Source organism: Spodoptera frugiperda, chromosome 30 (genome assembly GCF_023101765.2).
Source record: "Spodoptera frugiperda isolate SF20-4 chromosome 30, AGI-APGP_CSIRO_Sfru_2.0, whole genome shotgun sequence".
NCBI lineage: Eukaryota > Metazoa > Arthropoda > Insecta > Lepidoptera > Noctuidae > Spodoptera > Spodoptera frugiperda.
In genome coordinates this window covers 13247081-13319039 of record NC_064241.1, presented here as the reverse complement: position 1 = coordinate 13319039, position 71959 = coordinate 13247081, and the positions used below count along the sequence as shown (strand labels likewise).

At 36.3% G+C, this 71959-nt stretch overlaps 1 protein-coding gene across 1 annotated transcript; it reads left to right on the top strand.

Moving 5' to 3' along the window:
* The first annotated feature begins 34604 nt into the window (after positions 1-34604).
* Positions 34605-71143, top strand: LOC118269608 (vesicular acetylcholine transporter). Its single transcript, XM_035584791.2, has 3 exons — positions 34605-34722; positions 37272-37636; positions 62152-71143. Exon 3 carries the CDS (start codon positions 62310-62312, stop codon positions 64140-64142), a length of 1833 nt encoding a protein of 610 aa, XP_035440684.1. The 5' UTR covers positions 34605-34722; positions 37272-37636; positions 62152-62309; the 3' UTR covers positions 64143-71143.
* Positions 71144-71959: the final 816 nt, after the last annotated feature.

Genomic DNA, 71959 nt, shown 5'->3' with positions numbered 1-71959 from the left:
TTTTTGTATTGACTTTATGAAATATACCACACGACATACTATTAAAAGTTCAAATTCAAATGACAAGTTGACTGCTGGATTAAAGCGGTACGCGTTAAGTGTGTTATGTCCTTAAGTTTAAACAAAATATTATCAGCTTTAAAGTCATTAAGTAACTGATTATTTTAACTGAAGGTTACTGAGTATTGATTAAAAAAACTAGTTAAACGTTTTACGTCTTAAAGCTATGTGATTTAACTTCATCCTTCCTCAACGGACGAGGTGAGCAGGGTTGTAAGTAGGGAGTCATTTTAATTAGGAACCTCGCTAAATATAAAATATACTATTTAATAAGTGACGCGGAAATAATGAGGATAACATTATTTACTTTTTCTCATTATGATATTCAGTTGTATTGACCAAGAGCCAAATACATAACCAAACATCGAACGAAATCTGGACTTTATGTTGTCTATACAAAATCGGGAAAGAAACCTGGCTTCTAACTGTATAATAAAAAAATATTAGGAACGGATCAATTAATGTAATTGGAATTGAATAATTCATTTGATAAAACACTCATAATATTTGAGAATGTAGACTAGGTACCTCGGTATTCATTCATTATGTCCGATCCGGAGGTGCAGGCAATGTAACAGGTTACCGGAGCTCCGGCTCAAAGCAAGAGAAGAACCGGCGTTGTGTCTAAATCTACAATATGTGCACTTCTGCCAACCCCAATTAAGGAGGATTAGGGGATTCAAAGGAGTAGCATTACCTATGTTCTATGGATTGGAAAAGTACAAAACTAGGTAAACATAGTACCTACCTTATACAACTTGCAAAGCACCAAACCTTTAACCTCGAGATACCTGAGTATCTCACTCGGATGATTGCACACTGCAATTAATTTCACTAGATGGGGTATTCAGTCCGCAGTGGTCCATGGTGTGCGGAGGCGCGTACCAATGGCCGTTGCGCCACGGAACTCTTGCTAGATGCGCCAAGTACCACGTTTGGTCCAAGTCCTTCTATGTGGATTAAATAGTATAAGGGATAATTATGTATTGGTAAGGTGTTACTGTTGTGTACGTTAGTCAAATATTAAGTGGCTCTTCTAGGAGTTTACTAATTCTATTGAGCTTAACTTAAATTATAACTTTAATAGCTTAAGAAATATAGAGGACTGGTGATGTAATGTAAAGATTTTCCGGAAATAATTATATTTAATCTTAAATATTTGTTTATACGTTAAATACAATGGCAGGCTAAAGTGACAGGCGATAGCGGAGGATGTTCATTGTTCAATAGAATTAACACTTACTTATTATATATTCAGAATTAATACTGTAAATTCTATACGAGTATATAATTGATTTATGTAGACAGCACAACAGTACATATACAGCGTACACACAATAACATCAAAACTATCAGTATCCAGCAACTCATCAAGATTTATCTTAAATCTTTTGATACAAAAGTATGCACGCACCTACTTTCTCCAGCTTCTACCGCTACAAAGCCAAAATGGCGGCTAACCGTTTATCATTAACTGTCCATCAATCACGCGACCTCACCGCGACCATTCAGGTAATTAATAACTCCATCATACGCAAACAAAGAGAGTAATGTCATAATCACTTGTTTTAGCGGAGTGTCCCCATTGGCCGGTGACGTAACGCCGGCGTGCGTCTACGCATGTTTAGAATTAATCTCCATAATCACCACATATGTATTGCGAAGTTCGTCGAGGCACGTGGCGCCTCTTGATTTGAAGATAACGGCTTTATTAATTGGTGTCCCGTGCCGGAATACTTGTAACTATACTTATATTATATTGTATTTTTTGTTCTTTTAAAATACGTTGCCCCACATTAGGATTTTCTCCTGTATTGTGGGTGCGTTTACAAACATACAATTTCACATGGACATGACACCCAGACCTGAAACAACAATTTGTGGATCAAACAAAGAGTTGTTCCGTGCGAGAATCGAACCCTGTACACGCCGCACGGCAGCCGGTTGCCCAACCACCGCACCAACCGTGCCGTCATATATTAAAAGAGTCGTAATATCCTATAGGTTTTTGTAACAAACATATACTTTAACTAACAGCCCGAGTTTTCCTACACCTCTCCCAAAGCCCTTAGGGAATAACCAAGTTCAACTACATTTCAAGATCCAACATTTTTAGTTTAGAACGGAAAGTAGGCATCACTTCACACGGAGTTACAGCTCCAGGGCCCACGTGGAGGCTGCGTCAGACGGCTGGGAGTTGGCGACTGGCCAACTTGCTGAACTTCAGGCAAGTTAGCCCACTCCGGTGAAACTGGAGCACACGAGCCAACTGGCAACTATGTTACATGTGTTCCAGTGTTGTACATACCTGAAAATATTACTTCAGCAACTTTGTTTAATGGTACACGTCATAATTTGTACCTACTTTGTTGGAGGTTTCGTGGGTTAAATATATGAGTGTTATAAAACTGTGGAGGTTGCTAGCTTGCAGCTTAAACGTGTTGCAGAAAATATTAGTTTAAAGCTTAATTTTTTTACATTATAAAGAATAAAACATCAATTGTCAGTAGGCTGCGCGACATCGCCGCGACTACTCATGATGAAGAGTCCCTCTGTGACTTAAAACTAGTAGAGCTTTTCTCCAATAATGTGCGTAAGTAAACCGTGGATTTTTTTAGTTAATTAAATCAATGTTTGGTCCTAATCATGTTAAAAACCCGAACAAATCTATCCGCAATAGAACCTTACCATAGATAGCGGAAACTATACCTACCTACATATATATTATTATAAGGCACTTTAAACATACAATACTCTGTCAAAACATACCAACATTGTATACATACTATATGTGTAGGTATATGTTACATAAGTAATGTAATCCCAAGCACTCGAGCTGCCGACATTCTGACAATCATAGGCTATTAACATACTATGTTCATTAGTTTCCGTAATTAACTGTATATGACGGAATCTAATTACTAATTATTTATTTATTTGCTTGTTACATTAATGGCGATAAGGCCAATATAGTATAAAACCCATGTTAAAAGAGGGCGAGCTAGTTCACATAAGGGACACCATTCTAGTACTACCGCTATACAATGTATACTCACTTTTCGCCATTTGTGTTATAAGTCCCATGTAATAGGGGGTGAGACAATTACCATATAAGAACTGAATCCGTGCTACTACTGAGAAAAGCTTTTCGAAAAGCGGAAAAAAACCCAGTAATACTTTATCTGACCCGAGAATCGAACTCGAAACCCTTAGTCCGGCAGTCCTTAGCAATTGTTTTCGGAACAAAATCATTGCTAAGGAATAGTTTAAGTAATCATTAAATGTCTCTGAGTACGGCAGTTAGATACATAACAGTAGATAATATCGTATTTTGAATCTGTTAACACTGGTAGCTTCCGATTTGAACAATGATATCTTATTTTTTAAGCGATATCTCGAGTCATCACTATTGTGGCCAGTCATGAAATATAATGGACTTTAATGACTTAACAATAAAGTCTTAATTGCATTACATGAGAACCTTTCAAATTTTATCTCTACTAACATTCCAATTTTTGAATAAGTAACAATCGAAAGAATGTAGAAATTATGTAACGAATATTTTTTGTAGGTTTATGAATGATTTGGTTCCATCAAAAAAAAAGATTCTTAATTAATTTTATTGCATTACTCTAACAAGAATTTCGAAAAAAGATATTATAACACCAATTTAATAGACGTATTGAAATCGAACATAAATTATATTCAATTAGACAAAAATGCTTTTTGAAAGTCTCAATTCGAGAAAAGGATGGTAACGGCAATGCCGCTTTTTTTCCACACTTGCCGGGGGCACTGCCGTGGCACCAGATTAGAAAACGTAGTCACATGTTGTGACATCATAACATCACTTGACATTTATCGAATCGAATCCCCGACCCTGCATTTGCAGTTAGAGATATTGGACCAACAAGGCACTTTTGCAAAACCTCCCTAAACCGTTGCAACTCCTGTAAGCCAGGGTCTACACTAGATACAACCATGAAAACATTAGAACGCTGAAGTCCGGCGCGTCCCAGGGACATGAATAACTGTCTTGGATCCCATCATCAACAGCCTGTGAAAATCCACAGTTGGACTAAGAGCATCAACTATATAAAAGGAATTTCCATAATTTATACCTTTGACAAGCATACGGAAGATTGCAGCTTTAAAGGTTCACGTTTATCAGTACCCTTAGTATAACTTTGCTTTACATTCGGCGCTTTGAGACCTTAGTACGAGTTTGTTTTACGTTTAGCGAGATCGAAACGATTTCGTTCGGCACTTTGATTGGTAGGTTTATTCAAGTCTTCCAATCAAAGCACCAAAAGTACGAATTACTATAAACTTAAAGCAAAGTCATACTAAGGGTACAGAGAGCATCGAGATTCGATGCTTATTCGGCTATTAAGATACCCGCGGGTAGAATAATTATCTATACATATAATAAAATCGTAGAAAAGTGCTGTCTGTACATTGAAAATAAAAATAAAAAAAATAGCAGGGGTTATTGTTATGTCGATGTCGAACCCAAAAAAGTAATTAACTTTTTTTTTGTCTGTTTGTCTGTTTGTCTGTTTGTCTGTTTGTCTGTTCGTCTGTGCGCGCTAATCTCAGAAACGGCTGATCCGAGTTGGATGCGGTTTTCACGAATATATTGTGGGATGCTTAAATTTACATTTAGTGTTTGTTTCATGTCAATCGGTTCATAAATAAAAAAGTTATGTCAAATTAAAGAATCACGTCGAACATTCTATGCTTATACCATTAATCTCCGCAACTATTTGACGGATTTGGTTGAAATTTGGTACAGATATAGTTTAGAACCTTAGAAAGGACATAGATATATTTTTATTTCAAAAATCAAAAAATAAAAATAAGAAATAAATTATTTATAAATAATTCTATGTCGATCGTTACACGACTTCGGTTCATGTTATTGTTTTAATTCATCGAAAAAAAGTAAATAAATAGTAAAAAGGTATGAAAAAAATAATATCAATATAATAAAACATTTAGTACAAAGAAAATGCTCTAACGGAGTATAGATAATTCTATGTCGATCGTTACACGACTTCGGTTCATGTTATTGTTTTAATTCATCGAAAAAAAGTAAATAAATAGTAAAAAGGTATGAAAAAAATAATATCAATATAATTAAACTTTTAGTACAAAGAAAATGCCCGAACGGAGTATAAATAAATAATCCAAGTTGTCTTTATCCTCGATAGATGGCGTTGGGATCGAAATAGATCGCGCTATGGTTTCGTTACATTCATTTGGTTGGGTATCGGCCGAGCGCTTCGGTACTATCGTAGAAAAAGTGTATTATCAGTCGTATGATTATTTGTCTGTAGTGGTCCTGCTGTTTCGTATATTCTAAATTGGTTTCGTTGTATTTGTCAATTAATAAGTTTATTTGTTGGGTTTTCCTGGTTTTCTGGTTAAACTATTTAACGTAGGTTTAGTTTGATATCGATTATTAGTAGTTACTGTAGTTAGTTTTTTTAATAAAATTGTAAGTCTAATTTATAAATTAATTAGATTAGATTTAAGTCGTTTCTTTTAAATTATTTAGTTTAAGCTTGGTTATTATAGCATAGAGGATAGGTTGTAATATAATTTCTTTTTTAATTGTTATAAATTCGTAGCTTTCTTTAGTTTTAAGTTAGTTTTCATCTTAAGTTCGGAAAGATTATAATATTTCTTTAGTTTAAGTCCGTTTTTAAACTATTTTTTCAATGCCCTAAGTGAGTATACATCTATTAAATTCAAACGCAGAGCTCATTATGTTGATTTTTGAAGAGTTCCCTGGAATATCTTCCACATCTCATTTTTGAAGAGATCCCGCGAGATCGGGAACTATGTGGTTAAAACCAAAAATTTGCCGGAAGTCACTATTCCACGCGAACGAAGTCGCGGGCAAAAGCTAGTTATAAATAATTGACAATTTAAAGTCTACTGTCTCCGCACGATTTGATAACTGATAATGTATTACACTTAAGAATCATCTATTCAAATAAAAAAATCGCTAAATAGTAATGAAAGGTATACTTTGGTGCGTGCAAATATTGGTGTATGACGCAACGTGACCCGACTGCGCCAGTTAGGTAAGTCGTGTGTTTGACATTACCAGTGTATGTGAAGTGTGACTGCCGTGTGTCCACCTCATAGGTTAATGTCAATAGTAATTATTTTTACAATAAAATTCCCAGCGATATTCAAAGTTTGAGCCTGAATAAATTTAAAAATGTTATTAAAGAAAAACTGTATAGTAAAGCTTTTTATAAAATTAAAGACTACTTAGATGATAGTCAGGCTTGGGAGTGAGCCGTTATAATGTCCACACAGGTCATGTTGACATGTTTGTAACACAAGTTACATTTTTATACAATTTGACATGATATACATTAATATCATTCGATATTTTTTATTTTTATTTTTAACATATTATTTTTAAAATTGTTAGTCTGAGGACCGTGTGAGAGTTTGCTTAGTTATTTCACTTTTAGTTAATTATATTCTGACAGTGTGAGCATTTACGAGACCTACCCAAATGTTCTTTTGGTTGGTAATGTTCTTCGGATCATTCAGCAACAGCCGTTAGCTGAGCTGATTGTAAACTGACACATGCGTACGGCCATCTGAACAGGTCCGCTCATACTGTTGTGGTTCTTTCCTCTAAAGACCACTACAGAACCAACTTGCATGGTTCTCTCACATTATCCTCTATTTCATTGTCTGGACTTTAAAAGAGACTATGACCTCTGAGTTTGTTTCGGCATTTCTTCTCAGAGTAGTCAGATAGGAAATGCCGGCCTCGTCTAGCTATTTGAAATATTGACGTGTAAAAGTGTTATTTTATGACCTATTTACAGAAATAAATATCATTTATCATTTATCATTTTATCATTTGTATTAATTGAAATAAACGAAGTAAAATCGACTGCACGGTTGGCGCGGTGGCTGGTCAACCGGCTGCTGCGGAGCAACTCTTTGTGTGATCTACAAATTGTTATTTCGGGTCTGGGTGTTATGTATGTGAATTTGTATGTTTGTAAACGCACCCATGACACAGGAGAAAAGCTTAGAGTGATACACCAGAGGCGTTACAAGTGCGTTGCCGGCCTTTTGGGGGTTAGGAATTTATGGGTTGTTGGGGAATCGGGGATTGGGAAGGGAAGACAACGCAAGTTGTTTGAAGTCGATTTTCTGTGAGGCCGTGGTATCACTTCGGTCGAGCCGGCCCATTCGTGTCTAAGCATGGCTCTCCCACACTTAGACGTAATAAATAATCAAAAACTCTGATATCTTCATAATAAAGTCATTTGCAAAACTTGGCTGTGAGCCGACTGGAGTAAAATCGTGTTAGCTCTATAGGAACACAATTTGCAGGCTTTGTGAAAACTGTTTCCTTATAAAAAAGTAATTTTTAATGAACCCTGGCCTTTCCAGTCCGGGCACACTGCCAGCGAACGCTTTGGGTAACGAAAGTGGTTTTTGTTTAAATTGAACCTTATAACTTAATTCTAGATTCTGTCATTAGGTTCGTAATTTAGGTCATGTGCTGCCGTGCAACTTGCACAGCGAGGTTTATGGGAGACGCACTCCTCAGGTCTCCCTAGGGATGTGCCGTAACAGGCGTTGCACCCTTTGGGTTCCGGAGTAAGGCTAATTAGGAACCCGGTGCCGGTTACAGGAACTGAGGGCGGCCACCGGGCTGGTTTTAGTGAGGTAAAAATCCCATACTTCCTAGTCTTTCTCCCCTTAAAGCATTTTAAAGCTTAAACCTTTTGAAGGTTTTCCCCGTAATAAAAAAGGTTCGTTGTTACACTGGGATTTTCTCCAGTGACGTGAGTGCGTTTACAAACATGCACATGACACCCAGACCCAAAATAATAATTTGTGGATCACACAAGGAGTTGTTCCGTCACGAAAATCGATCCCGCTATACGTTGCACGGCAAGCCCAGCCACCGCACCAATTGTTCAATCATGGTATTGTACGAAACAACAAAATATACTTATACTCGTAACATATTAGATCGGTCCAGCCGTTCTCGAGTTTTAGCGAGACCAACGAACAGCAATAGATTTTTGTATAATTATACTCGTATAGTATATATTAGTATGAACTCCAAGACGGAACTACAGCTACTTGAATTTGAATGGACTCATTCTTCCGATGACTCATTACTTGGTCAGTTTTTTGTAATAAGATATGGACCTCTTCACGAATATCGTCCGATAAGGCCACCGAGATCATAAGTCGTGCAGTTAATCGCGGAGAAAAACCGTTTATAGCCAATAATAAGATTACAAGTGCACTTCATTAACGCGCCATGTTGGCCGTGTATATTGTAGCGGTGGGGGCACGGTAGTGGACCACCAAGTTCGGTGATATTTAGTAGATATACCTAAATATAATATTTGTATTTTTTACAGAAATAAAGCCTTTTATTTAATTACACGAAATAAAAAGTTAAATAAGTAATAAATAAATATATACAACTTGCTAGAACTTAAAACTAAAATAAAGAAAAATAAAACATTTTATTGTTGTATTCAATGAATTTTTAAGTTTATGGAATTTGTCGAAAAAACCTGGCACAGTTATATAATTAGCAAAAATGTGAATTTTAAATTAGCATTAGACATAATTTGACTACTTATTTTTTTTAGTAATATCAGATGACCTAAATGACTAAGTCAACAATTTAACATACAGATTTTATATTTCTTGAAAATAAAAATAAAAAACATTTTATAACGTGTATACTTCATGAATATTCACAGCCTACCGGAATTTAATTAAAAATATGTAATCTTATGTAGCCACACATTTTACGAGATTTACATTCATTAGCTATATTTTTAACATTCATTTAAATGTTTAGAATTAACTTTCCTAATTTAGCATATTTTTTATGCGTGAGCTATTATATTAAAACACGATCTAGGCATATTTTGCATAATATTAGCATACTTATACTACTTATAGAAACTGACCTAACTTAACTATTGTGTCTTAGATAGGAAGAATGTAGATTTTGGACCTAATGCATACAAATAGGTGTTGCGTAGTATCTTATGTGGTGTTATTTATACTGTCGTAAAAGCCTATCGGTGATAAAATTTTATTATAATTAATTTAACCTAATTAATTTAAGCCTATTTAGTAAAGATTTAGAGGCTGAGGGGGAGGTGCTTGTAATAGAAATACAATAAATATTTATTATTATTTTTTTATACAACCTTTTCTAGTATACATAACTGTGAGAGAGCCATGCTTCGGCAAGAATACGAAACAATGCTTGTGTTGTGTGTGTTTTTTTTTTTTTTTTTTTAAAACGTCGCCCCACACTAGGATTGCCTCCTGTGTCGTGGGTGCGTTTACAAACATACAAGTTCACATACACATGACACCCAGACCCGAAACAACAATTTGTGGATCACACAAAGAGTTGCTCCATGCGGGAATCGAACCCGCTACCCGTTGCGCGGCAGCCAGTTGCCTAGCCACCGCACCAACCGTGCAGTCCAGTTTTAATGTGTGAGTGAGGTTACCGGAGGCCCAATTATCCCCCTTCCCAATCTTCCCAGTCCCTGATTCCCCAACAACCCTTAAATTCCTAACCCCAAAAAGGCTGGCAACGCACTTGTAACGCCTCTGGTGTTTCAAGTGTCTACGGGCGGCGGCGATTGCTTACCATCAGGAGATCCGTCTGCTCGTTTACCGGCTTATTCCATAAAAAGTCTAACACTAGAAAGTTAATGACATGTAGTTTCATTACGAATATTTTTAAAGTCAAATACTTACACATTTTTGTAATAATAAAAGAAGTTAAGAAAGGACTTGGCGCTGCTCTCCACTTGTCAACAAGCCCATCAAGAAGGATACATTAGTATGCAGTAGTTGTACAGTTAATTATAATTAAAGTAATCCCGTTTAAAGTTCACGACTGATTGCAATCTGGTATGAGCAGACACAATGTTGTTTTTGAACAATCAACTTGAGTATTTTCAGTGAAAGTTGTCTTTAAATTTAATACATGTAGAAGTATGTATGTACCTAAATACTTTGTTTGTAAAATGAATGTCATGCTTTTTAATCTCCGGGATAAGCAGAGGTACACGATGTACATAATATATTATATTATGTATATGTTATACGCTAAGTTGAAACCATATAGTAATTATATTAGTTACAAATTTTTGTAATCCACGTTACGTACTCACAAAAAAAAATCGAAAAAGATGTATCGAACGCGCATCTCTTTTAATAGCCGCATTTATCACCACTTTCCTAATAAAGTCAGTAATTACATAGGTAAGTAGGGTTTATGAATGAACAATTAAGAAAAAGATTAATCAAGTTACCATCCAAGCAAAGTCACAGCACTCTACAATACATAATAAATCACTTTAAATAATTACTTAAGTAACGTTATGGCAAATTGTTGACCGTCGCCTGCGCATACCATAGCCCCGGCTCGCTGCGCCCGCGGCGCGATCTATAAGGAAGCCATTATTTATTACAATATCGATCCAATATGGCGGAGCTCACATTTCATTGAGGTCAGTAACAATTTCGCATGGGCTCTCGCCTTTCTGTAAATAGAAAAAGGTGACCTTTAAATTAACTACTATTTTAAGAAGATCTTGTTGCCTCGGGGAAGTCCTCGAAGAAAATTGTGAGCTTAGTATAAAAAGCCGTACAATCATAAAGGAATAACGAACATCTATCTTTCCCCACTTTACGCTAAAAGATACCCACCTAGGAGAATTTCCATATCACATTTTACTACTTATCATAACATTGTCGCTTTTGTCAAAAAATGTCATTAGGTAAGTTCCACAGTAACAATCTTCCGAAAATGATAACACTAAAGGATGTATAATATAATTATAATGTGTGTAATGTTATGTAAATGTTATATACGATTACATAACAAGTCATTAACAGTAAGCGCGTGTACAGCAACGTAATAATATAATCACAAATATACTAAACATTTTGCAAAAACTAGAAAGTGAGCAATATTTACATTCAGACGTTTTGAATTGTTATTTGTTTGTTAATTAACAGTCACTAGTTTTTGTATAGAACACACAATTAAACGACACGCTTTAAGTTTTTATGTAAGTAATCGACACTCACACCAGAAGAGTTACAAGCGCGTTGACAACTTTTTGCGAGATTTGGGAAAGGGTAATTGGGCCTCCGGTAACCTCACTCACACTTACTTCGTTGCGGGATCTAAGACAGTCATTAAAGTCTCTGAGACGCGCCGAACTTCAGTGTTCCGGCGTTTTTATGGAGTAGTATTTCATCTACTGTAGATTCAGGCTTACAGGAGTTGCAGAGGTTTTGAAAAGCTGTGATGGACTTGTCCCAAATAAAAAAAAAACCTCACATTGGTGTTCTGTGTGGCCGTGTACCACTCTGGCTGGTCCTGGCTGATGCTGAAGTATGGCTCTTCCCCACTTGATTTCTTCAAAAGGGTAGACAGAGGTACACTTATACAGTGTAAGACCTTTATTTATCCAGCTAAGTAATAGATTAGATTAGATTTCAGCCATGATCGTCCCATTGCAGGGTAAAGGCCTCCCTACCCACCTTCCACTCCTCTCTGTTTAAAGCTAAGTATAACAGTGGATTAATGTATTGGCATACACCGGGCTCATTACCAAAATTTAATTAGAAGTTATTACACAAAACTACAAATAATATAATTTTGTAACAGTTATATTTAGATGTTGTGCAGTACGAGTAAATTAGTAGCTGCAATGAAAGCGACGCGTTCGTATGTTTTAATTAACTAATGGGATGTTAATTACTTAATGTGTTCACTGTTCGGTTCCGAGAGAGTTACGCAAGGATTGTGGGCGTTTTGTTTACAATCATTATATTAATGCATTGGCCGTGTGATCTCTGTGATACATTTGTCATCAGCTTTGGGGGTCGTAAGAACCGACTGAAAGGCTATGTAGAACAGACGAGACAGAGAGTTTTACGAGAGAGTACTTATTGTACTCTCTCGTAAACCTCACCGTCTGCCAAGTGTGGTGTTCATGGCAAACACTTTTTTGTAGAGAAGTACGGGTCATTTCTACAAAGTTCAGTGGAATCTTACGTAATTATACTAATTGATTGTTTAACTAATGGTAAAATGGTACATGGTACAACTTGCCGAGATTCCAAGGATCTCCAAAACAAAGTCATGGATTCAAAGTCTTTATACTAAAAAGTTGTCTTTCGCCATACTTCACGCCAGTTATTCCCCAAAGGGCTGAGCGGAGGGAAATCAAAGTTCGAGTTTGTTGTATTCCAAGATTAGGTATGATAGTCGAAAAACTCAATGTAACTTTGATTCGGAACCTCAATAGCCAATTAAGTATTTGAAATCATTTCACCAACAAAACTGTGGTGTGTGTACCTACACAAGGTAAGTATCGCCTGCATTCATTTTGACCATTGACGACACAGGTATGGGTTCATTAATGATGGAACTAAATAATTTTAAATCTGTGTGTAAATTTTAGCAATTAAAGACTAGTAAGATCGTTCAAGAAAATCCGTCACTATCGTGTAGTTATGATGAGCTTCATGTGAGCGCTGAGTAAGAGCGTGCGGAGCGACACGTCACGCCATCTGTCGACACACGGCAGCAACATTTATTAGGTTTTGCAAACAAAAAGTCTACGATTCTTTCTAATCAGCTATATTTTTTAAAGTTTAACTTTGTTGAACAGTAAATTGGATAGGTATTGTTATGGTATTATGAACATAATTATGTCAACTGTATTTTTGGATCACCCGATTTTCCTTTTAATTAATGGAACTGAATACTACCTACTTACGTTTAAAAGACATTTGAAAACTAAGTTTTATTGACCATTCTTACAAAGACACTAGAAAATACCATATTAAAACTGAAGCTCAGTAAATACCCCAGTCTCCGAGCCGCAGACATGATGAGCACCAATCCTGGCAGACAGATAACACAGTCTGATTGCCCGTGACGTTATCAATCTTTACCGCAACTATCGTTTAATCATGCGATTGGAATCCGAGCGGGGGGGAGCCCTGTGCGGGAGGGAGGGAGGGGTGCGAGGAGCGAGGGGTGTGGGGGACGGGGTGGCTGGTGAGCGGTGGGCGTGGCTGGTCGATACCGGGCGAAGGGCCGCTGGAACTGGCTGGTATGTAAAACGAATGATAAATGATTTCACAAGGCTGCCGACTTGGAGACAACGAGTGTAGGCTTCGATTTAAGGGGGTTGTGCTGTTAGGTAACTTGAAGGTTGGATCTTTGTTGACGCGGAAGAAAGAAGGTTATCATTCTACATGTCGTGAAATACGAGAGGACTTAAGACGACTTTAGAATAATGGCGAGCTTGGATCAACTGTAATAATGGAAAAAACTGAATTAATCTAGTATTTATTGACGTTTTCACTGTAAAAATCTAACTTCAAGTAACTCAAAATCATTTTAATAAGACGATTATGGAATATAAATATAAAAGCATGACCATTCAACTGTTTGCGTTAATTGATTCAAAATAAAAAACAATGGAAGAACATTACGTACGTTTCTTATAAAATAATACGAGTAAGGGCAACAAAGTGCAATGCTTTCCACGTTCCATAAAAAGTAAAAAGGGTCCCAGCACAAACTAAGAATAGACATGCAAATGTAATCTGAACACAATAAAGTGTGGGTCACAGTGTCAGCTACCGAGCGAGCGAGCGGTGCTTTAAAAATCTTTATTATGTTATACTAAGGAACACAAAGACAAGCTTCATACACAAAAAAGAGTAAAAATGTTGAGAAATAGGGATTACAATCCAGCAGTATTTTCAATCTCGCTGATTTTTTGCTGGATTAGCTCGAATCCAGCTGGATGTGTGCTGGATTGCAACCCTTAGTAAGAAACAGTAGCATGTTTACTTACCATCAGCCTATACCACAATCATCAACAGCCTGTGATGGTCCAATTAAGGACTACAAGCACCTTCACTGCCAGACAGACTGACAAACTATTATTTATTTCTTTTGTAGTTGATAAATGCTTATTACTTTGATCTTTGATTAGCCGTAACTGTTTTTAACGTAAATATCTTCTCTCTCTTTCTTCTTCCCTTTTCATTTGTGAATAACAAATGACTATAGCTAGCAGTGTGGCGTACACTTTATAGTATACAGGGCAACTTGCGTGTCGATGTGAACTTACGAGTATGAAGTAACGCTTATATTTTTATTCCAGGTCGTAAGGGCGGGCCCATTCAAGCGAGCTTTATTAATTACTGAGATATTCATCTGTGGATAGCTTTTTATTATGAATACTTTGTTGTGTTGTAGATAAATCGACGGCTGCTACGAATAGCATCGAAACTGCAAAACCTCTATTTTACAGGACACCAATTCAAACTTCAGTGAAACACAACGCAGGCGTTGTTTCACGTCGGTTTTCTGTGAGGCCGTGGTAACACTCCGGTCGAGCCGGCCCATTCGTGCCGAAGCATGACTCTCCCACACTTATATCTCTACATCCCTATCCTGATCCCTATATTTAATACAAATCGTATCAAATTAAAATGCAAAGCCAACATTTAAAGTACATTTGTTAAAATATAGTTATTGAATGAAGCCCCGCTGACCGGGCGCCATCTGTAATTAGTGCGGGGCTCGGTGACGCGGGCACTAATTGTGTTACGTCAGCTACACAGTACTGGCTTTAATTATTGTTCAATAAACACTCGTATTTTAACTCAAACTAATTTAGGGTACCAGGCTTTAAATTAATTAGGCACTACGATTTTTAGATTTCGTTCCGCAGCTCAAACGAATGATGATTCGAGCTGCGGGAGCCGCCGAGTCAACACCTCCTGAAGATGCTCCGTGGAGGAGCGAAACATATGTCGAGTGGTATATTGCATGTCGTGTGTGTGTTTTTATGTTGCACCTCTGCTGCATGAGTTTTTCATTGCGTACTCCAGGGCGGTGCTGCACACGGCGTGCTGTAAAATACATATAATATCAATAAGCGAAATGAAAACTAAAAATCAATTGTATTATTTGTGTAGCATGGATTTCCGCAAAGTCACGCCTGATTCTAATCTATATATTTAGGCACTAATTAAATTAAATAGTACTTGTTTACTTTCGTAATTTTTGAGAAAGTTCCTCGATTAGTTTCAAGTAACGACAGCGGGTTCATAAGATTTTTTTAACATTGCTCCTAGTTAGTATTTAATACTGTGTTAAGCGTTTGTTTAGACACATAATTTTCTATCAAACATCTTTTGTTACAATAGACTCCACAACACATTGCATAGCTACCAGTTTCCCAGCCACTGTGCCCTTGTCAAAGTTCATATTTAGGGAATGGCCGCAGTATCTCATCTACCAACCATTTACAGCTGCGTAATGGCAGCGTCGGTGGTAGGGATCGTTCTAAGGTCGTTAATGATCCGTTAATTACTTGTTATGAGAATTTAATTGATATTTAACGGGGATTAAGGTTCACAGTTAATAGAAGAGTAGAATTATTAATCTGTTTATAATTTTTGTTTCAGCTATTTTGGATGGAGTTTAAAATTCAATTGATACTTGACTTGTTCAATAAAATAATAATTATTTTGTAACAATAAGTTTGGTGGACATTGATTAACGTGTTTCATTTGATTTCTATATTTTGTGTTTGTGTCTATATTAATTTGTTACTCAATCACATCAAAAAAGTTGAAAGAATCAGAATGGAATTTGATACAGGTAGATTATGGTTTGGAATAACACCTAGGCTCAAGGCAGGAGAAGTCATTGGATGATTTCCCCCTAAAAAAGGCTCTACTCTTTATCCTATGGGAACGCGGTCGAAGCCGCTGGCAGAAGCTAGTATTTGTATATTATCGAACGATATGATGTGTAATAAGGAATAAGTATTCGTTTAGTATGTCTTTAACCAACCTACTCCGGAAAATAGTAATTAGGAAAAGGAGAGAACTAAAAAATGATTACCAACGGAACCCCTTTTTTGTGGTATCTTGTTCCAGCACTAATGACGGGAGCTGCCTCATAATGGCGAGCTTAATGATGCCGAGTGCAGAGGGCGCTGGCATCGGCAACATTTTTCATAAACACAAACTGTTTTAAATATAAGCGCATTCAAATTAAAATGGCGGCTGACAGCGGCGAGCGGGTTTTATAAATGAATGCTTTTTGTTTATAATTTCTCTTTTTCAACTAGGTACTTGAGATTTCATTTTGACGGTGATGTACCTGAAATAAATGGCTCGCCTTTTACGTGAAATATAGTTAAAAGCAACCTCTGTTTTTTAATAAAGTGACTTTTGATAGGTCGAGAAGATGGATGAACTAGGTCCTTTACAGCAAAGAAAATAAACGAGAAAAGAAAAGTCATACTGAGTCTTTGAAACTGTCACAAAAAGAAGGGATGGAGGTAGAGCCTAGCCTGCTAGGTACTTACCTAATTGACTGACGCACGCTTAATGTCCTACCTTTTTTGCGCTCAGACCTAATTCGCTGTATTTTCTATGATGTATACCTAAGATGGTTAGATTGAAGTTACTTTTTCAGTAGTAACAAAATTTAATGACATAAATACTATTTATTTATAATACTTTCTAAATGATTAATAAAGAAGACTGGAGAAATCCAAGCTATCGGCAGTCAGGGCCCAAGAGAGAGGAATTTTCAGAAAATACGCGCTGTGTCCAGAAAGAATTATTGATTTCTGCATCAGACCCTTGACCCAACCATCTAACGTTAAAACTTATTATTATCTGTAACTTTCCACTTGAAAGAGACGAATATTACCATCAATATTTAATAAGAGTACTTTCTAAAAAGATTGTATTAATAAAAACAATTCATCCGCGCGGAACTTGTCAGCAGATCTAGTTCCTAATGAGCCGCCATTTTCCCAAGACGTTGATGTTAATGTGCACCCGACACGCGAACATTTTGTCCACACTTTCACCGTCACTGTGTCCCGGCAGGTCCTTATTATTTATTTCGTATTTTGTTTTCTTTTGAGATGTAACAGATTGTTGGAAGAAATTGTGTCATTATACGCATTGTTGAATAAATTGGTGAGTGTTACAAAAAATAGGAGGACGCTATTAAAGTGATGTAGGATTAGGGTGCTTTTCTACCAGAGATGTGCTATGCTACGTTGTTGTAGATGAATTTGTCTTACATCAACCATATTCATTGGTAGGTATTAGTAGGTGCTATTAGATCTTCCTAGCATAGCTATACATAGCAAATCACTGAGAGAAAAGCACCCTTATTATAATATTCGTGTTATTATTCACTCATACATGTTATTATGGTGATTTTGCCTTTGTAGTCGTTATGTTATAAATAAGGAGCCCCATCGTGGTTGAAGGAAAAATGAGTTTCGGAATTCTCTGTTATAGCTCGTTATCTTAATTATAATTTGGTCATTAAAGCATTAAAAATGATAAAGTAAGTAGCGTACATGAGTCTTCTCTGCTTCAAGGTTGGAAACACAATATCGAGTGAGACATGATGTAAAAAGTATCGAATTTTCACTTTAACTTATAAAGAATGGTACACACAGTCTCACAGTTTTACCTAGAATCCTCACAATACTAAATAACAAGATTATTATAATAGAAAATATAATAAGTTTACTTCATAAATGGGAATGTTCCCCAAGATTACCCACTCGTGAGTTCGCGGGGGTATAATCTGCCAGACGTTTGCACACTAACATATTCCATAGTCGTATTCAATATTATAGGAGATCTGGTTAGTTGCGCGTAACGAGATCCAAGCTGTATTTAATAACTTATGTATAAGTTGTATATAACATTGTATATGTGTATGTGGCACTACACACTAATAGTTGCCTGTGGATTTTATTGAGAATTTACGTTGAATGTGAAAAATATTGGTAAATTGCGTAAAGGTATAGAAAAATAAAGGTGTTCCGTAGAGCACCGAAGCCCCTGAATATACTTAATTTTATAAAATTTTGCATCATTTTGAAAAGTCCCTATTTGATGCCTGGTACTAAAGAATAACGTGGGATTTTATTAATATACTAAAAGCATTTTTTATATATTTCAACAACTACGAGACATTTTTATAAGAAGTAACCTAGACAGACGGACATTTTAACCAAATTACTAAAATACCGTCTACATTTTCTAGACCTACATATTCGCTCGAATTTTTTCAGCAAAATAAGTTTATTTTCATATTTTTCAGCCAATTAGACTTTCTCAAAACCTGAGTACCTAAGTAAACTAAGTACATAATTTCTGATTATACAGCAGTTACGTAATAAATATCAGTTAAAGTTTGAAGTTATGTTTGACATTGTCTGGTGCAGGTGACCGCCAGCCGACATTCCGCGGCAGAAGGTGAACTAGACTTCAACAAAGTCGTATCTCAAATAACCGTTACATTTTATCTCTCACTCAGCAAATAGAGTTACATTTTAATAATTATGTATCTTATCGGTATAGACTTAGAGGTGATTTGACGGTGATGCTAGATTTTATGTTCATTTTCGTCTTTATTAATTTAAAATAAGGTTTATATTATGTTTTATACAGCTTTTTTGAGGGAGGAAAACCATCCAAGAACTTCTCCCATCTGACTCTTATTGACTAAAGACCATTCGGTTCCTACCTTTGCTTTTCAGGCCGGAACCCTGGTAACACGCTAGGCAGTCCGCAGCTTTGGGTACCATCTGTGATGGTCTGATGGCCTTTTGAATTTTGTAGTGCTACAAACTGAATTTAGGTAATTGTAGAAGAAAAGGTGATTTAGTACTCGTAACTTTCGCGTGCTAAAAAGAAAGTGCTGCTGTTGGTTTAATTCGCAGCAAGGGCGAAACGCGTTGAGCAAAAGTGGTGATTAATGCTCAAAACTTCTCCGTTCGAGGCCTTTGGTCAGCAGTGGCCACTTACTTATAGGATGTTGTCATTATTATTGCTTATAGCAAACATTAATCACACTTTCATTATGAAATTAAATAACAATCTATACTTATCTATACTAATATTATAAAGCTGAAGAGTTTGTTTGTTTGTTTGAACGCGCTAATCTTTGAAACTACTGTTCTGATTGAATATTTTTTTTGTGTTGGATAGTGCATTTATCGAGGAAGGTTATAGGCTATAAAACATCACGCTATGACCAATAGGAGCCGAGCAGAGCGGGTAAAACCGCGCGGAAGTAGCTAGTAGATATATAAAAATTACATCCAATACAAAAACATATTGTCACCGATCTCGACAGACAGACAGCACCAACCTATTCCAACTTAGTGACTCGATATTATAAGATATAGGTGGCGCGCGTGCCCTGCCTGCTGATTGCCTCAGGGTAATGAGACGTGGTCGGACCTGATCGGAATCCTCAATGATGAGGAGGAAACCCTGCCAAATATTGAAGGAATTACTTCGAGAGAGTAGGCCTGAGTTATTTATTAGCTCGTTACCTTGTGAACTGGATGTAAAAGGTGATATCTGTGATTTTTGAGGAATTGAGAATGAAGTTGTGTTTTGTTACAATACAAACCAAACAGGATTGTATTGTTGGGTTTGTGTTCTTTTGTTTTGTGTTTTCAAGAATATTTTTATGACTATTTAATTTTCATCTATTGTTTTGATTTCTGTAGATACTAGTTGTCAAAATATGTATTCCGAGCATAAATTTCATATACTTTTTAAATAATATTACACACAATATTTGTGTCGTTTTCAACATGTTTTGATACATCAAAGCTAGATATATTTTATTGTAATGAAGATTAATAAAATTATTTTTGCTAATCTTGAATACATCATCAGCAAGTAACAACAATTCTTTAATTTTTACCTCCCACGGGAACAAAACCCACACAGACGACGAACAAATTAAGAAGAAAAACAAATTATTTGAGCATTCCTACCTAAATCAAAATTGTTAAAAGCAAAGCAGAAATAATGAAAATATTTAACATGGTTGTCGGTCCCGGGATGGGGCGGTCCCCTCGGCCGAGGGATGCGGTGTCCCGGGATAATCCCGTGTAATCTACGACACGATTGCTATCGCTGACACTACTGGATGGTGGCTGTGTTTTGTGGTACAAACGTTTTCCAAGTTCAATTTGTAAAACCACATTGTTTAGACAGTTTTTGTTGTAAAATCCACAACTGGAACGTTATACTGTTATTCATTTAATTATTAAATAGGATTTTTCTATTATCATATTTTTTGTTTCTGTACTGTAAGGATAAATCTGATCAGCACCTCAACTGGGCACGGGCCATTTAAGTATGGTAAGTAGTGATGCTCAACTTATCTATTGTTGCTCTTTCTTTCTATTTTATTCTATTTATTTAGAATCACAAAGATACATTGAGTGTAAAGCTAACAATTATTTGCATTAAAAATTCTACATGTTCAATCATAGTAACCACAATAAAGTTCCTGGCAACTAAAATTCCCAGATAATATTCCAGTCCACACACAATGACATTCAGAGGGAACTCATATCGCAATGCACTTTGGAAATCCAATTCGAACATGTATCGTACGAGTTGTATTATTATTCCGACGCTATATACACCAATGTTGGTATATTTGTGTAACTGTTGATCCATATTGCATTGCATTGGACAATATAAAAGTTGTGTTAAAATATCTCGCTATAGTCGCCATATCTACCATAATTATCCTGGGACTGGCAGCATATAATTAAGGTTTTTCACAAATACCAATCGCATTCTGCAGTTGAGCTATAATGTAAGAGAGAAACATTACTGGAACTAATGTGCTATTCCGGTTTAAAAATGGCGGTACTTAAAGTAAGGAAGTACCATTGAAATGGAGCTATTCCTGCTACTTGTACTGTTGCAATCTCTTTTATACATAACTCTTTTGCTTCCCGTTATTATCTTGGACTTAATATAAAAAGCTACAGTTACTACTAAGGATTTTTATACAAAACCTATGTAGGTAGTCAAACTAATTAAAGCTATCGAAATCATAGGCTCACATTATATCTAAAACCTTGTTAAGCGAATCCATATACACAGATATAACTTACTTAAATCGGCAAATATGTACTAAAAATAAAAGCTCCTAAAATAAAAGGTTTAAAAAGACTTACTTAGATATTATTTCATAATATAAAAATGTCTGACACTTTCTGACTCACTAAACATTAAGGTCAACATTTTGTGACTTTGAAATATGTGCGTGCAAATCCCGGGGTCCCGCGAGTGGGATCCCGCGATAATCCCGCGTCATCCCTTCCTTGCTAGTTACGGGCGGCGGGATTGACGCTCCTTGTTATTTTGGCTCCAAATATTCTTGATGGGAACTTTGCTTTATCATGATCGAGATAAACTGGGAAACGGATTTGAACTTTTTCTGTTTTGACGGTGAAAATATGGAATGGTGATCATAACTCATACTCGAAAAGGACTTACTGCCGTACTTAGAAACGTTTAATTGTTATTTAACCCAGTCCGTAGTTGTTTCGTTACTAAGGAATAGTTTAAGTTATCAATCAATGCCTCTACATGTAATAATCTAGAGGAGTATGGCAGTAACTTATTAAATTACGCATTGGATTGTCGTATGTATCAATTCTATGTGTGACATATTGTTGTTCTGTATCTGAGTTTAAGTTTATGAAAATACCAGTAGATATAGTAACACATTTGTTTTAATTTGTTTCCTAATAGTATAGCTACTCTTTCTACATGAAACATACTAAATAATATCGATCTTGGAAATTTTCCAACGATTTTCACTCGATTTCAATACAAACTGAAATATATATCAAGTACTTTCAGAACATTAAGCCTTCAAAGTGAAACCGCTTCAATGAGGGCCTCATACAAAATTCCATACAACGCAAAAACTACTGCAAAGACCTAAAAACTGCCCTAGAGAAAACATTCGTTATCTTCAGACCAGTCTTCAAAAAGAATTCAACCTTATATCACAAAAAATACGACTTAAATTATCGTGATACGTCGTTACTTGAGACGTTGCTATGATAAATCGCGGAGGGGCTTAAGTAACATTCCGTACATTGGAGAATCAACTTTAACTCATATGTAATACGGTGCTTTATAGAAGGAAAGTGGTTGTGGAAAAATTTCAACGTCTTTGCTCTATGAAAAAAGGATTACAAGTGGAATTTCAGGACATTATTCTCGTGAAAAGTTTGTGTTTTTGTAGGTAACGAGGTTGTTCCGTTGTTCATTACGATTTTAATGTTAGAAGGATAATATTTTCTTCTTCATTATTTTATAAGTAAACCCTCCGCGTTTGACGATAAAATATACATAAAGATTGTTTTTTACAAGTTGTATTGTTTAATTAAAGGAATAGAGGGCGCTGTGTACTCGAGCCCGGGGGCCAGACGTCGTCTCTTTAGAAAATTCTTTGACGTATTTTTTCAGTAGTTTCCAAGAGAATATTTTTATCGAGATCTACATAATTGTATTATTTTAAATGTCAAGCTGTGGATAATATTCGAAATTTTACATTTTGTATAATGATAACATCGCTTCTATTTCTTTTTTATGTACCATGTAATTTAATACGTATTATTGCGAAGTTACTACGAATTTTAAAATAACGCTCTCGATATTACATCTTGTAGGATGATATGAAACTTGAAAAATGAAATATCATAGTATTGTACTATAATTTTCGTGAGACATACCAAATTAATTATTATGTTATCGGCTTACTCATGTAACTGTTTGATGAGGAACTCGACTAATTTCAAGCCATACTCGAGGCTCATTTGTAAAAGAGACTACTTTCCTGGGAATCACCGTAGACGACAAATTGCAATGGGGTCCTCACATTACATCTCTAGCGGGACGATTAAGCTCTGCAGCTTATGCTGTCTGGAAAATCCGACAGTTAACCGACATAGACACGGCAAGACTAGTGTACTTCAGTTACTTCCATAGCATCATGTCGTATGGCATTTTGCTGTGGGGACAGGCTGCTGATGTTGAGTCTATCTTTATCCTACAAAAGCGCGCCGTCAGAGCTATCTACAATCTTGGTCGTCGCGAATCTCTCAGGGAAAAGTTTAAGGAGATCAATATTATGACCGTTCCATGTCAATTTATCTATGAAAACATTATGTATGTTAGGAAAAATCTAAACTTGTTTGACAAAGTGTCTGACAGACACAATTATGAAACTAGACATAAGGATAGATTGAGCCAGCCATTCTTTAGATTGTCAAAAATAAGTAAGTCGTTCATGGGATTCGGTGTTAAATGTTATAACAAAATTCCAGAGGAAATAAAACACCTAAATGAAAGACAATTTAAATTATGTATTAAAAAAACGATGTGTAGATTAGCATACTACAAATTGAATGATTATATAGAGGATAAAAATGCTTGGAGGCAGGCTGGTCCAGCTCCACAGGGTAACGAAAAAATAAAGTAATTCCAATAATGTAATAATAAAACCATGTTATTTCAATTTGTTCTGTTAAATTAGATATAATCATTGTAAATGTGAGAGCCCTGTAATTAGCTAAAACTATATTAGACTAGTAGAATGCACTTGTGTCAGCTTGGAGTTGTCATGCTCACTCAAAGGTCTCATTGGCGGTGGCACGGGCATTGGATCGCTCGATTCCCTGCAACATGGTTGAGTTGGGCGGTGCTGGTGTACGTGTCATGTTCGTGAACGGGCGCTGTCAACTGGGACTGGTCAGCTCCAGACTGCATTAAGATTGTTGTCCTCAAGGTTATTTTCTTTTACTATCACTTTGACTAAATATTAGTTTTACATTGTTCTCACATAGTTGAAGCAATCGAAACAATGTAACCATGAATTGTATTGTGAATCTGATTGGAAAAGAGTAACCTATGGAGTTTCTTGCTCGTTCTTCTCCATAGGAATCTACACTTTGGAACGAGCAAATAGCTTCACTAGAGGACTGACCGACAGACTGACGTTATTAATATTATTATATTTGCTTTGACGTTCAAAAGTGCCTTCCTGGTCTAATTGAAATAAATAATTTTGACTTTGACTTTGACTTTGACTTTGACTTCATATTCATGGGCAGCATTCCGCGACACACGACCGTTCCGTGTGAGTAAGCTGAACTATAATAATATTTTTTAAGACGGCAAAAGAGCAGACAAATCATCTGGTAAGTGATCAGGCGCCTATGGACACCTGCAACACCAGAGGAGTCACAGATACAGCAGTCACATTTATTTGGATTGCCACACATTCCTTGTTACACACTTCAAGATTTATCTCCAAACCAACTTGAAAACAACTAAAACAATTTATTTCAATTCCTATGTACTAAAACAAAACAAGAACAATATATTTGAGCACTAATCCTAGTGGTCACACGTTCACACTTACAGACAGCAGCATGTCGAGTCAACCCAATTTATGTAATACATTGTCAACTTAACTGTGTTGTAATAAAGTTGACAATCAATTGCGAGAGAGGGTAGGTTGATACGCTTGAGTCTAAGATAAATTGTGTGACACAGGGCTACGCATGAAACTGTACAGTACCAATATAAACTGACCTTTGAAAGTGCGGAAAGATCATATAATGCCAGACCATGTTAAACTGGTTTTTTGTAGTAATGTGTACCTAGTAATCTAGGTAGTGACGTAGGTCGTCAGCGTGTCACCTACGTCTAAGGTAATCTACAAAGAGATTTAGGTTGGAATCCTTTTTAGAACACCTAGGAATCTCCATTAATTGTGTTGGGATTTACCTACGTTTGTAGTCGGCTTTTGTTACCTGATATTTTTTTGTTTTTACTTTTTTCTCTTTGGTCACGATTTCGTAAAAAAATTACAATAAAGCGATGTTTTATTGTTTCAGGTTGAACGTTTTAACTGTTACTTGACTTTTAAATTGAGCTAGTACCATTAACCGACGAGCATTCATGAAAAGACTGATGACTGTTGATGCAGCAAAAGAAGAGTGTAAGATTTGTAGGAATCAGCGTTCAATGTCTCTGCTTACCCCCATGGGAGACAGGCGAGAGGTTATGTATGTATGTTTTTACATTAAAGTATCAATTTCAACCGTAACTAAGCCGACATACGAAAATAAATTCAAATCTTTCCATCTTAAAGTATAAATTTCCATAACAACATTCACGTATGCTCACGTATGAACACGTACGTGACGTCATCTCACATCGGCTTCCCCTTGAGTTCCCGTCTCCATCTACATTCATCAGCTCATTTGCACATGTATGATGCTTTGATCTGCACCTTGTTATGCAGGGAACATACAATGTGTATCATCTTAATATCGGTCGCATATCAAGTTACTCTATTATGTGCCAATCGATTTTCGACTTTAAGACAAGCTAGTAAAGATGAAAATGTAATACGGAAATTGGCAGTAAAGGGTAGTTTGAAGTGCTGCGTAGTATTATGTGTAATTGGTAAGTAAAAGAAAGTAGCGCAAAAATTTGGGTGAGTAAGTACGTCGGTAGTTTACCGTCTGTAGGCTCGTAACTTCTAAACGACTGCGCTAAATTGGATGGTTTTTTGTTGTTGTTGTGTCTTATGTATTTGTTATTCTCTAGAGGTTTGCAACTTTACCTAGAATGCTGTACACGAACAATATTAATGTTTTTTATCAATGCAGTATATATAGTTATGTATCTATAATTTGTACTTACCTAGCTTTACTAACAGACTGTCGGACAATTAAATTGGACGGTTCAATAATGCCTAATTAAGGATTAATTGAAATAAATGCTTGCATGACTTTGACTTTGGACCGAGCAGACTGAGACGAGTTTCACTGACGAATAGACTGACATACTATTATTTATTTCTTCATCTGTTGACATTTCAAAACTTCAAATTATCTTTGTTAATATACATAAAATTCTGGATCATCCAAATGCACTGAACGTCGTTTCTGGCAAACATTGAGTTCCTTTATGTCAGTAACTACACTGCTAGCTCTAACATTTCGCCAGTAAAACATGTTCGCAGTTAGAAAAGTGTTGAGTTTGCAGGAAATTGTGTTGGAAGTGTATTTCTTGCTCCGCCTTGTACGAGTCGATTGAAAATGTCGACGAAAATGATATTTTTTCGACGTTTGGTGAACGATTGTTGTATTTGGTGACGTTTCATTTTGTTTCGGTAAGTTTCTTTTATCGACACTTATTTTTACTTGAATACCAATCAGTATGTTTAGACTCTACCATTAGAAGATATTTATGAAGCTTGGGGAAAGTGAACCGTACAATCAAACACATAATGAACCTATCAAGAGGAGTTCTAGAAAAGAGGATGAACGAGTGAGATGTGAAGCACGTATACCAAAATCAAATACAGGGAACCATCTGTTCATTTCAAATACATACATACATTTAAATTGCAGCAATAATTTATTATTTCCATCGACAAAAAAATGTATGGTACATTTTTATGGCATCAATTCCATTCGACAATGGGTCCTCGGCGTACCATTTGACATGGTACAGACACCACTCTTTACAAACCCCATCAAAACACAGGGGTTGTTGTTTAATCAGAGGCGGATTAAGAGTGCTCTTCTACCAGAGGTGGGCTATGCTACGTTGCTTTGGATACATTTGGCTTCCACCAATCGTATTCATTAGTGCACATAGCTCAGCGCTGGTACAAGTTATATAGCTTAGCACTGGTGGAAAAGGACTCAGCTAAGTTATGTTTTTATATAGAAAGATGCGTGCTATGGATGTTTATAATGGATGGTTTCCCTACTATTGATACATCGCATACTCGAGCTGCGCATCTTCATACAACATCTCACTTGCACAGCTACATTGCTTAGTACCAGTGAAAACGATCACATAGTTTTACAGCTTAGTTATTACATCTTTGTAGCATAGATGTTCTATGTAGGTAACAGAACATCTCTAAAAGCACCCAAGTCTAGAGAGAGCTCTAGGCGAGCGCCATACGCGTCTCTAATTTCTTTAGCGCCCCTCTGCAACCTGGCGCCCTAGGCACTTGCCTTAGGTATAATACGGCTCTGTGCGTAATAGAGATAGATGCATAAACAATATCTCCATCCCTTTCGTCCCACACGTTTTAGTTCCCAGCGGTAAGGTGAGCATATTAAATAGCCTGTTATTGTAATATTAGGTATTCAACCCTTCAGGGACCGATCAGCTCGGGGCTGTCTTAAAACAAAGGTTTTACAACCTTAGCAAGGTAACCTTAGGATATTGGAGCCACTGTGCGTGTTAAACGGTAGAACAACAACGCAAATATAATATAAGTATACTTACATGGATATTAATATCAATAACATATCTTGCTATATTCTTTAAGGAATTATGAATTTTCTTGCCCTTAATTTTTTTGGAAACTGTATGTATAATATATTACGTCCAGACTAAATTTTCTCGCAAAATATTACTGAATATGTAGGTATACTTTCTTCAAAGAGTACTCTGCTATATTAAATTAATAATTACCTATATTATTTAACTCGTCCCAGTGTACTTGTAGAAGATGTAAAGTGAGTCTACTTACACTTAGGCTTTATTTTATGGCTAACTAGCTGACTCAGTAAACTTCGTACTGCCTCAAACATTTTGTTCCCACCTTTTAAATCTTTCCTGGACTTCCACAAACCATTCAACATCAAAATTAGCTAAATAGGTCCAGCCGATCTCTAGTTTTAGCGAGACTAACGAACAGCAATTGATTTTTATATATAGAGATAATTGAGCGCGCTTGTATTACTGGATTTCGAGTTGACTGTGGCGTTAGGGATGGGTAGGTCAGGTAGCAACAACCACGTGTAAACTTGTAAAGCTATCATAAGTCAACCTGAACATCGGCGCGTATTGGGAAACGGATTTTTTTAAATACTATCTAAGTGATGCCTTACATTGTCTACAAGAACTTTTGTTCAAAAATTTGTATTTTACTTCGTTGGTGCATTTTTTTATATTTTATGGTTACGGTCGACGTTTGGCCGCTCTTGCTTGGTGGTAGATAGTGATTATGCGACCTATGATGGAGCATGTCTGCCCATGAGCAACCTATTCACTCGGTTCATTCAACCTTGAAGACACCCATCAGGAACCTTATCAATTCCCGGCAGGGTAAAATATTATTTGGGATTTTTGTGTTGTAGCTTCATACGTATAATTAGAAAATGTTGTCGAATAAATAGCAGACAGCGGTACCTATTAGCAGATGAGTTTCTGTGTGTGTACGTAAGCTAGCAATGTTCAATCAATTCGGCCATGTGTGTGTGTCTCGTGGGCGCGATTCGTTAATAAGTTCACACAAGTCCCGCAGGACTCACTCCGTGTACCAAACTGACTATGCCCAACATCTGCCTGGTACAAAATAAATAGGTACCTATAGTTACCAGGACGTGATAATTCACTGCCGGACTATTGCAACCTCCTCCATCTCCCACATACGAGAGTTTGCCATAATCTCCGCCTTTTGGAAGGTTCTCGTAAGATACTGATCGCAGTTTAAAACATTTCAGTTTATTGCCCTTGTGCTATACGAGGGAAGAGCAGCGGTGTGGTGACAACTGACAAATGTATTCTTCTTTATCGTAGTAACCATAATAATCACATCATATCAATAGCTTATAAGTGGCCACTGCTGACCAAAGGCCTATTTTCACACGGAGAAGGTTTGAGCATTGATCACCACGTTTGCTCAATGCTGGTTGGCGATTTCAATCTTAAAATTAGAAATTATAAGTCCAGGTTTCCTCACGATTATCCTTCACCGTTGGTGTGTTATCTAAACAATATTAGAAAGTACATATAACTCGGAAAATATGACATTGGTACTTGACGTTGGTAAGTTCCGTACCCTCATGCATGAGAAGCGGACGTTTTAAACCTCTGGGCCACCATAACAATAATATAATATAGTCTAACTTTACTTCTAATGCCCTCTCTATTTGCAACAAGCGCCAGTTTTACTCTAATGAATATTTATACCATTCGTCTGCAGTCCACAATAGTCCACATTTAACCAACAGCCAGCTGAAAACGACTTCCAATTAGTGCAATGTTCAGTGTTCAGTAAATAAAGGACTGAACTAGTGACAGTATATAGCAAGAATGTCTATTAAACATTAGAGAGGCAGCGGAGAGACAGTCTTGTTTATAGAGGAGCTAAAAACAGAAATAGGTTTGAAGATGGTACCTAATTGTTGGGTAGAAGAGAGGTTTATTATAGAGTACCTAGGTACGTACTATGAGAAGGCCTTTGTTAAATTGTAACTGGATAAAAAGAGGGGAATACTGTCTTTTATAGTTTGATCTATAAATAAATTATAAGTTTGTTTTTATAACATTTCTTAGTAACTAGAAGCACGGTGTCTGGAATTGTGTCCAGTATATGGCAATAGACTCACCCTCTATTACATGGGATGATGGGAGTTATAACACAAATTGTGAAAAGTGGGTGTAAAATTGTACTTGGTACACTGGCATAACACGCAGTAATGTGCACCTCTGTCTACCCCTTCGGGGATAAAAAGGCGTGACGATAATTCTTCATCAACCAAAGATCAAGAATTTAAAAATGAAAATATTGTTTTGATTTGACCCAGGAATGCTCTCACATTTATGTTCATGTTCATGCAAAGCATTTTTAAAATAAGACAACAATATGTTAAGCATATTTGAAAGATCTTTCTTTATATTATACTCCAACTTCTTTATTTTTTCCTTACCTTAAAACCTCAATCTTTTATATTCTTAAAAAGCAAACAAATCGCCTCGTAATATATAATCATATATAACGGTACATACTACATAGTATATGTGTCATGATGAATGAGCGCGGCGGCGGCACGGCGCATGCGCGGCCCCATCGACCGCCATATTTATAGTCTCACACGGAATGCTGCACCGAATCCTGACATATACAGATATATATGTTACTATGTACCTATCATATTGTAAGTTATATCATGTAATTAGTAATACATAGATGATTATTAATTGTTTCATTTACATGTGCCAATTAAACTATTAATTTCGAGATCAAAATACCAATGTTTTGCTCAACTCCAGCATTGATTTCAAAATATCGTCATTGATAGTTGCGCTTTTGATCTCTTTTCTCTTAACAAACCAAAGAACGCCACGCTTTTTTCCCCGAAAGGGTAGGCAGAGATGCACATTACGGCACGTATTGCCGCTATACAATGTACACCAACTTTTCACCATTTGTGATATAAGTCCCATGTAATAGGGGATGAGCCTATTTAACAAAACAAACAAAACCTATAAGATCTTTAGAAGCATATCTAAATGTCCACTGATGGACTATGAGTTTGCTTTAACATAAAAAAGAGTGGTTGGACAACACCTGCAAGTTTTTAAAGATTCACATTTGTTAGAAATCGCTGCTACCCAATGTCTACGTTCAATGTTTTGTCCGTTATTGATACCCGCGGGAAGAGTAGGAGTTGTAGCAAATGGCAAATGTGGTTAATACATGACTTATCGCCATACTCAGAGTCACTTAATGGTTACTTAATAAAGTCCTTAGCAATTGTTTTCGGAACAAAATCATTACTAAGGAATAGTTTAAGTAATCATTAAAAGTCTCTGAGTACGGCAGTTAATAAATAAGTATAAAGTTACGTAAATTAAACGCTTGTGTTGATTACCCACTATCGGTAACTTACGGCCGAAATGAGCGAGTGTTCCGTTTTCAGTCAAATTCATGATTTATTCAACCTCGGTGGCGGTTCGAAGATTGATCACCGACCTTGGCTCCTTATATAGTGTAGCTTTTTATCAACTACTTATTAAATCATCAGCTTGTAACATTGCTCGTACATGTATCGTAGGTCACTTATCCTATAAGAACCGCGAGAAATTTGCGCGCGATTTACTGGGCCACTGCCCAAGAGTTGTACCTATGTCTGGAATTTTCTATCAATGTTTAATGGCGCGCAAGTTATATTTTTGAATCAGAGTATATTTCTTTAATATTTAACAGTTTTTCGTTTTGGTATTTTTAATAGAATTAAAGGAATGGCCCCACTCGGCGGTCGATGACGATCCAAATATTGAAAATAAATCATTTGGGGTTTCTAAACAGGTCTCTTATTAAAAAAACGTATTCGTTGTTATTGTTTTTAAGAATTAAAAATAATAGTCTACCACAGACTGTCTATACCTACATCAAAAGTGCTTTACCAAATTGACTTATGTATGTATTTGGAACAGAAATGGATCGTGGAAAATATCTTTACACGCGTCTGTACCGTAGTCAAAGTCATCGAGACAGTCACTGGGGAGCCGCCCCGAATAAACCTGTCGCGAGATCTATGTGGAAGGAAATTATTGTGTCACTGAACACGAGTGGGAGTCTACGAATATTTTATCTAATGTAGGTAATGATGTAGTACATATTTAAAAGAAGTATTTATAGAAACAAGAAACAGATAAGTGTCTATTCTATATTGTGAAACAGGGGGCAAACGAGCAGCCCTATCACCTGATAGTAAGCGATTAGCGCCGCCCATGGACACCCGCAACACCAGAATTTCGCAGGTGCGTTGCCGGCCTTTTAAAAAGGTCGTATCGGTTCGGAAATACCGCCAACGACAGCTAATTGTATTGCCCATTAGTAGATAGTATATAGACACAAGTTTGACAAAAAGATAATGTTTTATTATGAAAGTCGATGCGACTTAAGCAGAAAATTTAAATTCTAGACTTAGCCCTTAGATTAATTCACTACTTTAGATCAAGATGAGTAAACTGTGTGCTATAAAAATATACATTATCAGAAGTAATTGGTAGAAAGCATTAAAAACTAAATTGTATTCGGTCTTTTCTAGCCTTACCGTATTGTCTCGTGTAGAAATATTTTTAAAACTTTTCTTATTAAAAGTTAAGAAACAGTTTTGTAAGATTGTTTTACTGTGGCTACAACAGTTTAGCTGCCTCAACACTCCCTTGTGGTAGTAAGCTAATATTTAAGTAAAACATTAAGAAAATTCATTTTTTGCCTGGGCTAAGATAATGTTCTACACACAAAATCAAGTTTTTATTACCTTAAAAAATCGGTTCTAAGTTAATGTTTTTAAATATAGAAAGGTACATACCTATGGCGATAATTCTGATGATAAAAATGAGCTGCAAACATAGTAAATATCCCGTCTCAAGTTCTAATAATAGTGTTAGTGACCATGTCAGTTTAAAAACTTATATCGACTATAAGTTTACTAGATGTATAATATACATTAATATAAGTCTCCGTTATCTTTACTTTGAGATTTTCAAATTAAAGCTCATTAAAAATGAAATTACAGCAATGACAATAGAGTCGATATTTCTTCAATTCTACATACATACATATTACATACATAATTTAATATGTATGTATAGTTTCATATGTAATACGTATTCCAACAACGATATCTACACGGATATAAATCGGATCCGTAATAGCTGTATAAATTCAAGGCATATCCGAATGCGAGTGTATCCGCAATATCGGGCATTTCGGGATATTCGGGCAGTACGTGCGGGATTTAGTGGCGATGCGATCACTACGTTTACATATTGAGTGATTCAGCTCGGTTTGGTACAGGATATTAGTATACCTAGTTTGGTAATCCTTTTGACTGTAGATTTAAGTCAAATTCAAATTTCAAAGTCAAATCAAAGTTAATGTCGAAGTCAAAGACAAAGCATCTATTTCAATTGTATCAATAAACTGTACTGATACAGATCATAAACGAACGACCTGTCAGGATGTCATCGGAGAAGATCTTTGTTCAGCTGTAGACATGATATGGTGATATTATGATGATATAGCCATAATGTAGCTTTATTACGATGGAGTTTCTTGTTCGTTCTTATCCATTCGAAGCTACTACATTTTGGAACGAGCGCCTAGCTTCACTGACAGACAGACTGACGGACAATTCAATTTGACGTTTCAAAAATGCCTTATTTAGGATTAATTGAAATAAATGCTTTGACTTTGACTTTGATTAGTTAGTCCTAAATAGAATAGTCCACCAGTTATATGTATGTACTTACTAGAAAGGAGTCAATCTATTATCATACACCTATCGTACAATACTATACTCCGAGTGATTATGGAGATTTTCCAAATTTATTATTTAAAATTCACTACTTCATCCAATCACAATAGCAATAAAAATTTAAATTCATCACAAACGAGTTTTTCATAAAAATATGTACATTTTGTATTTATTTACATAAATAAACGTTGTTCAATAACAACAATATAAAAATACCGCTCCATTACCCGCCGGCGTCGCGCTGTGAAAGTTTAAAATGTTTTAAAAAGTATTTCATATTCGATGATGTAAAAGTGTTCGATAGAAAGTTGAAGCGATACTTAGCCGTTTGAATAATTCATGGGATGATGAAGACCTGCTTATACATTCAGACCCCCACCGGTCATCTGAAGGGAAAGAGTCCCGTGGGACTCACAGAATTATTTTACACGTAAAAATATACAACATTTTGTGTTACTGTAAATTACTGTTGACAAGGCTACAGATGTCACGATAATTTCGTATACTCTGTCTTTCTGAGCGCTAAAATTATGTTTAAATATAAGGCACTGATTTTTTTTGTTGATTATTTAAACATTTTATTGCATCGGAATCAGTTTATTTGGGAATAAAACTTCTTGAAATCGATGACTTTATTTATATTTTTCTGTTGTTTTTATAATTCATTAAATTAAAGGACTATCTTAGCTTTCTTGCCATACATAAATGAATTAATTAATAGTAAACCTAAGTAGCCAAACTTACTAGTTACTACATAAAAAGGTTAAACTTGTAGTAAGTAAGAATATAAAGCGTAATGAGTGCTGTACTCGTCGCTAATGGAGGGTCCGACCACAATCATACATAATTAAACTCAGAATAACTATTAACTAGGCAGACTTGTTGGTTAATTGAAAACGGTGAGTAATTGTGAATAAAACATTTATTTGTTAAACCTTAACGGGTTGGTTGTTGTTTAACCAAAAACAGTAATGTTTTAAGAATAGTGTACTCAATTTTTTTGTATTAATGGTTTATTTATTCATGCGTCTATTTTAAAGTAATTTTTGTAATGGACTCTAGAAATAAATAAACGGTACAAGTTTTATACAAATATAAAATATGTTGCTGCTATTATTGCTATTATATAATTTACATTCACGTTTATGTTACTTCTGTTCAATTACTAGATTGAAAATCAGAGTTATAAATATAAGAAAACAATAGTAATATTTTTATGAATCAAAAGGTCGTAATAAACCGTCCACATAAAGTATATAGTGTAGCTAAAAACAGAACAAAATGGTGCCATTTACATATATCTAGTGGAAGAAACCGCTTCTCTAATCAGATGAATGTTTGATAACGCTGGTTTCGCCCCATCGACCGGCACAACCTATTTTTAGTCATCGACCGGTCCATACCTACGTGAAAATTTCAGAAGCCCGCAATTGGCTGGGGGAAAGTGACGTCACTTTCCGCCCCCGACCAATGAGAGGGCTGGGTTTCGCGCATGGCTGTAGAGCCTTTTCAGAGCACTGTCGAGGCTCGCCAGTTCGGGCGAGGTGTCCCCAGGTGTGCAAGTACCCGCCAGTACAAACAAAAGGTCAATATAATTTTCTTTTATAACGCCGCCATATTGATTCCCGTTCCAAATTCCAAACCAGAAAAATATTCGCGAGATTTTCGTTATTTTTTGAGAATTTTCCTAAAAGTGTGTGATTTTTTTAAATTTCGAAGCAATGTGCGGCCATTTTGATGTGTCGTATATAGAAAACTATTATAATGTGTGTTTATTGTTCATATTGTGTGCTAATGTGGCTATGTGGTGTGTTCGTGTGGCTGGATAAAGTATTGTCAATGTGTGGGTTACATAATGGTTACGTAATGGGGGTGACAGTGTTGTGTCCATGTGCGAAGTATGTATGTGTATGTGTGTGTGTATGAGTGAGCGAGGTTTCTATTTTTATGTTCTAGAAGTTGTAGATCTATTAGATGTATTTAGCTGACCTTTTATCTTCCTTCTTCTATTTCTTTTACTTTAGACTAAGCTTATCACTCTTCAATATTTTAACCTATATTACGTATTTTATATACTCGTATATAGATTGAAAGCACATTTGCCTATACTTGAGCGCGATTATTTTTTATAATTCGCGTAGTCTATGTTCATACCGCATTTATTTATTAATTAAATATACATACGCATGACTAAAATCTTCTATTCCATAATACTTATTACATTATGTATGGCATTATACTATTGAAAAAGCTTTTCTAATTGATTCCTGCGTAGCACCGTTGCTACGGGACGTAGCGCGCCGTAGCAAGCGTAGCCGACGGCTACGAGCCGTAGGCGCTTTTCAATGGAAGACAGAAATTGAATTATTTTGTAACTGTGTTATATTTTAGTATTCTAATACTCTTGTAACATTTATATTTGTATTAGAACAACTTATACAAAGGTTTTTATAATCCCAACTCTCTTAAATCACATACAATGTAACAGCTACTTTTCACGAGACGCCTTGAGTCTCATTGTGTATCTTTACTATTAGTATATAGATAGTACCATATACTATTAGTTCATTACATTGCTAATACAAGTTTCTTAATCTGACATTTTATTCTAAAACCTATAGTGACAAGAGCTTTCTTTAATTTCAAAAGCTACTTCAAAGTACGATTAAGTATAATATTAGTCGAATAATGAAGAGAATTTCTTGAAACTATAGAATAGAACATCATAATAGGGCATTCAATAACAAAGCAGAGTTAGTGAGCGATATAGGACTCTTAATCTTTTTAAAATACATGAAGTAACTCTTTCAAATAATAAATAATTCTGTTTGAAGGTTTACTAAATTCTATAATTCGACTAAACTTTATATGTATGTTTCTTAAAAGAATTAAAGCTAATGCTATAAAAAATGAGGCTAAATTATTATTCATTCAAGTTTTAATGAATCACAAACGTTTAAAACTTCCTCGTGTTGGATTTGAAACCAAAATGGCCGCAACTTCCCAACAAAAGCTAAATATATAAGTAATTCACAAAAGTTACATTTTGCTCTCACAAAGGGACCGGAAGTCATAAAACCGCGTCTAGTCCCGGCCACAAGATGGCGGCCGGAAGTAACTCGAGTGGCGGTTTCCGCTGGTACACTTCCGGTGTGGAAGCTCTTGTCTTAAGATGTAGGGAATGTTATTATTGACTGTTTATAAATCTTAGTAAAAATAGATGTAACGACGAACTTTCAACTATTCATATTGGTACGTTTGATAAAAATAAATAAGATTTTAATGAAATTTGATTAACATAGAAACCATGATTTAGATTTCCTCATATTTCTCACCCTGACTAGTTAGACAAAAAACCTAACACATGTAAAAGTATGGGAGTACTTGTATTTAACTTGCAGTAGTTATACATGATTACCTTCTTGCAGTGATTAAAAATTACAAAGAAGAATCATAGTCCATATAAATCGTTTTATCGGTAAAGGAAAAAAAAACCTTAGAAAACATTTGAAAAAACATTTTACATACAAATATCACATGTAAAAAATACAATACTCGAGAATTTCTTCCCTAACACCCCAAGTACATGTTTGACCTAACTGGCATAACTTAGTATGAAATGTTAGGTCACTCCAGTACAATACTAGCTGCTACAATACTAGTTTACATAAAACTGAAGGCCACATGTATCGGGGCCAATGCTGTGTCCCACATTCCGCGGGGTGGGCAGAGATTGGGATTACTGATACGTTGGCAGCACGCCAGAACTGGGGCCACGCTACTGGGTACTGGTTGGTGGAGGTTGAGTAACTTGGTATGTGTGTTGGGGATTAGGAGGATGGTTCTGGAATTGCAAGACGGGTGGACGGTAGCTTTACATGGTTGAAATAAGTATGAGAGTTCGACTTCTTCAGATATTTAACTGATTTTGACAGTGGCATGTGGAACGCGTTGATATTATATGGACAATAATAGTGGCGGTTTAACCTTCTGGAATTCTCTCAAGTCAAGTCAATGTTTTAACCGTTTATGTGTGAAATATCTAGTAGTGATTTATTGAGATTTTAAGGTTTATTTTTTGAAGTTAGGATGTATGGTAGCTTTTTACTAATGAATGGTTTCCTGTTGTTACAGTGGCACACGCGGGCGCACCATGGTGAACGGCCCACAACCGATACATATCAAATAACGCACTGACTTACTGTAACTACAACTAATATACTCTACTACATACTATTTACTCTCGCGATATTTACACTTACTATTGTGCATTTGGGATATTTAGGGGTTTAGCACTTTTTGGTATATTTTGGGGGGTCGGCTAGTTTTGTGGGGGGTGTTGGAAGTGTCGACCGTGGAGGCGGAAGGCGGTGCGCTGTTAGGGCGGCTGGGGGGCGCGCTGCGCGGGGGCGCCGCCGCCGCCTCGCCCGCGCGGGTCGCCAGCTCCATCCGGGGCTACCTCTCCAACAAGGTCGGCTCGCTGCAGCTCCGGGACACAGGTAAGGACTCCTGCACTACCTATTACACAGAGACGAATGTGTGAGACTTGGAATGTATGTGACGTTATCTAAGTACCAACAAAAGCATTCTAGTAAAAACATCTTTAATAAACATTTATCAACATAATTTTCCAAACACCAAAAGTCCTTTTGTTTATCAATCAGATACGGAACCCCAACAATAATTCTTTACAAGCACTCAACAAACAAAAGCGCGGGCCCCTAAAAGACAAAGGTATTATTATTTACGATGATATTAAGACACAACACAGCATCGCGAGGGCTCTCGCTGAACAAACACTGAGCCCACCGGCGCCAACAATACCGTGCACACACGACAATTAAATATAAACCTTATTACAACACAGTAGGGATTACGTGGCCAGCAAATGTTTGGTGAAGCTAACGATAAGCAAATATTTGTTGGACAACGTTATAAAGTAAATTGGGGGAGGATGTGACGCAATATAAATAAAGGAGCAGCGGAACATTGCGCCGGGGAGAGTGGTGATCTCTGGCGACCCCCGCCAGTTGGGACTACTGTGTGGGTAGAAATGGTAAAAAGTGTGACAGATGGTCGACAGCCCTCTAAACTAGACTGATACTGAACAATTCAAATTCAAAGTCTTTAACAAAATGTCGGAAATGATTAAATAACGAAGAAATAAAATAAAATAATATTTAGTCAAACATCAAAACAAAACCGAACCTTAAATCCTATAACGTTAAATACAAAATTCGTTCAAAGAGGAACCCGGGCATAACTGTGCCAACATTAATTAAAGTCCAATCAAATTAAATCGTTATCCCATTCGATTAGATCGACCAATCACGAGCGATCGATCGACGAGTGTAAATAATTACCGCGCCGACCGCTTTGAACTCGGAATTAATGCTAGCGGCTAATTGCATTTGTTGCCGAGGACCGGAGGGCGCTGGTCTCTCCACAATTTGATAACACAGAACAAATATTTTCATTTCCTTTTTGAACATAGAAATACCGAACAAATTGAAATTAGCTCGAATTTGTTTTACTAATTCATTCTGTTTGAATTGTTCTTAATTAAAGTATGTATTTAATCTTCAGATCGTGCAAAATTTTGCGTGGATTTTGTGAATTCTTGTGAAATTAATCTTGTTGCTATGGCAACAAAATATTCACCTTGAACATATAACACGTACGAAGTATTGACGTCACTATACATCACAACTGTGTCTAATAACACAAACAACAATACAACACAATTTCCTTGAAAACACAAGCAAAAATACTTTAAAGATAAAACCTAGAGAAGCTACAAATTGAATTTAAATCTTCCTCCAGCATCCCGTTTACAAGGCCACCGTAAAACAATATCCATAGCTAGCTTCGCTTGTATTTGTCTGCGAAACCAGACCGGCCCAATATTTGTACCTTTCGCCACAAAACCGACCCTCGTTGTCAAATTCCGCCAACTTTCCCCTCGGGCACTAATTGCGTCAATTACTGTATCGTGGTGACGCAGGTTCGAGGCCCGGGCTGGGGTGGAATGAAGCAGGTTAGCAAGTTATTTGAGGTATTCGTGTTGTTTAGTTTTAGGTTGGTCTGGGGAAATATGCAATATTATTAAGGTTTTAAATAATTTTTTTTTAATATATGCATGCTATAAACTTTTCGAAAGTACATGTGTCAAATTACTCATCGTAGCGATTGGTGTATTTTTTAAATTCCTTATTGTACGTAGCGACGCGACGTGAGATATAACCTCTAAATCAAAAACAAGTTCAACAACTACCTACCTATAAATAAACAGAACCTAACTTACAATACTCATAAACTACCAATACCTACAACTCAACAGAACCCAACTAGCAATCTGCTAGCAATCGCCAATTTTGTCACGCCTTTAACAAATGATGTTTCCCAGTCACAATTGGAAGTCCCACTCAACCGATTGTGCAATAAACCATTTTTCCTATCTTTAATTTCATTCCCCGTGTCCAAAGCACCCCTGCCTACCCCTCTGTCGGTCCCCTTCTCATTAAGCGTGCAACCGAACACGGATCTATAATTTTTCTCGACAAATTCCAATAATGACGTCATTCAGGCCCTTAGTTAATAGGCTGCCGGTAATAACCGTTTTTCTAATGGAGCCGCCATAAATATTTTCTTCATTTTAATGGTTTTAACTGGTTTATAATGAAAATCTATTAAATAGGGTGTTTAGTTTTATTTCATTAAGATTTTTCCTGGTTTATTGTTGGTCAAGCAATTTTGCTTTAGTTTAAGGGATGGGTTGATGTAATCGAGTTCTTAGGTTTGCATGTCTGAGCTGAATCTAAAAAAGATTATTTTAATTGGTAAAAATAACTTGATAAAACTAAGTGAAACAGTTAACTGAAACATTCTACACATTTTTTTTAAACGTCCAATTTTGAAAACATACAGAAGATTTTAAATACTTAATTAACACTTTACTCAGTTTATGTATCCCTACGTGATTGGTGTTGTGTTGAAATTACATCAATACACCACATGGGTCTGAGATTGGAAATTCATACGATTACCATGAAAAATACATCCATTTGTATGATCCCTTCTCAAAAACCATATTTCCCAGTTATAAGCCGATTTCGCAAATCGAAATGCGAAAACGGGATCGACTGTCACCAAGTCACATTTATTTTACGAAAACAAATGAGATGTAGGCCATGTCGCTTTACATTGCGGATTAAGTTCGGAATTCGGTCGCGTGCCTTCAAAGTGAGCTGGCAATGTAACTTGACATTTAATTTTCAACGTAACTTTGTATTGGTAGAAACGAAATTGGATTTTCTTTTTTAGAGTCAACTGTCGCTTTGAAAGGCCTCTTTGTATGTAGATGTGAGTGTATTGCGCTGATGTTCATTGTCAGGGGATGAGTAGAGATGTTAGGTAGGCGTTATTTGGGATAATGTTATAAACTTGGAAAACATCTTTTCTTCATGAGATTATCATACTTGAAACCATGCTGGTGGTAAAGGCCTAATGTGTCACCATTTTAAAAGTCCGTATTGTAATGAGTCCTAATGTTTAAGGCAAGACTAATGGCTTGTGTTTATTAACCGTGGGAAATCCATTCGATACTCGGGAATTTACTATTACCGATTTAATCGAAATTGTCATTAATAGCACTTTACTCTGATGACTGAATCGCTTAACACTAATTTTCTATCTATTATAAAAATAAATGCTACATGTACTTTGTCAATACGATTATTAGAAAAAAAATATCTGTAGCATTCAACATAATTCTTCAAAATTCAGGTTCGATGTTTACACCTAGTAACAGAGCCAGTGTAAAAATAAACCAAGTCATACTTAATATCAATAGAACAGTTCGCAACATACTTTAATACAAAGTTAACAATACACCGAGTGGAGGGGGGAGTGGGGCGCGTATCCCTGGTTATGAATATTTGATATAGCTCGCCGCCCGCCGCCGCCCGCCGCCGGCACGAGTCGAAACTCGTGTACTATGCTAATACCGCCGGCAGACATGACATGATTGTGTTGCGGGATGATGCGTGCGATTATAGCTCGCGAGATCGTTCTAGAAAATGTGTAAGATAACGAAGATATGCGGTATTTTTGCGAAGTAAGTAGGAACAACTTAGAATAGTCCTTTTTTTGTATCAAACGTTCATCACGCCTGTCTGTGGTAAGCAAGACACACTGATGTTTCACTTAGAGTAGTCCTAGAATTGTCGAGAAACAACAATTTGCCCTGTCTTACATAAAACATCACAATACCTTTCAAATTTGCAGAACTGCTACAAATGACTTATATGTCAATAGGTAACTACTTTCGAGAATTCAATATGAGATTACAAAGAAAATAATTTACTCGATAGTAGCGGGATCGATTCGTGGCAGCACTATTTATTATTTATATTCGGGGAACACACGCCGCCGCCGCCGCCGCCGCCGCCGGCACACCGTAATGGGAAATATCGATTCCACAATACTCTTGCAGAATATTTTATTTGTGCCGTTGTCAGGGGAATCTGTTCTACCTACACTTTACGAAACAATATAAATAAAGATTACTTACAATTTCATTTCATGTCTGTATTACCAAATACAGATTTCATTAATGTTTGGCAAACGGTTTCAGCTTAAAGAACACTTTCAATAGTTTGGACAGTTCCTAGTTCCTACTGGTAGATTTTCCCAGTAATTTATTATGTCTGCATAACCATTTCTAAATTATGTTAAATGAACTAATATTAATAAATAATAAGTAAAAAGTAATTCATAAACTCTAATTAAAATACAAAATCACTATCAATATGATATTCATAAAAAAAATTAGCTACAAGAAATTATTTTAAATACTTATCTTTAAAAGTATCAAACAAGATTACCTACATAGTTAATAGTCTGAAAAGAAAATTACTACGGAAAATTAAAAACCACTTCACTATCGTGGAGGTCATCAGTTATATCGACACTTTCATAATAACTATATCAATAGAATATGATGTCGGTCGTTACACCAGCGGGCCAGTGGGTACACGCGCCGCCCCTTCTGCTGTGACACTGTGTGACAAATGGATCTGTTCGATACCCGGGCGCGACACACCGCGCTCTTGTCGCGCCACTCAACCGTGGAATTACACTCTTTCATGGGCACTGAGTGATTCATTATGTTTATTCAATTAATAGGTTAGAGTGTAGCATTTTTAACATCAATAATAAGTAAACTTAAACTTTTAAACTAAATAGAACTTCGCACACTTACAAAAAGGAATTCAGTCCCCATTTAGTAGGCACACAAAATATGCATGGAACTCCTCCATGCAAATTTATCTGTAGTTAGATACCATACTTGTAAAAGTGGATCAAATTGATCTTAATATTATCCTATAACCCTTCCCTATCCTTGACTCCACAACAACCTTTAAATTTCTAACCCCCAAAGGCCGGCAACGCACTGGTAACGCCTCTGGTGTTTCGGATGTTCATAGGCGACGGGGATTGCTTACCATCCTTATATCATAAAAAACAATTAATAACCAATGTGCAAGATTGCATACACCATTGAAGTTAATAAGTTGGGGATCCAGCTAGACATCAATATGATTAATACGTTATTGGAAATTACATTAGATTCCTCCACATATTTATTTTAACACAGCATACAAAGTAATTAGTAAATAACGAATCGCGACTAAACATATTAGAGTCATTTCATTAAGTTATAATAGAGAAATAATTGCTAGAACCGGAACATATTCAATCACATTAGTGGAACAAGTTCTACAATAGAAGCAGTAGCCGATGTAGTTGTGTACCGTGCATTAGTATTCCGGTGTCGTGCGTACAATCTCGGGCTGTATTTATCTCCCTAGTTAGTGTCGCGTGGTGTGTAGTGCCCCGACCTCCCCTCGCGAGAGGACGTGTCTCAATCAGGAGCAGAATGGATTCCTGGCGATTTTTTGAGTTGATGAGATATTACGGTAGGTGAGTGGGTGACACTGGTTTTATATATTTTAAAATTACGTCAATATTTTTCACTGAAACAATACTTTTACTCAAAAATGTAACTTGTGCTTTCGTATTAGACATTTGTAGTTATAACATACAGGAGGCAATCTATCTTCAATTGATATTTTAATTAGGTATCTATCTTAACTTTGAAATAACTGAAACGTTAATAATTAACGTCGTTTAAAACCGGAGCTGCGACCTACCTAGCGCAACTCCGGCTCGAAAAGCAGGAGTAGGAACGGGGTGGTTTTTAGTCAGTAAGAGTCTGACACTCCCTAACACCTCGCCCAAGGCAGGAGAAGTCATTGGATGATTTTCCCCCTTTAAAATAGGTCATTTAAAAACAATTTTAGAATTGTCTAATAAACTAAATACCCACCACAAGCGGAACCAAAGAAATCTCACTTACAATTGAACACAACCCTTATCGTCCCCTAACAATGCGCGGGCACTCACTGTATCCGTGAATTCACATTGCGGGTACAACGGCAATAAATGTAAGCTAGGGAGGAACAGAGGAACGGAGGAATGGAGGACAATATTTATATGTAGGAGGGGAACTACAGTCATTAAGCTTGGGATTAAGTTTGTTTGGTGCGGTATTGTTCGCTGGTTTACACCACGGCCCATGGTGTGGAGGTGTCGACGCTTTGTTCCACAGAATTGAGAATAGAGAGAAATGCCAAAGGAATGTTCTTTTGTTGGTTAATTGAGCGAGTGAGAAATAAAGGGTTGTTTAATTGAGAATTTATTTTTTGAATATTTCTTTCTTATAAGTAGGTACTTGTATATATTGTAGTTTATGTAGTAGCTGATCTCTGCGACTTCGTTAGCGTGAATTAGCCAATTAGCTAAATAAAAAATAGCATAAGTTACTCCTTGATATATCAACTACCTGCCAATAAAAGTCCCGTCAAAATCGGTCCAACCATTTTAGAGATTAACTAGAATAGATAGACAGACAGAAAAATTTTATATTCATATGCATATAGTAAACACTTCAATTTTATTTATTAGTATAGATTTCATATCATTATAATTATATGTATTAAAAAAATTGTACACTAGACGACCTATAAGTATATCAGAATCCTATTTCAGCTTTATCCAAATGTTATATGTAAGAAATAGCCTTATACGATAAGACCACAACAAAAAAATAATAGTCCTCGTGGGACAGACTTGATCAAGTTTTCAAATTACACACATCAAAATTTCCACTCCATAAGGGTCACGGTCGATAGCAAGTACTATTAAGTTAATTTAGGTATTGAAACAAATACTATTTCTAATCTACATAACATTTGTTACATTACAATGCTTTTACCTAATCTTCTGAAATAGTCTGAACATAGCACTAGGTGTAATCTAATCCATTCGACACGGCAATCCTATTTAGATCCATTTGTTTGATATAAATACATATTTTATGACATATAGAGCTTTTCACGGTCACAAAGGAATGATGATTTATACAGAATAGAATAATTTTAGAAATGTTAGTGCTACTGGGCCTTTTTTGGGTATTTCGAAAATTTCTCAGTAGTAGCACAGAGTCTGGAATTATACCCAATATATGGTAATACGTTCACTTTCTATTACATGGGACTTATTGCACAATTGGTGAAAAGTGGGTGAACATTGTACAGTGGCATTTCATGCCATAATGTCACCTCTGCCTACCCTTTCAGGGATATGCTTATCATGAGGTGATCCGTTTACCCACCTATTCTATAAAAAAAAACTAAGACTCTTTCTTTGTATTGCTAACATTGAATCTCCAATAAACAAATAAACTACAGTTCATATGCCCAGTCAATAATTTCCCAGTTCCACCACACCAGGGCATGGATAAGCATCATTTATTAGGAAATAAATAAAGCGTGAGACATAACTGTCCGCGCTGAATGCCGGCCTATTATGACGCAATAATAATATTTGCAAGATGGCTTCCTCCCCTCGCTCACTGCAGGAGGGGAGCAAGCAGAGATGTGCGATATTGTCGCACGGCTGTTTGGTAGCTTGTCATGCTTACTATTAGCGGTAATCGCCTAATATCCCATACGTTGCGAATTTAAAATATTCATATATACTTATGTTAAGAGTTATATTAAAATAATATAAAATTCTTATTTTAAATAAGAAGTACTTATCCAAATCTAGATCTAGATTTTACTAATGGGAATAGGACTGAAATCTTAGGTTTGCTTGCAAAATGTTCTAATCTGAAATGGAGATAATGAATGCGCATTGTTAAAGGACGTATCGTTAAAGGACGTAAGGACACATTTTAACTACTAAACTAAAGTAGGTATAACTAACAGTAATACCTACTTTAGTTATATTTCCCTATTACACGGGTCTTAAAATGGTGAAAAGTGGTTGTACATTGTCTAGTAGCATTACGTACAGTAATGTGCACTTCTGCCTATCCTTTTGTGGATAAAAGGCGAGACGTTGCTAATACTTCAGTTCTTAATTTGACCAACACTTGATAATTCTCAACAAAACCACGACTAAGGCAACGTCCACAGTTTACTTTCCAATCGTTGGCTTCATTCGCAGTTCTCTACAAACAGTGGCACATGTCCAGTGAGGCTTGCAGACCCTAGTGCTCTGCCCACCCCTGTTAAATTAGCCGTCAGTAATGTGTCGCGGGATGATTTGTGGCGATCGTGTCGATAGCCGCGCTGCTAATGCCGCCTTGTAAGGAGGGGACATTATACGGGTGTCGATAACTAAATGGTTAGAAAATAAATCAAATTGAGGCATTTGTTAAATGCCTCATAAAGATTTTTTATACATTTTCTATTACTTCTTAGTATTAATGTTTTCGAGGCGACACAATAAAATGTCTACATAAAGGCCGGAGTTCCAAACGAAAAAGTCCATGGGCGACGCTGATCACTAACCACCACTATAAAAATTTGTAGTAATCAGTCTGCTCGTTTGCCACCTATTCCATAAAAAAAGAAAATAATGAAACAAAACTTGTACAAAACAAATGCTTTACAATTACAAAGTAACACTCGAGAATACAAAAAAAAAAAATGAGAGCCTCAACGATCACGATTGTAATCAAATCTAACGACCCAATCACATCCACACTTGATATTTCAAATTGCAAACTAAAATGGCTACCGTTACCGAAGATAGCCGAACGCGTTCGGGCAATTTCGGGGCTCGGTAACAGCTTTATTGCCCGGGGGTACCTCGTTCCCCAGACCCTGCCCGGGCATCGGATTTACGAGCGAAATTTTTCTGCCCAATCGGCTTTTTTGGGCATGAAACCTTTTATTGTGGTTCATAAAAACTTTTTTTATAGCCTTTGAAATTAGTATTTCTATTTTTCAAGAGTAATTAAAAGGTTGAACAGTTGTCTAGCAATTAACCTAATGACCTAAATAATTATGTGTCGATTGTGTTTACAATAAACACACACACACAGGCACATGTATAAACATGGCCACGAGTCACGATATACTCCAATTTGTCAATGTTTAGCATAAAACTAAAAGTGTTTCAGTTGTTATTAGCATGAAGATAGTATTTCGATAAAGAGTTATTTATACAAAAAAAAAAATGAAATTATGGAGCGAAACAAATTAAAATACTATTTCATTTAACTCTTAGGGAAAGTCATCTAATGTCTTCTCCCACCTTGGGTAAGGCGAGAGGGAGTATCAGACTCTTACTAACTAAAAACCACCCAGTTCCTTCTCCTGCTTTGAGCCGGAGCCCCGGTAACCTGTTACGTTGTCCGCAGCTCCAGAAGCTCTTATATCTTACAAATTACTGTTTATACTGTTTCGCTTTCTTCATAACGTAATCCAATATCCACACATATTCGTATATTTTCCGACTCTAAGAAACAACTTCTACCGCATCAGCTTACATCACAAACAAACTATAACATTACACCAGTTCACAGCATCCCATTCATAAGACCACATCTTTATTACAACTACACAGAGTCTAATTTCCACTTACTTAAACTAAACAATGTTCCATACTTTTTCTAATATTCAACCTTAACATGAAGCTATAGAGTTTAGTTTTCTTTGTATCTATACCAATGTCTTCATTTACGTGGTTCACCCCACAATGTTTCACTCGTACAGTGTCGAGCAATTACTGCGGCGTACTATTACACTGCCGTGCAAAATTAACGACCACCCTAAGATATGTGTCTGGGAAAAACTTATAAAACCACTGATATTGGAAACTAAACCGTATACATAATGAACTAGAGTTCCAAATTGATCACTCACTTTACAAGCTTTTATGAAAGTCATGCTTAACTTACAAAACGGTTGATATTGTAAAATAAATTCTATTTGAAAAGTATTAGAGTGTTATATCGTGTGTGTATTTTTATTTATCCGTTCGTGTGTAAATATTCCTTAAGCCCCAGCTGTCGATATAAAACTTGTTCGGAAAACGTTTCTAGACTTTAAATGTATTGGGACGGTATCGACGAAGACGATCGTGTACCAGAACCTATTCCAATAAATAGCTTTTCGATAGGTTTGTATTTATGAGACTACCTCGTCGGTCTGAACCAACGGGTCCGGACAAGGGGTCTCGGGTTCGATTCCCGGGTCGGGCAAAGTACTACTGGGCTTATTACGGCTTCGGCTCGGCTCGGCTTCGAAAAATTTTCAGTAGTAGCACTGTATCTAGAATTGTGTCCAGGGGCATTACATGCCGTAATGTGCACCTCTGCCTACCCCGTCGGAGATAAAAGGCGCGACGATACTATATTGTATGAATTTGTAAAACTTTGTTCCAATATTGAGACATTTCTTTAATATTTTATTGTTGTTATCAACAAAAAAAATACATATAATAATACAAATAGTATATTCTATTTAAATTAGTAAAGAGTTATCACTTCTTATTGGTATTAACATCTCCATTTCATTTTGAGATAAATCAAAATAAACAACACAATGAAGAGATAGAGGTAGAGAAAGTTAATATATTTTTAATACTAACGTAATTAATATTACAATTAAGAATGATTTTATTCATAAACAACTATTACAACAAACCACATCACAAATTAACAGAAGAAACGGACCAAATTAAAGACCTCAAACAGCAAGCCGCTCTCAAACCTCACTCGTTAAAACTTTTCAAACAAATATTGGAGGCAGACTTATATAACCCTCTCGACCACGTAGAGGAACTATTCAAGAGTGAAAGAGTGCTGAGTATAAAAAGGTCAGGGAGGTCCCAACCTCCTCCGAGAGGGTGGAGTGCCAGTGAAGAGGATTTACTGATCAAGTGCTTTCGCTTAGAATTGGGCTGAGAGTCGAGAGTCGAGAGTGATAATTTCCTCTGTTGGTTCAGGATTTATGTGAAGTATTGAGTCGATAGGTAAGATAGAGAGTGGATTAACCTCTTGTCTGTCGGTATATGAGACACTATAGAAAACGCATTGTGTCTCGCGTAGATCTACGAGCGTAAATTATAAAGTACTGGACGGTTGCTACTATACTATAAGTATAGCTGATGCCCGCGGCTTCTCTGGCGTGGATTACGGACTTTGTGACTAATAAAAGTAGCCTAAGTTACTCCTTAGTATATCAGTTACCTGCCAATAAAGTACTGTCAAAATCGGTTCAGTTAGTTTAGAGATTAGCTAGAACAAACAAACAGACAGACAAAAATTGTAAAAAATATGTTCATACACATGTTATTTATTATTATTTCAATATTATAAACAGGCACTCCACTTTTATTAGTCTACATAGACACGGGATGAGCGTAAAAAATCAAAAATAGATAGACATAGATACGGGGAGGTAATGTAAGATGTTATAAGAAGGTTTTTATGAAAAGTATTAAGTTACCGCTCCAAGGTAACGCTAGCGACGTACCGACGTACCGACGTACCGACGTACGAGGCTCCAGGGACACAACGCCGCCAACTATATCTCGCAGCCATTTCCAAGATAACGAGAAAGATAAAGCCTTCTGAAACAATTTCATGTATACTTTATTCAGGATATTTTTCTTCTCAAAATTGATTGGATTATCTAACTAGCTTTATATTATTCCATGTTCAATTGGTCATTGTTTAAAGTTAGGTAAAACACTGGGTTTTAGGCCTTTTGTAGTATCACTAATCTCACCAAGAATATACAAAAATTATTTATCTGGTGTATCTAAATCTAAACCGTTTAAACAGATTTGCGTGTTACACAGTCTTACATTACTCGTATTATAAATGCGAATGTTGGTGAGTTTGTGTGTTTGTGGGTATGTTTGTTAGCCAATCACATTTAAATGGCCGAAGGAATCGGGATGAAATTTAGAACAAGGATAGGTTACGGTCTTGAATAAGACATTAGACTTTTTACCCCAACGGGATCACGGGCGAAGCCGCTGGCAGAAGCTATGTAATATAATCACATATCTACATTTCTACAAATAAATCCCAGCCGCAGTATTTCATAGCTGTAGTTATTAGATATTCTGTGTGAGGAGACCGGGGCTCTTTGAGATCAAAGCGGTGGCAGGGTGGGGAGTCGGGGCGCGGTGGGGCTCGCGGCGGCGCTCAAGTGATCAAGCACTTTGAGGCAGTAACCGTGTTTGTGACTTTACATGTAACCAAATTAATTGTAGCGCCGAGTTTGGTGGTAATTGGGGAATCTCGGTTATGTATTGTTGTGGGATTAATATCTTCATTGATGGAGAATTTTCAATATTGAAATAGATTTTTGTGGTATAAAATGTGTCACCTAACTTAAGAGCGAGATAGTTAAATCAAAACATGTTTTAATGTCAAATGTCCCATCAATTCAAACATCATTTAATTATAATTTGTGAGCAAAACCTCGATTAGAATCTTTATTACTCTGCGATATGAGGTTTGAAAAACCGACAGCAACATAAATTCCGATTCAACTTCAAATACAAAAACGAGTTAGCGAGCCAGTGCCAATGCCAGTACCGCCATAAACTATTGTCGAGGGTCCAAAGTTTGAGAGCCCATCACAAATGTACGGCCGCGAGCTTAAATAAATAAGGCCTACAACCCTTCAACCCAAACAAGATTACAGCTGACTTACGTAAACTTTTCCCTCCGAGCCCCACTTCCCCGCACCTCCCGGGACCTCCGACATAATCCAGTTTGGCCCGTTCTCCTCGCAAAATGAAACGCTGCGAAAAATACCAACTTCGTTATGGCTGCAGCTAGGATTTATTAAATTCTTATTTCTTTATTCTTAAGGTTGAGTTTGCATTAACTCGGTGGTAGAAATGGATTGGTGTTTTATTTTTTTTAACCGTATCAAGTGAAGTTGAAAGTCGTTGTTATTATTTTGTGGGAATAATGGATTGTTTTGTATGGAAACTAGTGAAGGCAGGCTTTACTTTGTGTCGAGTGTGTGGGTAATTTATTTCTAGTATCGAGTGGGGATATAATGAATGTTTTCTAGTATTATTCCGTGCTTTGGAAGTGTGTCAGGGACGGGGCGGTCATTAATATGGTGGCGACGTTCACCCTGTACTGTATAGTAAACTCAGTAGTTTACTGTATACACGTGGAAATTACTGGCAATGGTTTGTTTCTATACATGTCGTGTAGGTATTTGTTGGTACCTATGTGTCGAATGTCAACTGAAAGGCACCTAGACTTCAGTGGCAGGTCACAAAGTACCTACTTGATGTGTTCTAATTTAAAGAAATATGTGTATCTAACTTCTACTTTCTCTTAGCCTTTTTTCTGCATGAGCTGCGGAGTATCTAGCGGGTTTACCGGGGCTCCGGTTCGAAAAGCAGGAGTAGGAACGGGGTGATTTTTAGTCAGTAAGATTTTGACACTCCCTCTCGCCTCGCCCAAGGCGAAAGAAGTTATTGGATGATTTCCCCCCTTGAAATAAGCATTTTTCGCATACGCAATGGGTCTTTACTTAATTCTGTTAAACGTGTTTATATGCACACGAAGCCACTATACTGCTTTTCATAGTCATTTATCTAGATGAATCCTTTGAAAAAATACATAAAATAATTGGAGCCATTAACTTGCTTTTCATAGTTCTTTATCTAGATGAATCCTTTGAAAAATAATCTAAAATAATCAGTATTTTCAAACAAATTCATTATAACATTCTACAACCGAATCTCCTAAACAACAACCGAATAAAACAAAGGCATTTGTCTCCCTTCAATAGAGTACGTTTCCATTGTGGCAGTACCTGTGGACAAAGAGCTGACGAGCTGGTACCCTGGCGGGGAGGGGGGGGGGCTGCGATAGGGCACGCCTCGAGGACCCTCGACCCTCACTCCGGCAGGAAGGCACCTTGTTACGGGTTTTTTTTTTAATTGATTCTATGCTGGTACGGTGTGTAGGGGGCTATGGTGAACTGGTATAGAACTGTTTGGAGTATAATATTTGTATTTTTAGCACCTTTGTCTAAGTAGGAGGTTGATCTAAACTCAAAGTTTAAAGTTTACAAAATTATCTTTTTAAAGTAAATATTTTTAGGTCGTTACCTAGTAATATAAACTTTGGGTGCTTTTCCTCCAGAGATCTGATCTGATCTGATGTAATAACTAAGCTGTGAAACTATCTGACCGTCCCACTGATACTAAGCTATGGGCGAAAGATGCGCAGCTCTAGTATGCGATGTATCTATAGTAAGGAAACCATCCGTACTACACATCCATAGCACGCATCTTTCCATATAGCAAAACATAGCTAAGCTGAGTCTGTTTCCACCAGTGCTAAGCTATGTGTACCGATGAATATGATTGCTGGAAGCCAAACTCTGATGCAAAACCCCCTTAATATTATTTGTTTCGAGTGTAGTTGTTAACGCTGTAGTGTATAATCATGTCGATACACAAACAAATAAAATCTTTAATTCTAGCAAATGTTGCCAAACTACACAGAGTTGTTTATCATTATACTTTACAAAATGATATCTATCTATATCTAAATATAACTAAAGGTAAAATCGTATTGCGTGCCGATCAAAGGCTCAGCGGGAGTGGCTCGGCTTTTGTTGGCTCTCTGCAGGAGACCTCTGCTTATGACACGCACCAATATTGGGGAGGTTAGAACAATGTCGCGAGTAAACGGTTTCAGATGTAATTCTCTTGTAGAGGTGGATCTGCTTTAACGAATATAGTTGGGGTTATTTTAGAAAATGTCACAGGGATATCTGTTAAATCGCTATGCGCCTCAACCTTCCAAAACCGTTACAATTTCTGTAAGCCCGAATCTACACTAGATACAACCATGAAATCACCGGAACACTGAAGTCTAGCGCAAAGTAATAAATCAGAAGAAATAATTAGAGGTGAAGTAATGAAAACGATAGTTTATACTTCTCTCCGTAAAATTCCACAAAAAGAGATTGCTTGAAGATTGATTAAGGTTTGCTCTCAATGTTTTCCTTCACCGTTTGTTAATGGTTTCTAAATAATCTTAGAAATTACATATAACTTGAAAAAAGCAATGCATTGACTGCACTCTAAACTGACCTTCGCAATGGTAACGTAATCTACGACTCCTTCAGCGTCGAGTATTCTCTTCACTGGTATAAAGAGCAAGAAAGCTACTTGATCGACTAACCACTTAAGAACCTTAAAACAGTCTTAAAGAAATGGAAACCACTAGTAGAAAGGTCAGACAGGAAAATTAATTCAGTATTCCATCCTTTGTACCTTTAGTTTATTCAGTCCCTAGCAAAGCAAATACAACTACACTGGGTATTCCCCGGGGCGCCGGGTGCGCGGCAAAGAGCCGGCGGGACTGGATCCCCTTTGTGACGTCACAGCGGTGCATCACACTGTCACAGACATAGAGATATACAGCTACAATGTTATTATTGCTAAAGTTACCTGTATTGTTAGAAGGAAAGGTTAAACATGCTTCTGTGACATGGTGCAATGAAATATTTGAATATTTTCAATATCTAGAAGCGATATAGTTTGTGTGGCTTGGATAAAAAATATCATTAATAAATTTTCGATATGATTTCTTCCCATATGTTGTGTTTTGGTATTCTTTATATCAGTTTATACCAACAATGTTAGTAACTAAAAAAACATATTTATTAAAAACCACTTGCATAGAATCTTTCATAGTGAATGTCTTTTGTGGAGTATGTCAATGTGGGGGTAAAAAGTAACAAACTCCTTTCTTAGTATAACAAGAATTATACTTCTACATAGATGTAGATTGTACAAGTACTCGTATTACTTTTGAAAACATAATTCCATGTAACGAGTAGCCCTTAAATAAGTCAGTACGTACAGCAGACTGGGCACTGAGCAGGCTCCATCAATAATGTACTTAGCATTAATTCAGTACGTAGGAAGCTAAACACAACCCGAGCGTACAGACTTAGGCACGCTTGAACCCATATTTATTTAACTCGAACAAAATACAGGACGAATGGAAAATATTTCACAAAGTGCTTACCAAAAAAAGCGTATAAAAAATTCAAAGGCTCTCCCCTCGAGGAGACCGGGACAGGTCACTCTCCCTCCCGTCCCCGGGGAGAGGGCGCCGCCCCTGCGAAATTAACTCGCCCTAACTCACCTGCCCTTTGAAGAGCCGCCTGTACACCTAAGCGATATACTCGCGCGTTGTAGTAGTGTTGTAGGATTTTACGAAAACTTCGTAAAAAGTATAAAATGACTTAAAAATTATGTACTTTGTATGGATCACATATTGCACTGTTAATTTTTGGCTTCTAGCTAAACTACTTAAACTTAGACAAGAAAACATTATTATAACTATTAGACACGTCAACATTGGTTTTTAGTTTTTTAATTTTTTAGTTTAGTTTTAAATATAATGTTGTAGAATTGATTTGTAATTGTTGTAATTTCAGTTAAATTATTAAATCACATATATGTAATATGCTCTTATACAACGGCAATATGTTCACAATTCAAATATAACCTTAACGAACAACAAAATCCACCATCCACTTCGAAAGGAATATTGAACCTTAAACTACCATTATTGTAAGGGTTTTGAAACAAAAGTCGTTTAATAAATCCTGTAAAGCCGTGGGCCCAACTACCTACTCGAATATACAGGAAAACATATATTTTGGGCAATATTTTCATAACCTTTGGGACCAAGGCTTCAATAATGAGAGGTAGGATTTTCTAGTGTATATTTTTATCGCAAAGGTTAAAGGTCTGTGACATAATAAGTAAATTAAGGTTTGTTTCACGTATATATAATGATGTAGATATTTTAAATTAAATGAGGAACTTCATAGGCCTTATGGAAGTTTTGTGGATGGATGGATTATTATCCATTAGGCTCATAGCATAAAACTTCCATCATCTTCCGTCATCGGTAAAAGTAAACAGATTTATTTATGGTGTAAGCCGGTGAACGATCAGATGGATCACCTGATGGTAAGCAATCGCTGCATCAACACCCAAAAGACCAGAGGCGTCATGAGTGCGCTGCCGCTCTTTTGGGGGTTAGGAATTTAAGGGTTGTTCGGGAATCGGGGATTGGGAAGACTGTGGAGTAGGGCACTTAGGCCTAAGTAACCTCACTTATACAACGAAACACATCGCAAGAGTTGTTCCACGCCGGTTTTCTGTAATTAATATAATATGCCACTGACATCACATTTCCACGTATATCAGCATCTCACACATAGATTATATTAAACTACTTTATCTCTGTAGATCCCGTGGGAAAAATTCCAATAAAACTGTTGGAAGGAAATGTTTTATCTCTCTGATATTTTTCTTAGACCCTTGTTCTTAGTAAAAGTGTTGTTCCAGGCCCTGAGCAATACATATAATACATACATATACGAATATCTGTACATAAAGTATTGTGTGCTATCAACGAAACTAGGGTACAATGAAACTGCGTGTTGTAGCGTTTTGTCGAAATATCGCGCAGCGTGTAGCGCGCGTGAAAGTAATCGATTCTATCTGTCGTGTCGTTGTTTCTAGAAATCTTTTCCTCGTTTTGTTTTGTTCTTCTTTTATGATATATTTGTCTGTGTTGGAGAAGACAGACAGATATATAAGTTTGAAAATGTTTATACTTAATTCTTGCCAATATATGCTTGCAACAGTTTTCGTGGCAACTTAATTAAACTTATCACACAATTGAACTAAAAAGTCATTATATTGATTGAGCTAAGCAAACACAAAAATTGTAATAATAGTATTGTAAAGCTGCACATAAAAAGGCATTTATTTCAATTTTAAACAAATATACACCTGTTTATTTTAATTAGCCCTCAAACAAAACAAATCCTGAACACACAAGACTAAATGAAACACCTGTAAAACAAACATCACTGAACTACACACATAAAACAATTACACACAACAGGACACACGCTACAATGTCATGCGCCTGTACTCTCCGCGGGGAGTCCGTCTCCCATAGAAATTGCAATTTCATTTCATTTTAATGCGACTGTTTACCTTCAATATAATCCAGTTAGGGGGTAGGCAGAGCCCCAGCCATTACGTATTTTAGTCACGGCACTCTTCTGTTAGACGAAACAAGGATAATATTTTAAAAACGATGCTTTTCGAGACATATTGTGTTTTCTTTTGTATTGGAGAATGGAGAAAGAAATATATTATAATAGTATATTTTGTATTGTGTTCCTTTGTGCTACGTGTTACATACTTTATGAGCTTCTATGTAATGGTGAAAGTACTGAATTGAAACGATTTATAAATGAAATATGTATTGTGTGAACGTGGTTTTTTATCTCGTTCTTCGTCAGGGTGTGCTATTCCATTACCAATATGAGTTGGTTTAGGTATTGCAAGACGCAAATCCAGGCAAGTCGGATTACGTAGCGGGTTACTGGGGCTCCTGTTCGAAAAGCTGAAGTAGGCATGGGGCGGATTTTAGTATGTAAGAGTCTGACACTCCTTCTCCTTCTCTCTTTCGGGAGAAGTCATCGAATGAAGACAGGATACAATATTGCTTGCACAATATATTTCACATAATGTCTTGTGTAGCTGTGTATAAGCCGTCTTCTCTCTCTATCTCCATCTTGAATAACGTAATTATATACATAAAATGACTATAACCATTAGAATATATTACATAAACAACAATCCCAATTCCATACACATCTACATAACCACAGCAAAACTTCTCACATGAACACAAACCCTTTAGTTTGACATAATTTACGATAATTCCGCGGAACTAATAAACAGGCCCCATAGCGAACCCATTAGCCACGGTTATGGCGACTATAACCATGATTTCATTAGCCATACTAGTTCATGGGGGCATGGGGCGGATACAGGGGTGCTTCGTTCATAAAAGAAATGTATTTCTTATAGATTAGTGGCGGGACAGGTCGCTGTGTCATTATATTGCGGATACTAAAGAAACGCTTAAATACAGTGACTGTGTGACATTCATTTAGTATTTTACTGACACTAATTGAGCGTATAGTTGCAGTGTGACTTTGGACCTTGTTTAAATAGAATAGAGGTGTCAAAATGGTGTGTATTTATTAAGCAAGTTATTGTCGCACTCAGACACATTTAATGATTACTTAAACTATTATTTAGTAACGATTTTGTAACAAGAACCATTGCTAAGTCTGGCTTAAGTAACCATTAAATTACTCTAAGTACGGCGGTTCGTGTTCAATTTTGTCATTCGTGTAAGATTTCTTAAATTGTGAAACCTTAAATACAATTTTAATAACAAATAACACGGTATTATCATATATGTGATACTAGAGACATAGAATAACCACTGCTTAAGGAAAAACGGACGCTAAAAATCTTATGAACCCTTACTGCGGCACACATTTAACTAAAAACGTAAAGGCTGTATATAAATACCAATAAAAGTGGACCCATTTACTAATACTGCAATGCCAGTAAAGTTCAAGGCTAAATACTATTTACTAGCATAAAGTTCAGCGCAATGCAGAACTATTTGTGTATAGTATTAGCAGGCGCTAGGCGGCGAGCTACACGCGCTGTTACCTCGCCGCCTAGCTTATTCATGGCGCGGCTATTAATCATAATATAGCGAATATTTATAGCGGCAGATGTTTAGAATTATTTCTTACGTGAAATATGCTGGGTGTTTCTAGAAGTGTGGTATTTTGGTAGGAATGTTTAAAATTTTAGCGCCATACTTAGGGACGTTAGATGGTTGCTTAACCCAGTCCTTAGCAATTGTTTTCGATACAAAATCGTTACTAAGGATTAATTTAAGTAGTTATCAAATATCTCTGAGTGCGGCAGTGAATATTTTAACGTGTAGTAACGTACGCGTTTTAAGATTTTTTCTTCTTTAATTTGAGTACCGATAAAAACAAATGAATATAAGTTTATCACTGTACTTATTATAAAAAATAATCTGTTATTAAGTGAGAATCAAACTCGAATTAGGATATTTTGTGAAACTAAAAGAATACAATTTTACGAAAACAACAATTGAAAGTGGAAATGGCGATTACATTGTTGGACAATACTTACATAATAAATACTTTACAACATAGTATTATTTAATAGCCAAAGGCTCGACCCTCGACCTCTGCGACCATTATTTAACGGCACAACTACAACAACACAGTCACGTGAGCACAGAACTAGTCGCGCCAAGTTCGTGCTCGCGTGACTCTTGTACTACTGGGTCTAGCAGTAACTGTGTTTGGGCACGAAATCGATCGATATATATCAATATATATGTATATACAACGCTCTACTTGGGAAGACTAGAAGTTTCCACCGTGCGAATGTATTTGAAGCTATTTTTAGATAGATGTGGGCTGAAATATGAATAAGTTATGAGACCGAAATAAGTAATATTTTTTGTTGAAAAATTACAATATATTTACATTGTACATACTCGTACTTAATCTGTGACGAGTAACAGCATGACGTCTATCTATTGGGTAGCCAAAAAAATGAAACCATTTTTATCTGCATTTCAATTCATTATTCGTTTGTCGATTCGAGTGTCCATGGGCGCCGACGATTACTTACCATCAGGTGATCCGTCTGCTCGTATACCGGCTTATCCCATAAAAAGATTATTTAAAACAGAACAAGATGTCTATCGACTTCAGAATCTAATCTAAAAACCGTTTAGTTCTGTCTGCATTGTACGAAAATTGAATAGAGAGACACGTAGCAATCGTAGGCTCGTAGCACCTGGCTACGGCGTAGCACACTATACTACGACGCGACGACGTAAGGCTTACATAAGTACTTTAATATTAAGTACGGTACCGTACACATATAATTGTGTTATAATTACTACAAAAAAATGTCACTTTAATATAATATACCACTATAAACCACCACCTACTAACTACGATCTGATTACATGCCTACCATTTCTTTAGCTTAGTATATCTAGAATTTTCTTCGTAGAAACTTAACGTTTGTATAGTATAACCTTTCCATTAGATCTAAGAATAGACTTTCCATGAATAGCCGTCCCTGTTAGCCTGTATTGATTGTACTAGCCCAGTGTTCCAGAATACACCTACACACTCTTATAGAGCAAACATCTATGAACCTCTTTGTAATTCTGTGAGCCTGGTACCTGCGACCATATGTTCGTACATTAATAACTCTTATGTTGATAGAATAAGGTTCATTATGGATGTTTTTTATGAGATAGTGAGGCAAACGAGCAGATGTAACATCTGATAATAAATAATTAACCTCGCTCATACACATTTTGCCTTTAAGGAATTGGGTTTTAGGGGAGGGAAGAAATTGGGCCTCCGTAACCTCACTCACATGGCGAAATATAACCCAATCGTTGTTTCACGCCACTTTTATGTGATGCCTTGGTATCAATCGACTCGAGTCAGACCATTCTGACCGTGCATGACTCTGCCACGTAGAAAATGAACTTTTATGTCAATGTAGTAAGGTTCATTATTGATGATGTATGTGTACATGTGTGTTTGAGTTGGTTTGTTCATTTGTCCGTTATGAAGAGTGCTTGTACTCGTATCGAGTGGGGTTCAGTTCAGCCTCTTGTAAGCTAATTGATTACGAAAACTCGGAGTTGTGTTTATTTATACATCGGAGCGTATTAATGGAGGGATACTATTCGAGTGGGGTTCTAGTATCATTTAATAAATGTATGGTTTTGTTTTATGAGTCTAGGCAACATTTGAAGCGTATTGCTATTATAATATTGGCTAAAAATTAATTGTTCGTTTGAACACGAAACTGCTGAAAGATGTCCAGATGACCATACACATAGATTATGCCCGAATGACGCGATTTTTCCTTTAGACTTAAATTTATAATAAGCTGAGTTTCAGTAATGAGCAAGTAGACATTTCTAAATGTACTAAAATTAAGTGTAATCAAAAGCAAATGTACTTCAAAATTATGAGCACGTACGCTAGTCTCACGGTCGCAGCGACTTGTAATAAAGTCCACTAAGCCTTCGCTCACAACACGAAGGCACTGCAGGCGAAGGCAGGCGGAGGCTACACGCGACACTTCCGGTCTCGAATGGTTCGCTTGATTACTTATACTGAAATATTCTGAAAGTCGAGGGGCAAGTCACAAACGAAGGGAACTTTGATTTCATTTTACAAGTGATGTATGAGTGAAAGTTTCAAGTTGAATTTCTTTGATTCAAAACAGTGATCGTGTTGATAAAATTGATAATGAAAAAACTGTTTTTGAAATTATAAAAATACGTAATCATCATCATCATTGATTGCTGATGTCACAAGACATCCACTGCTGAACATAGGCGTCCCTCAATAACTACCAGATAAGCCGGTTGGAAGTGACCTGCATTCAGCGTAAAAAACCTAATTTTGCAATTAATTCATTAGGAAAGAAAAACACTTACAAAATGTCAATATCAAAGTAATTAATTTCCAAACATTAACATGACGTCCATCAGAAAGATTTAGCTCAAATCTTTAAACCTTTAAATTTATTCATATGAGCCATACACCAAGTCTATAGTTCTATCGTCATACTTTCACAACTTGTACCACACAAACCCCTCAAAACCTCTAACGTTTTCACCATAACCTCGCCATGACCCACCGCAGCCTTGGCCCAACATTACATTTCATTATAATGCCGAGCGATCAAATGTTTTGCTTTGCTTTATCGCTTTTTAATATACTACATTATATTGCTACATGAAAGGGTTCCCAGTAAACCCAAATTGTGAGCAAACAAGACGCCATAGGTATTGTTGTTGTTGAGTTTACAACATATTATGAAGTTATTACGCGGTATGAAAATGTACATGTTATTATTACCGTGAAATAATATCGTTTGTGTTCATAATTAGCAAAATGAGACATCGCCTTTGCGTATTAATTCTTGAGTAGCAATAGAGTTAAGTAAAACCTTTTACTAGACCAAGTTTTTAAGACAAGTAAAACTTTTTTCAAAAAAAGGGAACCGCCTTCTGTAGTTAAATTGCGAACCATCAGATAATATAACTATTTCTTCTAGTCTGAAAAACAAGATGCTGAAATCGTTACAGCCAAAAGCGAGATAATCGCACACAAACATACATACAGCATATTACATATTTGATTCGAAGTCGGGTAAAGAGGTGTAATTACTTCGTCTTTAATTACACAGCATTGAATTGGCAGCATTCTCATATTTCACAAATATACATCGATAGACAAACCTAATCTATCTTAACCTGACATTGACAAAAAGAAACATCTCCCCAGCCTAATAACAATGACATGGCTTCTCCCAGGACCTTTTCCTTCCCAAATCGACTTCCCAACAGAGCGGTGCCACCTAATCACTCTTTTTTCTTTCCTTCCGCGTTTTTACCTTTTCTCATTGAAATTCTCTTTTCGTGCGAACTCTTAGGAAAGGGATTTTCCGCCCTTCACGTTTCTAACGAGGCTGTATACAAAGGAGGGTAGGCAGGGAAGAATTGAACGGCTTCAGATGATTACTTCCTCCAAATATTGGGGATTGGATTTATTCTGGTTGGCACGTAATAGTAAACTGGTTAGTTATTAAATTGTTTCTTTCGGATATTGGAAGGAACCGTACTGAGATGAAAATCACGGTTTATTAGTTAGCTAGCTCTACTAGTTTCGAGTCACAGACGACTCTTCATCATACGATTACCGATAATTCGATAATAAAATGTATTGCTTATATCAAATTTCCTTATTTCTTATCGAAGACGATACAAAACAAAAATGCAACACACGAATAAACAATAAGACCCCCAACTTATTTCCAAAATGTCATAAATTATATCACGTATTATCGAGAAACGTTACAAAACATAAGATAATGGCCTCCCCGGGCTTACAACATTTCTCTCGTGATTGAACGAGTTTTTTTGCGAAGGAAAAATGAGAACGCGTAGTAAGCCGGCCGTAATGGCGCCGGCGAGGGTGCTACAAATTGGATTTTGGTTAAACAAGTTGTTACAATTACTGTCTTTATACCGACTGCCGGCGGAAAATGTCAATCACACTGCAGGATGGAGGATCGTGAGTTTAAAAGTAATGAGACTGAATTGTAGGACAAATAGTTCGGGTTAATTAGCTGTTTGGGAGAAAGTATTTCTGATAAATAAGCTACGAAATGTTGGACTTTTTATTACCAATGTAACGTTATTACATTGCTAGACTACAGCACGCATTTATATGTCCGTTGAGGATAAAATGGGTTTCGTTTCGATATTATTTATCGACCCATGAATAAACAATGAACATGGACCATGACAAAGCGAATAATTTAAATATTTTCATTGAACGGTTTATAAACGTCGACGTTTCTGAATTATTTATTTGTGTGAACGTTTGTGGTGTTTTACTAATTGATTAGTAATTTGTTTGTGTTCAAAAGGACTCTGAATCATCTTTGGAACTCGAAGCTCTCGTAATAAGACCACTCGGGACAGAGGAACGACAACTAACAGAAACAAAGATCGACTCACAATCCTTTTGAAACATTACAGCATCCCCCTTTGTCATGAAATGATAATACAATGATCATTTCTGTTTGTTGTCAGGTTCCGAACTCCCTCTCGAGGTCCCGCCGAAGGACGACGCGTAAATGTGTGAGCGACACGCGAATATCACACCGAGGGCCACCCTAGCCCTCCTCTGAAGATGAGCACAGCACCCCACAACAGATAGAATCGTATAAACGTGATACAAATAATCCAAGATGGCGGAGGGACCACAATCGATATGGCAGAAGATCGACAACGCGGTCATCCCGATGGTGAACCTGGAGGTGCGGGAGGTGCGGGAGATACTGTGGGAGAAGATCAAGGAGCCGACCTCGCAGAGGAAGATCATCCTGGTCATCGTGTCCATAGCGCTGCTGCTGGACAACATGCTGTACATGGTGATCGTGCCCATCATCCCCGACTACCTGCGGTACATCGGCGCCTGGGGCGAGGCAGGGTATGACCACGTGGTCACTCTAGCGCCCTACAAGGAAGGCAATAAGACTATCACACCGACCAAAATCATCCCAGCATCGCATGAGGGCCAGGACTCGGCGACAGGCGTCCTATTCGCCTCGAAAGCTATCGTACAACTCATGATTAACCCATTCTCTGGTGCCTTAATCGACCGCATCGGGTACGACGTGCCCATGATGATCGGACTCATCATTATGTTCCTCTCCACATCGATCTTCGCCTGCGGCCGGAGCTACAGCATGTTGTTCTTTGCGAGGAGTTTGCAAGGAGTAGGCTCGGCCTTCGCTGATACATCGGGACTTGCGATGATAGCGGACAGGTTTACTGAAGAAAACGAGAGATCTAAAGCTCTTGGGATTGCTCTAGCCTTCATCAGCTTTGGTTGCTTAGTCGCTCCCCCATTCGGAGGTGCTTTGTACCAGTTCGCTGGGAAAGAGGTCCCATTCCTGATCCTAGCGTTGATATCATTGATGGACGGGTTCATGCTACTTCTGGTAATGAAACCGCTAAAAACGCAGATCAAAGAAGCTAGAGAGCCTAAGCCCGTGAGTACTCCAATCTGGAAGCTACTGATGGATCCTTACATCGCGGTCTGCGCAGGCGCACTGATGATGTCTAACGTAGCTCTGGCCTTCCTTGAGCCAACCATATCGCTCTGGATGGAAGACAATCTGACCAAAGACAACTGGAAGATCGGAATGATTTGGCTGCCTGCATTCTTCCCGCACGTGCTCGGTGTGATCATTACTGTCAAAATGGCGAAGAAATATCCTCAGCAGCAGTGGCTGATGGCAGCCGGTGGCCTGGCCCTGGAAGGCTTGTGCTGCTTCATAATACCATTCGCAAATTCATACAAAATGCTGATGATACCTATCTGTGGTATTTGCTTCGGTATCGCCCTCATCGACACGGCGTTGCTGCCTACCCTCGGTTACCTAGTGGACGTGCGATATTCATCTGTGTACGGGAGCATCTACGCCATCGCCGATATATCGTACTCCTTCGCGTACGCTGTGGGCCCCATCATTGCTGGAGAAGTGGTGGAAGCTATAGGGTTCACTGCTTTGAACCTGTTCATCGCCTTCAGCAACCTCTTGTACGCTCCAGTGCTCATGTACCTGCGGCATATCTACGACTTCAAGCCGTTTGAGAACGAGGCCAACATCCTCATGGCTGACCCACCAGACAAGGAGTACCAGACCTACAGCCTGCAAGACCAGCGACCAGTGAACGGGGAGTATAAAAACCATCTCGAGTACTCGAACGTGTCAGGGCAAGTGGCTGGGACTGAGGAGTCCAACGTGGATTCGGGTGCCGGGTACAGCTACGACCAGTCCTACCAAGGAGGGTATCAGAACTACAGCCAGGGGTACGAGCAGCAGCAGCAGCCGCAGCAGGGCTACCAGCAGGAGTACCAGGAACAGTACAGTCAGCAGCGGCAGCTCCCTGCGCAGCCGCAGGCCCCCGCCAGCAACCCGTTCCGGGCCGGCACCGCGGCGGCCGCGCCCGCGCCGGCACCTGCGCCCGCGCCGCAGCCCACCATCAAGAACCCCTTCAGGCAAGGCTTCTAAACTCACTCCAGAATCAGTGTTGTTGTCGATATTTTTGAATTTACTTGTTGTGTAATTATAAATGTCCTATTTGGGTAGACGTCAACTGTTCGGTACACTTGCTTGCGATGTTACGCGTCGATCTATTTACAAGCATAAAGTACAAACATTCAACTTGCAGGAAGCTTGTTTGTGACAAGAAATTATACACATATTTTCTTAAAAACAAAGTAGAACAATATCTTGTAAGGTACCATCGCAGGCGGGTGTAGCGACACTTGGCAATAGTACTTCGATCACTGAGCCGTAATGTATCGGCGCGTTATTATATGTCTGATAGATGTCTATATAGCTGTGCTTGTAACGTAGACTATATGCCGGGTGCACTGGCAACACTACTTTTATTGATTAGATGAGTAAACAAGAATAATATCTTGAAGAGAACTGAGGTTTTGTACTGAGTGAATTGAAGATTTGTAAAGAAAAATAATAAGGTAATGAAGATGAAACACGCGTGGGAAAATGATATGAATGGTCAAAGGAGTCTGGAAAACACCATGGACCGTGAAACTATGATGGTAAACTAAAAGTATTGTTGCCAAGCCCGTTGTTTTCTTGTTGATTAATATTCTGATATAAACAACTGTTATGCCTTTTAATAGTATATAGAACTATATCTGATGTGAGAATTATATAAACTATAACATTTATATGTGTATAAGGAGATTCAAATGTGGAGGTACAGCAAATGCGGAGGACGATATTACGCACGTTGAACCACATTGGTGGATATACAACCTTATTATAAAGATAATAAGGATCAGAATGCGTATGAAACTAGTACTCAGATAAAGATCCTCCGTTTTTGGCGTGTTTCTATAAATATAAATGTACTAAACTCGGGAAAAGAACCATATTTAATGGAACATACAAATTCTAACTATTAAAGTTTTTCCCACTGTTATATCGCTAAGTAGTCGATAGCTATAGTTTAAGGTAGACATTTTAAAAGTTCAGCACGAGTATGATACACGCACTCACTACGTAAGGGCCTAAATATTTATTTGTAACTCTCGGCACTTACTGGCGACACTACAGCGTGTTGCCAGAACTCACATTAATGGTCAGACAACACCCTGTAGAGGACGCCAACCAATCGTAACTGTCGCGTGGACGTTACGATACCTGTACATAATCATAAACATATCAAAATAGTTCTTATCGTACATAAATTAAATCTCAAAATGCGATGTATCTTAAATATATTTTTAGAAATTTAAAATGTATGTCGTATGCTAACCCAGCAATACTAAGCTAAGTATCATCGTATCTCGCTTCGATATCAATTAATTCGATAAATATCAATTAAAATATCAATTAGATATAGTATAGTATAGTCAACGTGATAAGTTGCAACCAAGGTAACGAAACATATCAGAATCTTTTGATTCACGTAGGTTAAGTAAGCTTATATAGACTTATACATTAATTATAAATTATATATATAATTTACGAGGTATATTTTGTGTAAGTGTACAGTAGTTAGTATGTGTTTCTGTCGTTGACTTTACTGAGGTAGGTTCGTACCATCAGCACACAGCATGGCGCTGTCGACAGGCCGGGGGGAGCTGGCAGGGGACTTGATTGAGGGAGAATGGTTAAATATCGTATGTTGGAAATTAAAGCTTGAGTATATCGTTGATGAATGAAAGACTAATAAAATCAAATGCATCATTAATAAAAACTAAATATAATAACTATGAGAAATGTGAAAATTTTGATGAAAGAAAAAGGCAATGGTGATCGTAAACCTAATTAACGATATATAATATACAATACATTATGTATTGGATGCATACAATTATAAAATATCTAAAAAGAGTTGAAAAAGTATTTGAATAGAAGAGGGTTGTTAAAAGAAATGGAATAGAAGTCCGGGGGCTCCTCCCGACCGACCGACACGAATAACATTTCGCAGACGACTGAGCAACAAGAGTCAAAATTAAAAGATAACTAAAATAATTGTACAAGAAAACGTGACGCGCCCGATATGTCAATTGAGAGTGTATAAAGTTAAAAAAAAGTGATTATTGTGAATAAAAATTATTCGTTAAAAGTTATTACTGTCGTAAACGTTGCTAAGGTTAATCAGTTGCCGTTCCCATGGAAACCAATCCGGTACTTATAGTGTTTGAGTTAGAAAGTGGTACTTTAAATGATTTGTGGTTTAGTACCCAGCCTGCAGAGTACAATAGAGACCGTAGCAGTTGTCAGGAGCACACACACTTAATTGTTTCGCACAAACATTTTCATACTTTCAGACTATTAGGTAGAGGGAGAGAGGAACTATTTTTTTAGATCGACAAGTCATTTGGGAGGTACATGTTCAAGTGATTTATACGTAAACAACTTCAACGTGTACTAGGGCTGGTTATTGAATTCAGAGTAAATGTGTGTTTACGGTAATACCAAGCTTGTTACGGAGGATCAAAGGACCTCTCTCGCACACGTATTCGTAAGTTTAGAGTCAATTTTCGTGTCAAATTCTCCCGAAATTCAATTAATTAGTAGATTGTGAGCACAAAGACGTAATATTTATTGTACGAGTATATTTAAGTATGTAACTTGCTAAGTGAGTTCTGATCGTTATATGTGTTACAAAGTTATAGTATAATTATAACATAACATATAACAAACGATTTTTAAACGAGAATTGAAGAGATGCGCAATAACAAATGATATAAGGTACAACCAGTGTGATTAAAAACATTAACTGCTAAAAAATCCCCAGGATTTCTCAACTATGTGACATCTTTTAAAAGTAAGGGAGAAGAATGAAATATAATGGTAACTAATAAAATGATCTCAATTCTCAGACAGCTAACTACTCTCGATCAGAACCCACCAGCGAGTTTTAGATAGCAGTGTATTAAGTTGTGTATTGTGGGAATTATATTATACATATAATTGTGTACTATTTGTGTACTATTATATCAGCAATAAACGCCAGTATCGCAGACATATCACTAGGTTTAAGATATACAATCTACAATTTTATACTTATGCGTATATTTTTTGATAATACGATTGTCATATTAATTATATTAGTATTGTATTGTATACACCATCTTCCGTGATTTATACGAGCACAAGTTTTACAATTATGTATTTTTATTTCCTACTAGTATTTTAAATTTTATATACAGTGAAACCTCGTTAAGTGAGACTTCAAGGGATCTTCAAATTGGTATCACTTATAGAGGTATTCCACTAACCCAGTGTCTCAGATAACCAGGTATAAATAAACATTTGTCTCATTTACAGAGGGTTTCATTAATGGAGGTGAACATACGGGTTATTTTACATAATCAGGTGTGATTCTTAAATAAAACCAATGTGTTATGTGCACATTATAAATGAATAAGAATAAGTAAATCGACAAACAAAACGGTGTTGTCTCAGTTAATGAGGTTTATACATCTAAAATTAACTTACTGTCTCAGTTATAGAGGTAACTAAGATGATAAATCGAAAGAACGAATCCCAGATATAGAGGGTTGTTTGTCCCACTAATAGAGGTAATTCAGTGCCAATGGGTAGGGACCTCAGTATGAGTTCCATTTGTGGAGGTTTCTCACTTATCCAGGTCCCACTTAACCAAGTTTCACTGTATATAATATGTAGTTGTATAAAACTCTATGTATTGTTTCAAAACTATGTATAATTTACATTGTAATCTCTGTATTTGGGTGATTCTACAAAAAAAAACACACAAAAAGTTAACGGCGTCATTATCCTCAACCAAAAGTTAACAATTCTGCCGATTGAAACACAAAATTTGAAAACCAATCCTATCAAAATGAGGATGATAATAAGCTACCACGATGCTTAATGAAGCGGGAGAATAATGACTTGTTAAATAAAACTTAAAACTTTTTGAAGAAACACCCATTCATTTATTTTATTTGAATTATCTATTTTAAATCGTTTCCCAGTTTCATTTAGTATTCGTATAACTATTTAGATATATAATTTAAACATGAATTATACAATAGCTCTTCTATAACACGAATCTCAGTATAATTTAGCTTTATATCTTCAAACGCTTTCAAATGTAGTCTTTTAAAATATTTAGTGACTAGAATATCCTAGTGTTAGGTAAAGTAGTTCCCTTAAGTTCCAAGTTATATCTTGTGCCATCTTTTATCTCTTTAATATTAATCCAGTGAGGAATATTGAATCATTAAATATAGTATATAATATGTATAATATCTATTCAAATCAATTTTGTTTCTATATGTATAAATTATATTAATATTTATAAAATGTACTGAAGAAATTTTATACTAATTATAAATATCTAAATTATATAAAATTCCAGTTTAAAACAATATTATACATTTTTTTATAATATGTATAAGCAAAATATAAAATTTGTTGGGTTATAATTCATATGAAAAAGTTTTATATAAATGGTGTTTCGATATTTCTCATTGGATTGACTAAGATTGTATCGTTGCTAACACTACGCACAATGTTAGTATATCAATGTTCTAGCTTCGGCTTGTGTACATTATCCGTTTGGTAGTTTGTTCGTTTGTAACTGTAGACGTAGTCGTTGTGAATCTTACTCTTATCTCGATGTTTCACACGAAATGTAACTGCAAACATTACATTCTACGAGTTATTTATTATACAATATATTTATTATACATTATATTTATACAATAAAGTCACTGTATTAATTATTATACTGCAATATCTATATACCACAATATTGGTTGAATTAGGCAGTATATCTATATTACCTGAAAATGAAGTCTTGCAAATATTTATACAAAAAAGATCCATGTATAAATATCTTCTATATATAAAATTCAATTGCTGTTCGTTAGTCCGCTAAAACTCGAGAACGGCTAGACCTGTTTGGAAAATGTTGGTCCTGAATTATTTGTGGAAGTCTAGGAAAGGTTTAAAAGGTCAGAAAAAAATGTTCGAGGTGGCACGAAGTTGGTCGGGTCAGCTACATCCCTTCCATGTACACGGACTATTATATAAATATTATTGTACGATTATCGTATTGATATCAGGATATTTATAAATTAAAGTTATACTGTGAACTATACTACTAGTAGTAATGTTTGCAGCTACTTTCAGTTTAGGTCAGTACCCGTCCGTTAGTTCTACTCTATCTATAAAGTACTATTAGGAGCTCGTTTCATCGTCTACCTACATCTAAATCATTATCCTAATTACTTATAATCTACATTTCCAACAGTCATATAATGTATATTTTTATTTTTACCTTACCTCTGAAGTAGACGCTGCTATTTTCCATAATTTAAACATCCCTAGTAGATATATTTTGCATTAAAATTTTGAGCATCATAGAGTAGTTGATGTTTTTAGAATTATTTAATATTAATTACAGTGGTAATTAAAGTTGAACTTGTAAATATATCAGTCGAACACCCACACAAGTACGAGTGATAAGTACAGTAACATATAGAATAGTATATACTGTATAAGTCATTATTTAAATCGCATACATAGAGACATAATTCTTAATTACACATCGTCACGTCTCAATTCATTCTAGATTATGTTTAAATATCACTGTTATAAAGGTTATTTTTAAATGTCACATGTTTTTTGACTTCAAGTATGATTTAAGTACAGCCACTTTTTTATAAGTTATATGTAAAAAAATATTCCAAAAGACGTACTCTATCTATCTTCACCGACTTTAAAACGAAAGTGTAGCATTTCATATAAATTAAGTCATTCCAATATCTAGTCATTTAAAATTATAATCTCATTATAATGTATCAGCTGTTTTATCAGACAGCTTATAATTATAAGTATAGAGTAATTATAAGAATTATTATAATTACTGAATAAGTACTTATAGTCGCTTCTAGGCTAAGTTTATCACAAAGATATTATACTTGAATACCTCAAATTTATAATTTCTTCGTCACTTTAGTTTAGTTTAGACATTGTTGAATATTAGTATAAATATGCTTATAGCTTGTTCAAGTTCGATATTTTGAAATATCGTAACTTAAAACAAAATTTAAAATTTATTAATAATGTATAATTTTAGTTTTGAAAAGTATAATTATTATACGTTAGCATTTGTAGCTTACATTTAAATGTGTATAATTACAATTTAAAATAATCGTATTCTAATTATCGATATCGAGTATTGAAATATGATAATTGTTTGTTAGGATACAATATATAAAAAATATTATATTATTATATATTCCATAATAAATATCTATGTATGTATTTTAAATAAAATATTATTTCTGTAAACTAATTATAACAAAAATATATATTTAATCTATCTTTTCAATATGTATAAATATCTATGTATGTATAATATATTATATTCGTATAATATTTATTTATTGAAGCTTAGCGTAATTATAAATCTAGATTAAAATTATAATCATCTTAAATTATTATTATAATCTTATAAGTAGCTGTATAACATTATACATACTCATGCAAACATTCTAGTCTTAGACTTTAGACATTAGAGAATAGTTGAACACTTTGAAAATGTAAAATACTAACTAATTGTTATTTTTAAACTCGTGATATAATTTTGTTGTTTGAAAATTAATATGTTATGGCTTATTGAATAGCTATGTAATATATCCGGTTGCTCGTTTAGATAATAATGTACACTGACAAATATGGTACAATGTTTAAAAAAGTTTAAAATTTGAAGACAAAGTCTTTTAAACTAATTTAAAAAGAACTCAGTTTTTAAACTACAGCGAGGGAAATAACAACAGCCTGTATGTGCTGAGTTCGTGTTGTCAGTGTGTCATGTTTGTCAGTGTAGTTCAGTGTATATCGTATCTTACTAGTGCGTGGTAACGAAACTATCAACATTATTAGATAACTAACAAAATAACATGTAACCGTACATTATTCTATTCTAGTTGTATGTAAAGTGGTCGAAATCAAAATCAGTGATCGAATAAAATTGTTACGACAAAAAATAATATTTGTTTTTATTTTTACAGCACCTATACAGATACTATTTTTTTATCTAATTTATAGTTACTTACAACTAACATTGGTAACCATAATATTATACCCGAATATACAGGTAGTTTAATTTTCCATTTATAAAATTAATAAATTGAAGATAATGTTCTAGTACCAAATATACATCGAAAGGTAATTTACAAGTTTACGGGGAGTCACTAGATACTTCCAATCGACCTATCTGGAAGTTTTTGGAGTGATATCTATGTTCAGTAGTGGACGTCTTATGGCCGATTTATGATGACGATGATCCTTTAGGGAACAGTGAATAAAGTTCCCTAAGACAAGTAGGATCGTCCAACCAGGCGAGGTGACCGTACCTCGCGGGCTTTCTGCCTCACTGTTGTTCATCGATCGTCTATGTGCGACGTCTGTTATCTGTCATTTGTCGTGTGTCGCTACAATCCTTTTTAAAATTACAATTTGTATAAACATGACATACCTACCCAAATAAAACAATCTATATACCACTACCAAGGCTTCCTTTACATCAAACTTAAATTCACAATATTTCAAAGGCAGTTAAAGATAAGTTTGACTTATCTCATTAAAGTACTTTAAACCACAAAACTTCACTTCGAGTTGTAACTTACAAACTCATTCGAGAACTCGTAGTAACTACAAACGTTATTCCAAATTCAAATCAACCAATTAGATAGACACCCATCGATACTCGATTAACTTCAGACGAAAATAAACCTTACCCTTTGAACGCACATTTCAATTTTAAATAGCATAGAAAATTCTCTTTAAGCAAAGCTTTACCAAAT

Coding starts and splice junctions, on each gene's coding strand:
- LOC118269608 (XM_035584791.2), top strand. CDS start 62,310: ATGGCGGAGGGACCACAATCGATATGGCAGAAGATCGACAACGCGGTC.